The following is a 61,222-nucleotide window of genomic DNA, read 5'->3' as shown; positions in this document are numbered from 1 at the left end:
TACAGCCGCTCTCGTGGTTGTGTTGAGAAAAGCATCAGCTTCACATGGGCCTCGAGGAGGAGGATGACATTGTAAAACCATTCCTTGCTTAGGGACAACTCAGGAGCAAAGAATTATTCAAATTAATTTTGAAGTCCTGCTCTTCAAACATTTCAAATGCTGCCTTTATCTGGATGGAGCTGCAAATATTCTGTGAGGCTGGGAAACAACTTAACTGGGTAAGAGACCATGGAGGCAAAAAAAGGGGACTCTTCAGAGTAACCGGCATAAAATCAACCAACACCGGTCACATCGGATCAAAGAAACGTCAACCTTGAAAACACTCCTAAGTTTCACAATGTCAGGTGTAAAATGTGCATGCTTACATTTCAGCCACCCATATTCAAAGGTCTACACAACGACCCCTCTCACAGGTATGACATATGAATCATGTGTAGAGCGGCAGAAAATTAAAACATCTACATTTCTTTTAATCCTCTACTTGGTCAACTAAACGAGCTCACCTTAGGTTTGGGCTACATTTTTTCAGGTAAATGTTTCAAGTCTGGCACATCAATAAGAGCAGAATTGCCAGTCAGTCAAAACTGTTACAACCTCACCCCTGTGGAGCTGCTCTCTCATTTTCCGCAGGTTCCCACAGACAGACCACCCAGTGCCAAGAGGCAACCCAAGCTGTTTTTTAAGACTTTATTTAGGATTCCTTTCAGACACACGTGAGCCTCAGATACACAAATAACTTGAAATTCACTACGCAAAGCTGTAAAACACTGAAGTATTTGTTATTCCATCCATACATCATTCAAAGTTTTAATCTATTTAACAGTGTACCAAGTTAATTTATAGGTGAGGAAAAACCAGTTGACATTGTATTTGCTGGGGTAACTTGAGTCAAGAGGAGCAATGTCTGTCAAGTCAGTTTAAATGTCTAGATTAAATGCCTTTTAACTGCTGTTGCCATCTTCTTCCCGTTTTCTGTATGCTTTATTCAACATTTGTATTTCTTCCTGATAACCACCTCTTTCCAGGTGCTGCTTTTTACTATTCTGCCGATGAGCTTCGACAGTGTCTGGAATTGAGATGTTAATATCGCTGTCGGGATTGTTTGATGGTATGAAGAGGGAGTAGGAGGCAGATTCCCCTAAATCACACGAGACAAACCTGTTTTCTTTCCGTGAGTAACGTAAGGATGGAGACCTTACCTGTGTGGAGGACTGGCTGATATTGCTGATGATGGACACAGTATCCAGGGCCTCTTCATTGTCACAAATTTCAAGTACCTCTAAATGAATTTTAACGCTCGTGTCAGCAAACGTATGAGGAGACTCCTCTGGGTTGGGCTCGTGACCAACACTTTTAGAACGATACACTTCAATTTTCTTGGACGTGGGTGTTATTTTTTGCCCTTCAGTGCTTACCTCGTACGTAGATAAAGAGAGAGTTTTTCCCGTGGGTGCCTGAAGAGATACAGTCCCTTGAAATGCACACAGAGGGATGGCCAGGGCCCCACCTGATCGCTGAAAAAGAAAGAATGACCATTACCTAATGCTGATTTTTGAAGGCAGAATCCACATAAATAAGCCACTCATGCTTAGTTTGTCAACTTGTTTTACTGTTGTAGACTTTTCCTTGCAGTAGTTTAGAAACCTGGTATTTATGGCTTTAAAAAGGTAGAAAGAAGTGTTTTGTAATTATACACTTTAGCACAGAACATGAAGTCCCAAGTGACTGTGACTCACTACAGGTTACGGACACACACTTTATTAGAACAGTCTACACTTAACGCTCCATTGCAGCCAGTCCAGAACGAGACAGCCAGCACTCCCAGGCTCCTCTGGAAGTGTCTTCACTCTGCTTAAATCAGCCCAAGATACTGGTCTCCTGAAGCCTCTCATACAGTGACCAAAAGGAGAGAAATGGCACCAGAGGACTGTTCAAAGCCAGGACCCTTCACGGACAATATCTGTCTCCCCTGGGCACCCTGTCTGGATTAGTCTTAACTAAATTAGGTGCCTACAGTTAGACAGCTTAGCCACCAAACTGAACTTTCCAAAACAACCTGTCAGATAGTATTCATGGAACTTTTTAGTGCATTTTATTTCTATAGTGGAAATCATGTTCACTCAACGGTACCAGCTGTAAATCTACAACAAGGATTTACAGCGCCACTACCCTGATGGCCAGAGCGACCATCTGGAACCTCGCTGCCAAACACATTTCACAGTGGTTCTGGGAGCCAATATGGGACATATTTTCCAGAAGAAAGACGAATTTATCTGTAGAGAGATTTTCACAGACTTGAAGGTAGAGAAAGTACAGCTCTGCAGTACTAAAGGCCCTGCTCGAACCAAGAGTTTGTACCAGTTGCAATGAAAATATTGTTTCAGAGGCTGTAAATAACTAAAGGCATTGCTCAGAGAAATCACTGCAAGTGCCTGCATGGAGAACACAGGACATGGCTTGCTCCTACGTGGACTGTAGCAGCTCAGGCAGTGGTAGGTTGTTCTGTGTTCCCTTCCACAGCACTGCAGAGCAGACCCTAACTCCCTCACGCTATAAAGACTCTCATTCTCAGCTGTGGAGGCTGTCCATTCAGTGACTCGTGTTGGACAGAAGGAAAGTGATGGTAGAATCAGACACACACAGCAAAGAAACACCAGGCTCAGGCTCCGGAGAATCTCACTGAAGGCTCAACTATTGCTCTGTCCTCATCTGCTTTGCTACGGTCGGGCTTTGACTGCTTCCTGAGAAGGGCCGGGATTACCTTTCGAAAACTTTCTCTCACTCCCTAAAAAATACTATTAAAATGAACCGCAGCTTTACCAAAAGCAGACTCCTTGGCAGGCAGTGAGGTGCTGACTTCGGGACAGGGCAGGTCATGAGGAAGGGCTGCACTGGTTTAGAGGGAAATGCACAACAGAGAAGACCACTGGAAGCAGGGGAAGCTGCAGAATGCAGCTCTGCACCCACACAGACATCAGGGAGAAGTGTGCACCGAGGGTGTTGAAAAGCTGCCAGGTAGCAAGGTGAATCACCCTGTACAGCCTTCTGTGTTGCTGCTGCTACGCTACTTTCAGGAGGCGTTGATGAACTTTTAAATCTACCTCAAATACCCCCAGATCACGTTGTTATGTGAACTGCAACCTTACTGCTACCGCCCGCAGTTCCCTCTCCAGTAAGGGGCCTCCCGCCCTGCCGTGGCTGCCACCTGGCAGGGCAAACCACCAGCCCAGACCTCATCCTCCCCCGGCCTTCCTCTATACACACACGGACACATGCACAGAGACCCTCCTCAGCAGCATGTAACTTTCTGGATGACTTGGGAATCAGGAACAGCATTACAGCAATCAATGCATGAGGTGAAACAATGACAGACAGGTGACTTATCAGGATTTGTAAGCCTGAGGCACTTAGGGAGTCTGGATAGCAGTCATCTTTCTCCCCGTCTATGAAAGGGAGGGCTACGATAAGAGGGAGACAGCTGTTTAGGAGAGCAGGATATGCCTCCTGGTTTGTGAGGGCTGTGATTAATCTACCTGCAACCAAGAGACAAACCACACCAACCCTGGGCTTTGGAAAGGACCGGTCTTTCCTAGGCAAGTTCCAGGTCGTTGCCCTGAGCTCACCCTTGGAAGCAGAAGCTCCAGCATTGTCCGCCTGGGTACTGATTTGTCTTGTGCAAACTGTGTGGAGAGAGAGAGGAAGAAAGGGACTAGTGACAGAAAGACCAGGTCTAATAATCAGCACTACGGAGAAGTGCTAGCACTATTTCAGCACTGAAAGGACCCATTCCACTTGGACCAGTTCTGTTTAATGCTTCCTTTCCAGTAAAATGGGAAAGTGAGCAAAACCAGAGAGGGTTATGACACCGATTGGAAAGGTCAAATTGTTCACAGGGAGCTGGGAAGGGCCATTATTTGCTGATTATTAAAGGAAGCTGTTGTGATAAGACTTCTATCGAATTAGGCACAACTTCACAACCACACAGCTAAATCAACTGCCACATTACCTCACCTTCACTAAAGAGCATGAAAAGGAAATGAGGTTTCACTGAGCAGAAAAATCTTGCCAGACTGTGACTTAACGTGGTCCTTCGACAAAGGAATTTGCCTGACAAAACCCTAGAGCTGGCTTGCCCTGCTGGAAGAAATCGAAGTTGTATTATCCTCCTTAATAGATTTGTCAGAGAAAAATGGTCCTCAAACATTCTTCCAACGCGCGGTTACAGCGGCAGCTATCATGCTGTGTCATCAAGCCAGCTAAGGTCCCAAATCGGTGCATATTATGTGACAGCAGCTCTCTGCCAGCTCCTGGCCGCTGTTCGAGCACAGAGCCAGGGCGGGTGCAGGGGCTCCCTCGAGTGCAGCTCTCCTAAGGGTAAGCACCAGCAGCCCCTCTTTCAGAGCCATGGCAAGGGAGCCTTTTTTTAAAGCACAGCTCGGTGTTGGCACTTACATTTTCTGTAGTAACCAGTAATTAGCACCACTCCTCCAGGAAAGGCGAGATGTGAGAATAACTGTTTTCTCAGCTTGAGGAAGCTCTTGCCCACTTGTCTTCCAGCCCAGGTGCTTACTAAGGCCACTCGAGAGCAGAGCAGCAAACCCAGCTCCGGGTAACACGGACTGGGCAAAGGCACTGCTCTGAGCAGCACACAGGCACAAGGCCAGCGTCTTGGATACTGCAGGAGGCAGAGCCTGGACACCTAACCATCGGGGTAACGCACACGTAGAGCGGTGTTTCTGCGGGGCACAAGCCGCACCGCTCTGTTTCCAGCCCCTGGCTAGTTTCTTCAACCAACACTGCAAGTCCTTTGCAGGGTCGGTCAAGAGTGTCTGCATTGCTGGCTGTTAATCAAGCTCAGAGGCTGAAGAACAGTCTAAAACAGCACTTGGATTATACAGAAAGACATCTAAAGACTATGAATAAGTTAAACAAGAACAGGTTACTTCAGTGCAAGGTTACGTTCTACTGAATAAAACGCTGCAGATTTGTCAGACTGAACATCAAGAAGATGGAGGACGTGTCTGAGGCACCTGGAGGGAGAATGAGTAATCCTCACTCGTTGGAATGAATACTCCCGCTCTGGAGAATGACAAATCTTCCAATGACCACGGATTTAGTGGCACTTTCTGAAAGTCTGTTTTCTGTTGAGAAATCAGTATTTGCTTTTAGAAGAGAAAAGGATATACCAAGCCTTCTATGCCACTTCTCAGTCACTAACCAGGAAGGCAGTAAACTGTGTCATTTTCCACTAGAACAATTCCAGTAGAAACATTGTGCAATTACAGACACCTTCACCTGTTTCTACAAGTAGAGAATCCATTTGTCTCTTTGCAAACCGTGCATCACCATGCCAGGCACTAGTGATGGTGACAGGCGCCGGCCTAGGAACCACCACTCTTGCAGGGAGCAGCTTTCAAATCACAGCTTCAACCCCCTCAGTGCAGCGACCGAGCTGCAAGGGAAGGAGACTGCTGAGTGCAAGCTTTGATGAAGTGCATGTGTGCGAAACAAACCCGCTCATCATCAATGCAAAGTGTTCACAGCTTAAAAAAATCCGACTAATTACTGAAAAGAAGTAAGCAGCACTGACATGGCACTACAGAACTTGCTAAGCGGAGTTTATCAAAAATTAAATCAAACCCTGGAATTACACGACAGGGGAAGGCAGGAATAAAGCCTGAGGAGAGATCTGAGCCACCGAACTGAAAATTCACCGCTAAGTGCTGGGGAAGTGGCACTGCCTTGGCTGGCCCGAAAGTGCCACAGGGCCAGGAAGGCGGCTGTGCCCCAGGCTGGAGGGGAGACTCTGCGGCCACAGACGGTGACCGTCCCTCTGCAGCCAGAGCACCCGAAAGGCGCTGGCGACCCAGAGCTGGATCTGGCCCCTCAGCTCCACAGCAATGCGCGGGGCAGCGAACGCCGCAGCCAGGCTCCCTCCTGGCTGGGCGCTGTCGCCCGCCCTGTGCCTGCTCTGTGAGCTTCGCTCGGGGGACAAGCAGCCCGACAGAAAAATGCTGTGAATAAAACCAGCGCTAGCCCAAAAGAGGGAAGAACGCACTTCCGGTTTTAGTATAGGCAGGTAAAACGGGTTTGTTACTGGAATTACTTTCAGTATAAGTTACTATTAATGAGAACAGAATGTGACCCTTATCTTGATATCATTATTAAATATCCATTTTTGCTTTTTACGACACACCCATGGCAATAAATAGGAATCTATTAGCAAACCAGACTATACTGGAACATCCTGTGAAGAAGTATTATCTTCCCCTCCCGCTGGTACCTGCAGGTCAGCTTTGTGATTTTAAGCCTTAGAATGCAATGTAATTCTAAGGCAGTAGGAAGAGGAAGGAACTGGAGGAACACTTAACAGTGGCCTCCAGGTCATCCATCAGGTTCCTGTATCTCACCTCTGCATTATTTTAGCGTGAACAAGAGCATCCACAGCTGTAGAAGGGTTAGGATCCCTTTTTACTTCACTGAAAACAGAAGGCGGTCCCCTGTGCTGTTGCTGAAAGTCTGGCGCCTCACCCTCCACAGCCTGGAGGACACTTTTTGAAAGGGCACTGCTCCACCAGGCTCTTTCCCTCTCTTTGGCCCACACGCTTTGTATGCCTGTATTTAAAGGAAAACCTAGTTTCCTGAAGAAATACACATAGTAACTCCTCCCACACAATTTATGCTATGTGTTCTCTTTTTAAAGCGCTGCCACGCAGGTGTTTTTAAGAAGGTACGGAAAGCTCACAGCCGCTCGTTTCTTGGATGGTCCTCAGAACGACCTTCTGAAGCCACCTTGACCATGCATGCAGGAATCGGGCATGAGCACAAAGGTAAGGAGCTTTGTGAAATAAAACACACCGCTATCACTCCAACCAAAGTGCCACCCTGCAGCTTTCCGTCTCAGCAGCTTTGCAGCATATTAGATACACATATATAATTGTAATTATTCCCAACCAAAATGCAGACATTTTTTTACAACTCCAGTGTTGTGGTTGTTTTATGAGAATTACTTATACCAGGATTTGTAGCACTGTCACAAAGACACCCCACATTCTTGTGTCTGACCTGCGTTCTTTCTACCTCTCATGCATCCCGTATCTGCCTGGCATCCACAGCAACTACGTGGGAGAAGGGAGCCTTGCTATCCCTACGGCTCTTTTGAGGGGGAAGGGAAGGAAAGGGGAAGGTAACTTTCACAGAATGTGTTACTGTATTTCACCTTGCAAACTGGCAGGAACCAAACTGGCAGATCCCACTCTGATCCTGGGAAGTGACAGCTTCTTTCTGAGACCTTCCTAGTTCTCAACTAGGAGAGGTGAGGGAAGGATCAGATGGATATCTGCTTGAACACAGCGGGTTTAGAATTAAGTCTGTTTTCGTTCTTATATCCACTTACAGGTGCTTTTTCTCTGCTTGCACACATGCATGGGTACATACAAGTATTTACTTATTCGTTGTACACACACATATATGTATATAAAACATTTACCTTTTTACAATTAATTTCTTATTTCTGGTGGGATTGAAAGGTTTCCATTGGGGAATGCTCAAATGTTTCAATTAAAAAAATCACAGCATCCCCCAGTCAAATCATCCTGTAAGCCGAAATCGCCACCCTTGTGCTGAGGCGGCTTTAAGTGAACACCACCAGTATCTGCCGGGTCTCACAGAAGCTGCAGTCTCGCACTAGATCTGAGCTGTCCCTCCGGAGGACAGTTTTCTCCGGCTTTGCCTCACAGAAACAGCAAGTTGCTGATCTCCAAAGCAGCTTAATCCACATCTGCGCGCATTCCACCGCCTGGGAACGCCGCGGGCTCTCTAACGCCGCGTGTTTGCCGCGAGCTCCTGCCAACGGGAGCTGGCCCTGCCCTTGCCTCCTTTTACTTGTCATGGAGAGCGTTTCTTTCCATCACGTCCTACCGCAGGGCACAGCCCCTGCGCAGCTCCCGCCCGAGGCGGCCGGAGGCTACCCTGTCTGTTAGAATCTGGGACAGGGATTTCACTGGAGAACTTCATGGACCAGCACATGCATCTTTAACAAGCGAAGATAAAAGATTACAATGAAATGAATCACAAACGTACGTGTTCCTTAAGGAGTGCTGATGCATTCTGAGCAGAGAAATCTCTGCATAATTGATAAAGCAAATCCTTTCATTATTAGATTAAATTATTCACCTTCCAGATTCCAGAGAAGACAGAAAGCAGTTGCTGTCGCTATGAGGCAAACCTTCCTCACCATTGCTGCAGTGTAAGACCAGGCTCCCCCGTCCTGCAGCAGCTGCCTGAGCAGAGTTTGAGCCCGATTCGCCGGGGGAGGATATCGTCGCACAGGGGACGTCGAGGACGTAACCGAGCCCCACAGCGGGTGGGCAATGGGCCCTGGCAGAAAGGTTCCCGTCGGGAAATGCTCAAAGCAGTGAGGAAGGGCCCACCAAGAGCCATCTGGCTCACACTTTTTAAATGATCCTACTAAGGCCATTGATGGTACCTAGAAACTCCGCAGCCTTCCCTGCACAGAAAATAAGTTTTTGATCCTACGGCTCTTTTGAGGGGGAAGGGAAGGAAAGGGGAAGGTAACTTCCACAGAATGTGTTACTGTATTTCACCTTACAAACTGGCAGGAACCAAAGCAAAACACCCTTTTCTATCCGGTTTGCTATGAAATAGTTATACTTAGATGAAATATTAATAAAAGGGTATTACGCTGCAAGTACACTCAAAGAAAATTTTGATTTCATCACTTGCCAGAGCAGAGCCTGGTTCTGCCCGCTGGTAAGTGCCTCCTCCCAAGGGGGTACAGCAGTCCCTCGGCTTCCCTCTGGTGTCCGCAGGAGCTGATCAGCAATTTCCAGAGCTGGGCGCTTATAAAAAAGTCAGGAATGTATGACTGCAATCAACTTGGAATGCTACTTCTGATGTATTTACACGCGATGTTCAAAGTAATTTAAAACTCTAGTTCACAAGTCATCAAGAATTTATTCTGCTAGAGGAAGCCTGGAAAATTCTTTGAGGCTCATGTATTAATATTTCAAGTACCAAACATTTCTGCATGCTTTTCACAATTTATATTAAGTGTAACTGGATTCATCCTGGTACAAGGATCTTGAACTGAGTGGTCCCAGTTCTCCAGTGCTTAGCACCTGCAGAGACCATCGTCCAGTCTGGATAAGCACACACTTCCCAGGATTTCCTGGTAATTTTTTGTTTCAGGAAGCAGACGACTGCACAGCAGGGAAAGGAAAGCAAGAACAGCTCCACTCTCCAAACACAGTTATCAATTAATATTTCATCTCCTGAGAACAAAGCTGACTCTATTCCAGAAGTAGCTCCTTAGCTAGGTAATGCTTGTTAGCAACTGAAATCAAAGATAAACTGTTCAGAGCCACCCAACCGGAGTGATAGCGCACATAGCTCACAGCTCAGTTTGATTTTGAAGACAATAAATTGCTGTTGCAATACGGTAAAGGCCAGCGGAGAAAAAAAAGGTTAACTGGGGGAAGAAGGGAAATGCCTACAAGCCTGAAATCCCTGCATGACCAAGGGGAAGAAGAAGATTTGTTTGGAGGATACTCTGGTCCACCTAAGTTAGGAGCTCCCCTCCCTGACTATGCAAGAAGGCTGCGTACTCAGGCATCTAGAGCTTGAACCAGCTGCCCAGACACGGCTGTCTAGTGCCACCAGAGATGCCCCAGAGGATTCGGGATATCCTCAAAAACCTCTCAAATGTAACACAGGACTAACGGGAGACCTACAGCCTCCTGAAGCAGCAGCTGGCGGCCAAAGGGATGCCCGAAGGCATCTCAGCTGGTTCTACACGCCTGTGTCTGGGCGACAGACCCAAGCACAAGGAGTTTGTTGACCCTCCCTCACGATTCCTAATTTTCAAATGTCATGAATCACAGGCCCTGGCATAAGAAGACAGGAGTAACATCAGTATCAGAGAGCGAAGCAGAGATCGTATTAGAGTGTGTATCTCCTCTCTGGGAAGGGCAGGAGAGCTCTGACGGGAGGTCCCAGAACGCAGAGTGACTCTCCCAAGCCTGCGGAACAGCACCGTGGTAGAGCCAAGGACAGACGGCAGGTTTTTCTGCGTCCCAGTCCAACACCACTCCCCTTGGGCCACGCTGCCTTCCCAAACAGAAATATCAGCAATCTAAATAAAGCTCTAATGAGTTTGCATTCCTAATTACTTTGGTGGAATACAGCGCTAGCTGAAAAGTTCTATTTTTAGAATGTTTCCAGTAAGGATCCCGACGGTTCTTTCTGGAGACAATGTGTTTTCTGTTTATTTTAAAACAGAGGCTTAGTCTTCCACTTCCCTAAAAATAAAAATTAGCTGCAGTCAAATTAATTACTGCAATGATTTGCTCTTCAAGAGGCTGACTGTAGTAAATTTAGAGCAAATAGGATATGACAAGAATAGACAAGCTCACCTCAGACGACCTGAAAACCAGTATTTGTCACTGGCCTGCCTGACGTGAACAGACCTTGATTTGTACCAAATCAGTAACAGAAAGTGCAACAGAGGCATCCCAGGTAAGAATACTTGCACCTACACACCAGAACTTCCGTACTTCAGCCTAGGGCTGAAGTACATGAGCTCAACAGAAAGCCCCTGAATACTCCACAAGCAATGCAGACGGCACCTTCCGTGCCCCCCTGCAGAAGGGGTGCAGCACGGACAGGAGCTCAGAAGGTCCCTGGCTTTAAGGCCATTCAGATGGGCCCAGGTCTCCCCTCGCTGTTGGACTTCAAGCCACGAGCTTCAGTTTCCCCGTTGTCAGCAATTGCCGATGCCCAACAGAAGTCCACACGCTCTGCACCCACCTGCTCAAATTACTACAAACCATCTCTATTTTTGAGTAAAGATCTGCTGTTTCAAATCTATTACATTTAAATAGTCTTCTTCACAGACAGAACAGCTGATTTTACAAGCAACAACTCTCTTCAGGATGGCAATAGGCCTGCCTGATGGGATTTGCTGATATGTCTGGCTTCCCCAAACTTCTTGCCTTCAGGACACCTTTCTCACATCCCACACTGATCTTTCAAAAGTAACTGGGAAAAGGCGTGTGTCTGTTTTGATTTGTACGTTTGTTCCTTTTAATAAGATTTTCAGAACAAGTACAGACTTGGTCCTTAACGTAATTCTGTGCATTTGTTCTCACAACACAGCGTGAGATATTTATGACAATTTCTAATAATTTATTTGCACTTTCAGGTAAAAAGAGTGCGCAGAATTAAAATGTCAGTGTTAGTTTCCATGATCTGCATGAAGATAAATATTTGGGGGGTGCACAAGAAACAGAGGTATTATTCAAAATCTACACTAGAGGAACATTTAAATGGTGAAGTCCCGCACTTGGAGGTATAAAAATGCCAGCACTGTGGCTACTTGGGCAACTTAATTCTGGCTATTGTATTTTTACCTTGGGTGGTTTCCTCATGTGGTACAGTGCACGTGGGCAACGCTGCCCACGCAACCGAAGGTGAAGGCCATGGTCTACGTGTACACCTATGGTCACACAGAGAGGCAGGCAGAGAAGCTGAGGCTTTAACAGCAGAACACCGAGGCTGGCACGGCACTGCACAGCGCCCTCGCTCCCAGCTGCAGAGCTAGCTCCACCCCTGCATCTCCACTGCACCGTACCAACGGGTCTCCAGGGTTTTGTCAGCTGGACCCCAATTACAGCAGCCTTCGTGTCCACAGAACCGAAACTGCCTGCTTTAGGAAGGTGCAACTCTACAATCTACGTATCACACTCCAAAGAACATGGCTTTTGCACGGTTACACGTATCTGCCAAAGCTTTCCAGCCATCAGCATCTGAAAACTACTTCTTGTGGTCCTGACTGACGGGGCTGATTGCGTCGTTAACTGTCTGACAAAGGTTACTATTGCAGAAGAAAGAAGAGGTCTATTGGGCAGCGTGTGGTGGGTACAGAAATCAGAGCTTGGGGTGTCTCGTCCAGCTTATCACCTTGCCACGAGGAAGTGTCACCCCTTGCACAGGAGAAAATCCGCTGACATTCAATCCCTTTTTTGTAACAGCTGCGAAACTGGGCCTTACCCTTTTCACCAGACTTGGTGAAGTTTATTTGATGTGTGTACTGCCAGTCCTGGAAAAAAGTTCTGAGTTCATTTGCAAGCATCATAGTAACAGGCTTTCTGCTGAGCTGCAGTTATTGTAAAGTTAAACTGAAATTTCTTTTGCTTACTTGGAAAATACAGTGAAGAAAAATATGCTGAAGAACAGCAAAAGCCTTTAAAAACCAGAGAAGATATCAGCCCAGAATGTAATGGCTTTATTGGAAGGTGTCTAAATTGCACTGGTTTTTAACTCCTAGTCCACTACGTGGCATCAGGGCCAATGTACAAGGATCCCTTGGTCAGTGTGATATTGATTTTATTTGTAGCATTGTCCATTCCCTCAGAAAAGGAACACTGATACCAATCAGTGGCAGCTCTTTGCAGGACTGATCCCTGTAAGAGTCTCTGACACGCAGTGTCACTGGTCAGCTCCACAAGGTTTATTTATCCTCATTACTTCTCCACAGCCCAGCTTTTTATTCCTTTCCCCTAGCTCCGCGTGTGCATGTACACTGGTAGCCAGCGTTCATAAAAACCTGCTTAAGCACAGATCTGAAAGCTGTGGCTGATTTATCTGAACCAGACAGAATAAACAGCAGCCACAGGAAGCAAGCTGCTTCACGCTGGGGTGCCAGCAGGAGGGAAGTGCTATAGGAGATGGCCTATATTCAGCCTTGCCCTCCTGTTCCCACTCTCAGTATTTACAGAACCACAGAGTCACAGAATGGCAGGGGCTGGAAGGGACCTCTGCAGATCATCTAGTCCAACCCCCCTGCCAAAGCAGGTTCACCTACAGCAGGTTGCCCAGAACTGCAGCCAGGTGGGTTTTGAGTATCTCCAGGGAAGGAGACTCCACCACCTCCCTGGGCAGCCTGTCCCAGGGCTCTGCCGCCCTTAATGGAAAGTTTTTCTTCATGTCCAGGTGGAACTTCCTGTGCTCCAGTTTGTGCCCGTTGCCCCTTGTCCTGGCCCCATCCTCTTGACATCCACCCTTTAGATATCTAGAAGTGTTGGTAAGGTCCCCTCTCAGTCTTCTCCAGGCTAAGGAGCCCCAGGTCTCTCAGCCTTTCCTCGTAGGAGAGATGCTCCAGCCCCCTCATCATCTTTGCAGCCCTCCGCTGGACTCTCTCCAGCAATCCCTGTCCCTCTTGAACTGGGGGGCCCAGAACTGGACACAATACTCCAGATGTGGCCTCACCAGGGAGAAGAACCTCCCTCAACCTGCTGGCCACACTTCCCCCAGTGCACCCCCCGATGCCATTGGCCTTCTTGGCCACCAGGGCACGTTGCTAGCTCATGGTCAATCTGTTGTCTAGCACAACTCCCAGGTCCTTCTCTGCAGAGCTGTTCTCCAGCAGGTCAACCCCCAGCCTGGACTGGCACATGGGGTTATTCCTCCCCAGGTGCAGGACCCTCCACTTGCCCTTATTGAACCTCCTCAGGTTCCTCCCTGCCCAGCTCTCCAGCCTGTCCAGGTCCTGCTGCCTGTGCAATCCAACAGAGTGCCAACCGCAGTGCAACTGCAAGCAGGGAGTCAGCAAGCACCACGAGGACTGCCACTTTGTCCCACGTGGGGCACAGCCAGAAGAAGACAGTGAAATGCTACACTGATTTTCCAACCAAGGGAACGGCACCTGAGGACGAGATGGGATGAGAACATCGCAGCAGATGAGCACAGGTACAGTTGTACTGGCTAGCAGAAAGCAAATACAATCTGCAAGTCCATTCGTAACTCAGCTTCTGTGCTGTGCCTGGTGTTTGCTGGAATGTTTACAACTTTCCTGGAGTGAGAAAGATCACTGCTAAGGCAACTTCAAACTGCAGACATACAGAAATACAGCGCTGACTCCCCCTAAATGAAATAATTTACACAGCCTCCCCCGCTTTCTCTTTGCCGACACATAAATAGGTTCTAGAGAGAGAGTCTTTTGAAAGGGTTTGCTTGAGGCAACCCATAGATGAGGCATCAAGTCAAAGAAAAAAATAATCAGAAAGCCTATAACATATTGCAAGCCTGGGAGATTTCTGTTGCCTGAAGGCACTTAAGTATAGGCAAAAAAATACACGACATATTTACACTCAGTCTCTTCAGGAAAGGGAGATACACTGGTATTTTACGAGATGTTAAAGGTATCTTTCAAAAATGCAGCTGAGCAAGACTTAGAAATGACAGGTACCATTTTTTCTCTCCCTCTCAATTATAGCGAGCCTATATAGGTATTAAATAACACCCACTGCCTCATTCTCCTTTCATGTCACTTTTATTCCAGAGAAATCACTTTGATGGAGTAACTCTTTACCCACAGAACAGACTATGAGGAGGCAACCAGCTACAGCATCATTACTATCACCCCAAGGTAGTACCATCTTCCAAGTAGCACACAGCTTCAACAGAAAATCAAAGGCATCGCATATATTGTCTGGCACCCTACTCTTCAAAAAGCTAAATCAAAGTAAGTCACACCTTTCTCACTGCTCATTAAAGGTCTGAAAAGAACAGAATAAAAAATGCTGCTTTCACAATACAAATCACAACGGGCAGCCTTCTGCAATATCACTTGTTGCTCAGAGGGTGAAAACAAAGGGAGAGACTTCTTGTCCCTCGTTTCCCCGGCTCCCTTCAGGCCAGGGAGCAGGGCAGGCCAGCTGGCCCGTGCCACCCCTCCTCTCAGCAAACACTGAGAAACGCTCAGCCCTGCTAAGAGCCACCTTCCCCAGTGGTACTGGAGCGGTTGCTGGCAGCAGACAGACGGAATACCAGCGGGTTTTCAAACGAAAGCTTTACGTAGACTGTCACAAAGCCCCACTAAACGTAACGGAATATCCACTGGACTACAAGCTGGGATGGTTGGAAGTGGGGTGCTTTGGGTCAGACCCACTGTTGACCAACTTTGCTATTTACAAACTTCAGTAAAAGACGGCTGGATTTTTTTCCCCACTTTGAAAAAGTCTGAGTTGCTAAAGGTGACCAGCCCACACCTGCTTGTGACCTTCCAGCCTCCAAAGCCAACCCCAACCTATCTCCTGAGCTAAGAGGTTGGTGCACTGGGCAGAGCCGTACGTTTTAACGCCACTCCAGCCTCACGGCTCTGCTTGCTGCCGTGCAGTCAGAGGTCAGCCTGCAACGCCCACCCCTCGTACAGCGTGTGACGAGGCTGCCAGGGAGGACCACCTCCGCAGTGACCGCAGGACCGTGCGTTAACTGGGAAACCCTTAGGCCTTTGCCCCACTACGCGGATCAGGTCACTTTAAAATCAGCAAAGACAAAGTCACCCTCACAAGGATCCAGCTGCCTGTGTTACCGGCAGGGTTTACACTTCAAACCACAGAGCCCTCCGTGCGGGCCAGCCGCCATTCAGTTGGAACTACTTCTCTTTTGTCAAGGTGGCTGACCAGGTTTTAGCCAAGCACACAGGTTCCACATTTTAATTCTTAACCACAGTGCAGCAGAGTGCTTCGGTCGTACCAGAACACCAGACACTATTTCCAGCTGTACCTGACCTGACACCGAGAGGAGACCAGCAGTCCCAGGGCCTTACGCCACTAACTGTGCATCAGCGATGCAAAGCCTTTCACTGAATCCCTCCCCTTGCCGAGCAGTGCAAACCGCCTTCAAGTGAGATGGACATCGTCACACAAAATTCAGCAAGATTTCAGCCAGTCCTTTGCCCCGGAGGTTTTCCCTACTGTTAAGAAGTGCTGCGCACACCGGGTCCACCTGCCCAACGTACACTGCGAGTCTGGGGGCAGCAGAACAGGGAATTCAACATTTCTTTGTGACAGAGAGAATAGCACGTATGAGCATGGGCATGACGGCTATAACGACGGAACACCTCTGAACACCTCCTGCTACAGAAGCAGAGCTGGGAGGAAAGGTACAAGATGGCTTTGTAGGACAGAAACGTAAGGGGGCACAGCTCCCGGGCACGGCGTGTGCTTCAGCCTCTCAACTTCCATTAGCGTTAATGGGAAAAACACAGCTCTGTCCCTACCCTCAAGGCTGCAGCCCAAGAGGATATTTTTGCCTGTAAACACTGCGATTTAGTACACAGCACTGCACTGCACTCACTATTCCCACCTCTGCCTTCATTTCATCAGCACAGCCACTGCCTGCTAGCTTTACAGCAAGACAAGATTTATGGCAGCTTTATTTTTGCGCTCATTTTCCTTGGGTTGAAACAGAGGTAAAACCACAGCTTTTAGGTGAAAGGGCCGAGTAAATCTACTGGAAAGTGCTAAAGAAAGAAAGAAGATAGTGGACATGACATGGTAGGAAGAAGCTTTGTGGGAGGGGTGGAGTAGGTGACATTTTTCACCTCTTCATATACCGACATGCAGGAAGGCACATTAATCTGAAGCCTCAGAATAAGTAAGCCAGTATTCAAGTAGTGTATTTCCTCACTAATGTGCTTTACACTTCTTATGCCATGTTGCTCCTTCCACTTGCATCTCAGTCACGGGGAGCCACGCTGTGATGTCCCCCTTCAGCTGCCATCAGGCTTTGTTCCCCTGAACCACACGTGCTGCCACTGCTTCTAGAGTGGAGCAACGGATCAGGCTGTGGCTATGAAAATAAAACCAGAAGAAAGGCCAAATGCAAGCCAAGAAAATTGTTGCATTTCTTTAGGACAGTGATATAGTATGGATAAAAGCATTTATAAAAGGAGTTCCAAGGATGGATTTACTGCAGTAGCCTAAGAGAGCAGCTGTATCTTCCTTTTCCTTCCTGGCACCTCCTCCGGCACGTGTCCTCTCTCCTACAGCACAGAAAGGCTCCGTCACCCCCACCGCCCCCACCCCATCCCCATCCCAGCTCCAGCTGCCCTCCAGCTCTAGCACTGAGGTCCTGGCAGGGAAAACCCCAAAGCCTGCCTCAGGCTCAGGCTCGGTCTCATCTGATCAGGCATTTCTTCCTACCCCACGGACCGACAGCCCATACAACAAAAAAGGTAACAAGCAAACACTGCACCTCTGCTGGCTTTCCGTGGCATTGGTGTTGGGTCTCCTAGAGACAAAGCTGTCTCTAACCAGGCTCTGCTGTCACTCAGAGCCACATTAAACTTTAGTTTTGCTGGCTGTTACAACCGTGCTTGACTGGAGATGGCAGCCAGCAGCAGCTCGTAGCACCACTGGCCTGTATTTTGCCCCAACTTGACTCGTGGGAAGCTCAGTAGAGTTCATCCAGATGACGTGCAGGACAGAGCTGAATTCCACTTTCCTTCTACACTCTCAGGAGGATTCGGTACTGGCTGTGCGAGCAGACTCCCATCTCCAGTCCAGCCCCAGGTTCCTTCCCCTGGGCCCTCGCGGCACGGGAGCCCGCAGAAGAAGGAGCAGAGAAGGGGGCACTGCAGAGCGCCTGCTGCTCCACACATCGTGTTCCTCCCCGGCAGAGGGAACGTACGAGAGACACCGCAGTCCCACGAGCCCAGACCTCCAGTTTTAGCACCTCACGGGGTTCGCATCACACGCATCTGGGCTGCACGAGAAACCAGCAGATTGTCAGTGGCATAAAGTCACAGGGGTAGAGGAGCTGCCTGTGGAACCACACCAGCTCCCAGTGTAACCCCATTCTCTTTAAGACCAGAACTAGGATCACGTCTCAGGGAGAGCGGCAGTGTCTACGATCAGGCAAGGGACCAACTGATTTCCATGAGACTGGGTCAACTCTTTTTGATGGCAGCCTGCAAAGAAATGCAGAGAACTTCACAGTACTGTCAGTACAGGCAGAGCCTACAAGAGATACATCGCAAAATAATCAGTGGTTTTGTGGGTAAGTAGAAGGGAAAACACAGTCTGCGTGTATGGATGTTTCTGGAAATGAAAACCAGAATGCTTCGTAACCTGCTCTTGCAGGAACTTTTCTTTGTGGTCTGTTAAAAGCTTGAAGAGCCGCTGATGTGCAGTCACTAGAACTGGCTAATAGCACCAGGCTGGGTGAGGAACTGGAATAAATTAGTGAACGCTAAAAAAAAATTAAAATAACGGTACATAGTAAATTAGCCACTCCCCAAAAAGGAAGGCTAAAAAAGGAAGATGGATCTTTCTTGAACTGTACTGCATTCAACCAGCACTGTTTTGGTGGCTTTGGACAGTGGTTTCTGTCGGAGCAGACATAAAGCCCTTTCACTCTGAACTACATTCGCGCATGTGACTGAAGTTTTTCTTTCCCATCCCGCTTTTCTGTTCCTCCCCCAGTTCTGAGTTAACAGAAGCACAAACTAACAGCTGCAGGACCTCATCACCAGTTCTCTGGTAACACAACTTGCAAGGCAACGGAGAGCCGGTGCAATCCCTGCTGCCCTCTCAGAAGCCTGGCAGCCTGGCCGGCTGCTGCTTGGAGGTCACGAGGAGATTATCGCCCCTTTTTGGCCCCGACCAAAATGTTCTGGTTTCCTGCACTTGGCAAAGCAGGTTTTGTTCCAAATGGGACACCCGTCGGCTACAGCAGTGCACACTTCATTGCTCGTTCAGCAGCAGCAACTCTCACCATGATTTCTTCAGTACCTGGCTGAAGCTGACGGTCGTTCTCCCAACCATAATTTCCATCGGCACGGTATCTTCTTCTAGATTTGGTTACTGCAACGCTCTCCATTTTGCTGCAGAATTGGTTGTGTGAGTGAGAGACCCTCTCCGTGAACATAAAGGAGCACAGAGGCACAACGACAGGAGGGGGAACCCCAATAACAGCATCAGAGAAATGGAGCACCCTGACCTGGCTGCTCTCTGGGTTACCACGAGAGCGCTTCATTTCAAAACGTTTCAAAGCAGGTAGTACGATAGAAATGACTACAGAATTTTCATGTGAGAAAAATGCATTCCAGTTTTTCTGTAAGACATCTCACTGACCATTTTTCAACAAGTACGTGCAGAAGGACCGAGCTGGTTTTTCTCAAGTTCTCATGCCAATATGCCCTTTGCTATGTGAAAATTCAGCATGTAAGGACCCATTTACCACATCACCTAACATCTAAGCTGAGAAACCATGGGTAATTGCTATTCTTCCTCCTACTGTAAGTTATTACAAGTTCTGCTTATTGAAAAGAAAGCTGGAAGTACTCTAGTAAGAACATCTATATTTATTTCTGTGATCAAGCATTTATAGTCCGAAAGTACCGAAGATGAGAACTTTTATCCTATCAGGATAATCAGCCGTTTCTTTGTAAGGTCTAGTGCCTTCTCCCCAGGTGGCTGGCTCGCCTGACAAATGAAGCAGAAGTACATGGCCAGTAAGCGCTAGGGAAAGACTCCTTTTTTAACAAAGGTAAGAAATGGAGCATGCTAGGAGAAAGTGACTTTTCTTAGATACTCAGGGACTTCCAGACAGGATAAATAAAAGGGATGGCTTTCAACTTATTTAATGTTTGTCCCAAATTGATCTTTCATCCAACATACATCTGAGAAATGCATTAAGTTTCATATTCTGCCCTTTTTCGGCAGCAAAGCAAATGTCAGCGCTGTGAAGCTCTGGAAACTCACGCTGAATGTCAGAAACAGTGAGATCTGTAACTCAGAAGCCTTGAACTTTTAGACCACAGGAGCCTTAACACCTGGCAACTGCACAGTGGGTTATGATTTGGAAAATGTCAGAAAAGGATGAATTGGGTTTCCCTGTAATGCAGGTAGCAAAGAAGTATGTCCAAAAGTGACATACGAAGTCCCAGGGCAAATAAAGCCATCCACACGCAGCTGTTGCCAGCTGCTTCCCAAAGAGCTGCTCATACCTGCTGTAATGGAAGTCAGAGGTCCAGCAATTTGAAATGGCAGCCCCAGGAGATGGGAAAAGGAATTTTTTTTTTTACTTTTTATTTTTTTTAAACACCATCTGGAAACTGCTGCAAGGAGAGCCACAGTTAAAGATGAACCTAGTGATATACTGGCTTTATTAACGAAACTATACATGGCACACAAGGGGTTAGCAAGAACTAGCAGATTAAAAGCACGTTGAGTCATCATTTACTTTCGCCCACAAACACAGCAGTTCATCACTGCACACTGCAACAGAGTGAACGCTTGCTTTTTCAGGAGAGGGATGATCAGTCAAATTTGAAATAGCAAACAAATTGCTACTTTGACTCTAATGATAAACTTGTGTTTATCAGAGGGAGAAGGGACTCCCTTATTTAGATAAAAAATACATTTTACACATCTTATCTATATACGTGCCAAAGGGTGAGAGCAAGTTGATCTAGCTCGAAGTCAGCCCTGCTTGGAGCAGGAGGTTGGATTAGGTGGCTTCCAGAAGTCCCTTCCAACCTCAAGCCTGCTGCAGCGCCTGTCTCGAGGACTTCACACGGGCTCCTACCCCCCTTCTACCGACTGCAATGCCGAACATCTACCCATTTCCACAGCGCACGCTCAACCCCTCAGTTCAGTTAACACTCCGCCAGGCAGACTGGTTGTGGCTTCTGACGTCACCGTGCCCCAAACTCCTGCCCCCTGCCTCACCTCGGGGGGGCGGCGGGAGGAAGGACGGGGTTCTGGGTATCAGCAGCCACCAACAAGGAGAGGCTGTGGAGCTCGCTGAAGGGACATGTTGGAAAGGTGATCAGAAGCCGTGGTTCTGCAGGAAACGCTCCAAAAGCATGACGGTCCCACCTAGCCCAGTCACCACGCGCTCCAGAGGACAGGCTTAACCCAGGCAAAGTCAAGTCATTCCCTCCCATTCGGACCTTAAAATTCAACTTCCTTAGTGCAAGTTTCCCTTTCCAAACACTGGCAGGAAAGCTTGGGAAAAGCCAAACCTTCCAGGATAATTATTGACCATCTTCCATGGTCCTTGAACAGGGCATAAACACGCAACTACCTCATCTGGAACTGTGTTTCTCAGATTCACAGAGACTTCTGCTTATTTCAGTGGAAATATCTGAACCTCTTTAACAGACAACTGTTTGTGTGACCACTGAAGGACAGTGGGAGAATAACTGCTTCCACACAACCCAGGGAACGGCTTTCCTCAAATATAAAATCATCCTCCTGAGCATTTAAGTTTTCAATTAAGTTTTTCTTCATTCCTCAGAAGAGAGGGACACACACTTGTTTTCTTACAATGTCACAATCCTAGAGAAAAACTGGAGATACGCTTTTTGCTATGGTCAACATGAACTTCTCACTGTGCAAATATAGCAGAAGAAAAGCAGTAATTTTGACCCATATTACAAACGCTCTTGAAATTCAATCAAACAAAATGAAAACTCAACCTCAAACAGTCTTACTATTTATTACTCAAATAGCAATAAAACATTTTTAAAAATACTTCAAAGTTCTTTGGTTAAGACCTTTTGCATGTGTTTCCTGGTTGCTCACGCATGAAAAATCGAAAGCCAACACCGGCTCCTTTTGGATTCCACCAAGGAAGACTTCCAAAGGTGAGCAGGCAGAACTGACCTTTGAGATTGTCTCACAGCCAATTTACAGCAGCAATACGAACCTGTGACCATCACATCTAAAACATGAAAACCATACTCAATGTACACAGAGCTGCCCTGGTTTATCTTGACAACGGGTATGTACCTATGCTGCCAGAAGAGTGTTCGCACAGACCAGAGCTGTGTACTGCAGCACGGATGCCAGAGGGCGGGCGAGGCGCCTGCGGCAGGAGCAGAGAACCGCACGATGCAGGATTACGCCTTTTCGCTCCTTAGGCCACTCTGAGCCGCTTTGTAGAGTCCAGCCTGTGAGTTCCCCAGGGAAAAGCAGCTGCTGCTCATTTCAAGTTCCACTACAAATATCACACTGCAGGCTCCCCTGGTGGCCCCTGCCAGTGTTCGCCCTTTGGTTCATAGTCATGGATTTTTAGGGGACAGAAAATCCTCCTACCCGTTGCCTGCTTCACAGACAGTTGCCAAGGAATGGCTAACAATCTTTCCCTTCTTTCATTAAAAGCATTCAACCTGCAGTAGTTGTTCTGACATTTCGCTCCTTAAACAAACCCTGATTACAGAAAATAAAAGTACAGCTTGGCAGCTCTCCTTTAAGCCCATGCTCTTACAGGAGATAATAGCTGTCCTTTTGCTGGATCCCGTTTCAGTCTGACATTCTACAAATGGCAGTTTGGGGCAATTCTCTTTCACAGCTCTTCACCGTTGAGCCCAGCTCTAGTCAGAAGTCAGCGCAGACCCTCCCAGTACGGGACTGAACGAGGTTTGCCACGGCAGAACCACAAAGCCTCCAAGCTGAGGAAATCGGTGACCCTGCTGCTCTTGATGGGCCACTATCGGCACGGCACGGAGCAGGAAAATGAGGACTCTGCTCTTGGAACAGACCCTAGCCCTGCAATCTCGGAACTGAAAGCAAACCCCAACTTTCGTGGCAATGGTGGTACAGTCAACAGGACCCCCCTTCAGGTGAAAGAGTTACAGAGCAAGATGGGAGCGCGCTCTCTTAATTTTAGACGGTGTGTCCTTGAAGTCCATGGGGTTTTATATTCCCCTCCTCCCAAGCTGTGAAAGCTCTGCTGGATTCTATACAGCGCACAGCAAATGTGAGAGCACAGAGTCAGAACCTCTGTGCAAAGCACGAAGAACTACACAGCCCCAGGGCACAGACACCTTTAACGAGTCTTTCAACTGAAGTGCAAATGTATTATGACTCCACCTTCACCTTCCTCTCAGAGCTCCTGAAAACTAAGAAATTTCTCAGAATTTCTTCTTCCCAGTAACTGCCCACAATCTAAAAGAAAGGGATGAACAATATAATATTTGGAATTTTTTTTCTTTGGATCTAATAGGAAACTTTGTGCCCAGACTGAAATCTGCATTTCTCGGTGGAGTTACCATTCATGGTTGGTTTTGCAATTCTCTTGTTTTCCCTATCCAAAATGTAAGCATGAGAAGTCACCACATGCTTGGAAACACTCTTGAAAATGTAATGTTTTGGAGTGACAATTCCTATTCATTAAGGTGAATTAACATCATTCATACTGAATTCTTACCATATACAGATCACGCAGGTGCACACAAAACAGTAATAAATAATTAAAGCCCCATGATTAGAACAGAAGTGAGAAATTGCTGCAGGATCAGAATCTGCACATAGGTGTGTGGTTACTAAAATACACAATGTTAAGTATGATTTTTACTAAAAGGAACTACACTACCAACAGGACTAACAGTAATTTCAATGTAAGTAAATATTAGCCTTATTTTTTTGTAAGTTAATTCTTATTATCAGAAAAAAATAAAGGCAATTTCATACTTTACCTGCCGAGGGGTCCTCTCTGATTTACTCCTGCACCATTCCCAATCTGTGAGTTCAGGTTTATGGCTTTCCTCATGAGACAACCTCCTTTCTGGTCCTTCAGAAAACGCTGACGTATCAAAATTTCCGACCTCTTCTCTTTTACAGGTCCCCGCGTTGTCAGGAAGGAGGCGGTCAGTGCTCTTCTGCTGGCTGGGGTCTGGCCTGGCTGCGGGCCCCCCCAGGGCGCCCCGGGAGCTGTCTGCCAGGGCCGTGGAGCTGAACACCGCCGTCCTGGGGCCGGGGGGATCATCGCTTCCTCGCCGAGCTTCTTGCCAGTTATCGCAGCCATAGCTCACCAGGTTGTGATAGGACGTAGATTTACCATCACGGTGGCGGTGGTGGTGGTGGTTTTCATGGGATATTTTGTAGATTCCATAACCTTGCTGGAATGACAGGTTGAATTCAAAACCCCTACGTTTGGCTAAGCAGAAAGGGAAGAAATGTCACATTAAAAGAGTCAAAACCAAGAAGAAAAATGAGATTGAATACACAATGAAAATGACATTTTAAAACACAGAATAAATTGTTTAACTACTGCCAGAAACGTACAATTTTCTATCTATAAAAATGAACTGTTGAGAAGAAAGACTTCTCAGCTAGTACACTGTTATATTGCCTTCTTAATGAGTTCAGAAGTTGTACATTCCAAAGCGAATGGATTCCCAGAAACTGGTAGAGTATCTGCCACTTTCAAACACACACAATACATGATGTTTTAGAGGTTACACACAAGAAGAAAATACTCAAATGTTGCAATATGCTCTTTCTCAGAGCCTGTTTCAGCTATATTCTTAAAGGTGAAAAATCGTATAAAATGATAAAATATTTCTAAGAATCTATAACAATCTTCAATATCCACTCTTTCAGTAAAGAAATTTTTCCTAATATCCAACCTAAATCTCCCCTGGCGCAGCTTGAGGCCATTACCTCTTGTCCTGTCATTAGTTACGTGGGAGAAGAGACTGACCCCACCTCACTACACCCTCCTTTCAGGCAGCTGCAGAGCGATCAGGTCTCCTCTCAGCCTCCTCTTCACTAGGCTGAACAATCCCAGTTCCCTCAGCCGCTCCCAGGGAGGTGGTGGAGTCACCGTCCCTGGAGGCGCTCAAAAGACGTGTAGGTGTGGTGCTTAGGGCCATGGGTTAGTGGTGGGCTTGGCAGTGTCAGGTTAATGGTTGGACTTGATGGTCTTAAAGGTCTTTTCCAGCCAAAATGATTCGATGATTCTATGAATATCATTAATCAAGCAAGCAAAACAGAATTCTACAATAAAAAATAAATATTTGAAGTATTTACACAATGAAATGGTTTGTATAACCTCCATTCTAAACTAACTCCCACTAACCTTACACAGTAACTGAACAATTAAATATTCTCAGTCATTCTTTACACCCTTTCATTCTTTCTCCTGTCTAACACAAATCACCTGAGATTCTTCATCCTCTCCCTTTTCACCTTACATTATGTAGCAACTGAAGAAGTGCCTTTTACGTAACTGATTAATCATCTTCTCACCAAACCTTTCATGCCAAATTATAAAATAAAAGGTGTGGGGATACATTTGTACAACCTCTGCTTCTCTTAACAGTCCATGTGCTTACTAGATCATATTTAATTGTGGGTGCCATTCTGACCTTAGCAGTCATTGCATTGAAACTAGAGAATAGGCTTTGTAGTACAAACATCTAAAAGTCACAGATTTATTTTAAATAATTTTATAACTGCTTCTCTTTTCTCTCTAAATCACATTATTAAATACATCTGAAATGCGCTGCCTCCTTGAGAGGCTGCAGTCATCCTCCAAGAAAAGTGGTTAAAACAGCACCAGTCGCAGCACAAGCCATCCTGCACCCGGAGAATGTGTTCAAAGCAAGTGAAAGCCATGACCGAGAAGGGCTTTTCTCGAGGATTCAGGGCTTGCTTTCTCCTTGAACATGCAGCAAATGTCAGGAATTCATCCACTGATGTCAGAGGACTTTCACTCCAGAGAATGGGAACAACATCCAGATCCTCAGGAGTGTTCTGCTCTTGACTTGTGCAGTTCGACTTCCAGTCCCTTCCAACGGAACTACCCTATCCCACCCTACCCTACCCTAATTCTGACTTTCTAAATAAAACTTGCCAGCACTTTGAATTCCCCTTTGCCCAGGCCTCAAGGGACATCTGTATCAACCTCCAGCACTGCAACTCTCACTCCTAAAAGATTAAGGCATAGATCTATCATTTTTATATATGAATACAATCGCAGCATTATAAATAGGAAATTGAAATTATTTTTCTGTTAATTTATTCCTGGTAATAATTATGAATGTAATATTGCTCTATCTCCTTCCTTGTAGGCTTCCTTACTGATATTTCTACCAGAACATATTTACTATACGTTAACAGAGCTCTAACAGATACAGATGTATTTAATATCCTGTAGCAGATTTCTATCCTTCAGACTTTCCATAATTACCTACTGTTGAACCGCTGAATTTTTTAAAGTTTGTACATTTTCGGATGCCCCAGAAAGCAAACATGGATGAACATATATGCATGCATTTGTGTGTAATTAATGTAAATTAATCACTAATAAAGACACTGAACTTATAAGCAGCTATAATAAACTTCACTAATAATAACAAATACTTCTCCCAGAAGACTACTGGAAATGCACTTTCATTTTTAATTCAAAATGCAATCCCTCTGTGCAGCTACATGAACACTGGGGACTGAGGTATTCCATAAGTAACTGTGGCCAGGAAACCTAGAGGAGAGCATCCCACAGTCTTTTAGCCACAAAGTTATTCGTGTTCGCAGAAGCCTACGTGTGTTTTTCACCACAGAGAAGCTCATGGGTGACAGCTGCATCTCTCTGACTTCTGCTGCTCTGAGCGAGTATCACCACCTGATCAAGTTCTTCATGAAAAGAACAGAAGTCGTGTAACTGCAGGAGCTGGGCTGTGGCGGTCAGCGTGTGCAGGGATCCCTCCAGCTGGTTCGCATGGAGGCCCAGAGAGGAACAGGGCTTTACAAGACTCCAAGAACGTTACCAGGGAAGGTCTGGCATCCTCTGTTATACCAAGGTGAACTTTATAAACATGCAGGGAAACATTTTTAGGCAGAAAATGTGTAGGAGTTGCTCAGCTTTCAACAAGCGGCATGAACACACTGAGATACAGGCCCCTCCCATAAATCTCCTCCTTCACTCTCCACTTACTGGTGTCGCTGTGATTTCTGGTTAGTAGCTACAGCGCAGGTGTACAAACAACAGCCCGCAATTCACATGTTTTTCTCCCCCATGACATCAAACATGTTTAGCATGTTCTGTGTACTTGATTAGTAAAAGCCAGATTTTGGTAGATAGATCTTGCCGGAGGTAGGAGAGCGAAAGTAGGATTTAGAGTCCATCAGACTCTGCTAAAAGATCTGACAGTGACCTGGGAAAATCAAGCTTCTGTGCCTCAGGATCCACCACCTCCATCCAGCTGTCTTGCACGAATGCTGTGAGCCTCATTTATCATTCCAAATAACGCCTAATAACGCCTAGGTAATTCAGGTAGATGATTTCAAGGAGCACAAAGTACTGTTACCGACAGAGCCTCCTACCCTCTTTAGTACAAGGAACATTCCAGCTGTGTGCCACCCTTCCATACTTACTTTGGAGCTCCTCTGAAGACGCTGCATACGGATTCCTCCTGCAATTAATGATGCAGCCACAGGGCAGGTGGATCCAGTGTTCTGACAGGACAAATACTGGGGTGACCGTGGCAGCCAGCAAAGTCAGCAGGAAGCTAAGTGTCTCGAACGAAAGGCTTTGGAAACCAGTGATGTGCTGGACAACCATTTGTATCTGAAAGGCAGAGCATTTTGAAATTTAAATCACTCCAGGCACACGAGATACTTCCAGGAATGAACAGAACACCTCACCGTGAATACGACACAAGTAAAAGACACAGGTTGTCATTAACATTTGCTGAGCCTCACAATTTTTTTTCTAACAGGGAGTGGAGAAAACACACTGACAGAGGCTCTCCTCCTCACTCTGCATTTCTCGGAGAAACCCTCGCTTAAGCTAAATATAGATGCCTGAGCACTATGACAATAATCAACTCCCAATCCAAGCAACTTAGAAGACTTTGCTAGCTCAGCCTCTCCTGCATGGTGCTGAGGAACCTCAGCTCCCGATGGGGAACAGGAGAGAGAACTCGGCACCCCTCCGGGCTGCGCTGCAGATGCTCTGTAATGCCCTCTTGCCCTTAAGGGAAGCTCAGGAGGTGAGCCTACACACACCCTGGCGAGGGTATAACACTGCCCCAGACCCACGTTCTGTGTTCGCAACAGGCTCCTTCCTCATTCCACAGGAATGTACCTGTTCCCAAACACACTAGTGCATGCACAGGGACAGCGTCCCCTCCCACCCCCACGCCCCCAATGCTACAGAGAGTACAAAGATGCAAGCAAACCTCCTTTTTCTAACAAACTCCGGGTTTTTAGCCAGTCTGGCAAAGGATGTTAATCCCAGCTGTGAGGAGGGGCAGACGAGCTACCTTAGTCCAACTCACAGACCCCAGAATGCTGAACAAACGCTTGTCAGACAGCTGGCGATGCAGAAGGGTGGACCTTGCCCATCCCTGCCTTCAGGTGATAGAGCAACATGCGACGACAGAGTAACATCCTGCTGAATCAGGCTCTGCCAAACCTGCTGCCAGCCAGTTGAATTCAGGCAGTGACACAGACCTGCTTAAAAGGACCTTTGCTGGCACAAACTATACTACAATGGCAATGGCTACTGCTCCTCTGTTTCAATACATGGCACACCAACTCGTGTCTCGTTTAAATGTAAGTAAACCTTAGCAAGTAAGGCAGTCTGACACTTTACCATCATTGGAAGCCAGAGAAGGACTTTTGTCAATGCAAGAATCAGCGAGAATCGCTTCTGGGCAAAGCCCACGGTGAAGCTCCTGCTCTGCATGCCATTCACGTAACGGGGCTCGAGCGCTCCGCTCTCCGCCACACCTTTCCGAAAAGCTGCCTCCGAGCCTGGACGTGCATTTTGGAAATGCTTCAGGGTTTTATCCACAGGGTCCACCGGTGACAGAGATGAGGTAGCAGTACTGCAGCCTGCAGGCGTCCCAGGGGTGATGTAGCCTCGAGAGATTTCCTGGTAATCAATATGCAATAGCTGCTGCTCATCTGAGCACAACAGCTGGTAAGTTAGGGGAACAGACAGCACGGTGAGGAGGCAAAAGCACAGCGAGTAGACAATAAATAAAAACAAGATGTAGGAACTGGCACAGTCAGTGAAGCAACCCCAGGAGGTGGGGACGTACTGGCCCCAACCACAGAGAGGCAAAATGCAGATCAGCAAACTGACAATCCAAATGGTAAGAATGGCCCATACCACGCTCACTCGTCGCTTGGAAGTGCCGCAGCTCATTGCCTCAGTTTTGTTGACAGTGTAGAAGTTGTAAGAAACTATAAGAGACCCTTTCAGGTTGCTAGAAATTCCCTGGAACAAATACATAAGCGCTGAGGTGGTGCACAGAGGGTGAGGGAGAACATCACTTGACCACTGGGTGAGCATGAACATAATCACTGGCACAACACTGATCAAATCATCTATTGACAAAGAGGTCACAATCATTGAAACCGTGGTTTTGTTCTGCATTTTCAGCAGGGAAACTAAGGAATAAATGCTGCCCAGGAGTGCTGTGAATGCAATGATGAAAGTCAAGCAGAATAGGAAGACATTCAAAGTTCCCTGCTCGCTAGGCTTATCCATAATGCTGTGATTTTCAGCGAAGAAGCTCGTCCCATTCAGTGACAAATTACTAGGTGTTACCGACATTGTCCTCGGCAAATTTTTTTCTTTGCCTTCTCACTGACTCCGCAAGTTTTCACTAGCTGAAACCAGAACGGTCAGCCCTACACCACAAGTTTGTTTTCCTAGACTCTCTTTTGCGGCATCTTATAAAGAAATATTCAGGTGAAGGCACCCCTGATAGCCAGAACAACTCATGCTCTCGAAAAATCAGGCAAGAATGAAGTATCGAAGGTGCTGAAAAAAAAAGCAATTCTTCATCACCCTTTCAGTACTGGAAGATGGTTAATTTAGGCTCTTCAGGTAATAACATGCCATTCACTTTTGACAGATATCAGGCAATGTGCCTTACTCACGAATTCCGTTGAAGGCAGAATATCAGCTATGTTCAAGCTCTAGTAGCTCAGGGAGAAACATAGTAGAAAGGAAAGGCTGTTGGATTCACCCTGCGCTGGTCTGAGCTGCAGGAGGGAGGAGTCAGATGCAAGCAGGATAGCAGAGACGAAGGGAGTGAGTATCTTCTCGGATGGAGCTGCCTCTTAGCTGGATCAGAAGACTGGAACAGTGTCCCCGCGAAGCCCCACCTCCAATGCTGACACCGAAACCCAATGCAAATACTCAGATCTGATGTCAGCTGCGAATGTCATTCCCGTAAAGCCCACGGCTGCTCCAGGGCTGGGCATCCCGAGCCCGAGTGCTGCTTTTGTCCTTTCGCACTCCTGCGCTCCAAGCTTCGCAGGGGGAAGAGCCGCAGGAGCGGTTCGCAGAGCTGAAAGCGAAGGGAGGGCTGCGCCCGCTCGGCCGCCCGCCAGCCCCACGCCCCCTGCGAGCGTGCGGGTGTGTGTGCACACGCCGCACACGGACGCTCCCCGCACCGCTCCTCAGTGACAGCCGCTCGCCGGTGACAGGTCACGGCCCCGCGCGGGGGCCAGGCGACGCCCGCCCACGCCGCATCTCCCCTCGGGCTGGGGTTTATAAAACTTTCATTCCCCGCAGGATTCGAGTCTGAGCCGCATCAAATGCTGGCTGGCTGGCTGCTCGAGCTGAACACACGGAGAGAATCACAGCCAAGTGCTTTCTGGCACGTTATGAACATTTTCTCTTGAGAAAATGCGATGCTGGTGAAACTTAGAAGCTGACAAAATGACCAACGCTCAGATGTTAAGTGGCTGGACAGGGTCAATGCAAGCTTCTTGGAGGACTCTGTCTCTTTTCTTTTCGGCACCGCTTTGAGTTCATTCAATGGGGACGCAGTACAAATCTTTTCTGATTTTAAGGGTAATACTGTAAGGCTGCTGCAATCACTTGCTAGTCTGGGTAATATTACAAAGCCCCTCCGTTAGGAATCTGTGTTATTAACAACCTGCCCCTTGCTCAGTTCCACCCACTTCGAAACGCGCTGGCTGTGACAAGCCAACAGCTGGCTCGCTGGGCTGCTGTTCCTCCTGCCAGGGCAGGGCAGGGCAGGGCTGGGGGCAGCGAGCCTCAGAGGTGCTGGAGCCCCGGAGGGGACGGGCAGTGAAGAGAAGGCACGGCCGCAGCTGTGTCGTGTGACACGACACAGGGATCAGAGCTAAGGGCAATGACAAGTTACCTGAATGACCCCTCCTTCATTCCCCATTTCCACGCTGCCCTGCCATGGCACTGGGAAGGCTTATGCCCCAAAACAGATGAGGTCTTCCAGTCAACCCCACGTGCTCCACACAGCCACAGACCTGTCCTCGTTGCAGGACCTGTCGTAAACCCACGCTCCTCCTGCACAGCCCGACTGGGAGCCTTTGCTTGTCCATTCTCCCTTTCACATCGCAGCTCCCTCTCTTTTGAGGATTCCACATTATTTATCAGCACCACCTGTCAACCCTCATGTCAGAAATCTGCAAGAGAGAAGCATCCATCCTGCCTTCCACACAAGGCACAGTCCTGGATCTGGACCATCCATCTGGCCCTTAGCTGTACAGGATTTGACTTGGCTTTTTGTGATTTATCTGTCCTGCTGGACTATTGATTGTTAATCTGTGCTGTGCCAGCTGAAGGCCAGGGCTCATTTCCTTCTATTTACAAATCACAGTCACCTCTGCCCCCGCAAGTCAACTTTAAATTAAGGACAGTGTTCTAAATCTTAAGATTAACAGTGTGAGCCTGGTCAGAAATACAGTTAAGAGGTAAAAAGAGAAAGAAACTCAGTCACCCTTGTTTGGCCCTTTATTTTGTAGCCTGGCTTCCTCAGGAAACACGTGACCACGCTGCCTGAGCGTGGATGTATGCGTGCGTTATGTCTCTCTCTTTCAGTCCCCATCCCTCAATTCCTTTTGACAAAATGATTGTTTTCCTCTCAATCTGATGGTGTCAAAGCTATTAAGTTCCCACGAATTTTACAAAAATGAGTAGCTGATCAGAGGAGACAGATCACAGGAGGCTGTTGCAGAGTTCCCTCTTCACTAGAAACTAGTGAACACAAAGCAAAGGCTTTATAAATGCTCCAACCATAAGGAAAGCTCCAGCTGAAATGTCAATTAACCTGGATGCTAAACTGCGGGAAACCAGCTTCATCCACTCCGGCACGCCTTAGTGCTTCCTGCCATGTCATCAGTCACCTTCAGTCTTAAATTCCCTGTTTCCATTGCCTGGGTCATCTTCATTAGCTCTTGCCACATCACTGCCCGGTGGTTAGAAACAATTGTAATGATGCTTGGGAAATTTGTTTTCCCTACGTCAGAAAATATTTCTCCTGTATCCTGAGTCATTATGCTGGATGTCCAGTAGCCCTGAAGGCAGATACCAACCACAAACTTTCTGAAAGTTCCCTCAGTACAATCCACCTCCCATACTTTACTGACCTTGCTTTGTTGGCTGTGCATGTACAGCCTCTCTGCCTCTCGGTAGCTTTTTGGACTCTTTGGGAAGAACAGTCCTTTTTGTGCCTTCCGTTTGTATTCGGAGTGAAATGCTCGTCAGTGTTTTTAAGGAGAAAGTCACTTTTATTCATCACCATGCCCATGCAAGGCAGCTGATGTATTACTCACTTCAGCTCATCTTGCCACAGAATGTATTTTATTACATGAACTGTACCTTGCCATGCTCTACGGCAGCTTTTACCGTAACTTACAGTCTGGTGAGACGTTCTTTCCTCTGGTCATTTCCTAGTTATAAACTGAAGGTGATGACTTCAAGCCGCTTCCCTTCATCTTTCTTTAACATAACTGATAAATTCCGATAAAACATGTACAGAAAGATCAGTTTCATCTTGAAACTAAAGAGAGAACCTGGCTGTAGTAAGAAGCATGACGTTCTACAAACAGAAGCGTGATTTTCCACACAGCTCTGCCTCCACGTAGCTGACTTGCAGGCCCAGTAAGGCCTAAGCTCTGAAACTTCTCTTGCAGCTGGGGCAAATGAATCTGAATTAGGTTCTCTGATCTCTTCTAAAGGATGAGTTTATATTTCCAGCTTGCAAAACTTACAGGAACACTACCTTTGCAATTGAAATTCCACTCCCAAATTTCCCTGAAATTCATGAACCAGACCCAACCAGGTCTGGGGGTGGCAAGGTCAGGTAAGCGAGCAGAGGGGTAGACACTGTCATCACAAATTTTCTGAAGGAGCAGCGCTAGGATGGAATAACAGAGCACTGCCAAAAAGCCACGGGTAATGATCTTGCAGAAACCAAGAGAAAGAAAAAGACGCCTTTGTCTGCTGCCGTGTCCTTGGTCTGGACAGTGTCAAGGCAGGCAGGAATTTGTAGATTAAGATCCTTACTACCTACTCCCTTTCTTCTCTGATTTAGCCTCCTGAATTGGGGGAGGCTCCTAATACAAGCACTGTCCTTCGCAATACAGGTATATATTCCTTCCCTGGCATGAATTCTCCGTGCTAAGGAATGATAACAAAGAGAAAATACATTAAGCATGGCAATCTCCTCTCTGGCCTCATTTCAAACAGCACTGCACAACGATGGCTCTTGAAAGAAAGAGTCAGCACCACTCGTCAGCCTATGAAAGGATTGCTGAGAGACACTGCATGTAACAATTCAGAAATGCTTGTAAAGAGAATCACATTCACCATTCACAAAACACAATCAACAAATAGGGTATTAAAAATTTATCCTTGAACTAAGCGAAGCTTTGACTCACGGTTTTGCTTCCTTTTGTCACTCAAGAGAGACAAGGTTATTACAGCAGCTGTACAAGTATTCCATTTCAGAAGGTGAGATAACCTCTGTGCCAGGCATAAATGGGTATATATACATTTAACTCCATAAATGTCTTCGTAATTTATTCCTCAATAGCATGTGAAAGAAAACGTGGCATTTTTTTTCTGGAATTTTTTTAACAGATGTCAAACTAAATGATCATTTTCAGTCTACTGGACTCAGACATCACCTTCAGACACATGATGGTCAAACTGCAGCTAATTATTTCATCTGGTTACTTGCCTCAGATGAATTTAATCAATGGTGCCTTCTAATAAAAGGCAGATACTCTCATACTTAATCCATTTCCGCTGCAGCTGTACGCCGGGCTGTAGGAAAAGGGTGCTTACTGATTTGGAGCAATTGGAGCAATGTAAATCAGGGGTAATTCCATTAAACCTAAAAATATGATTTAGCTTGTGTGCTCATTATGGGCTAGACGGCACCGGCTCCAGCTCAAGCGGAACAGAACCTTGCCGTGCAGATGCTCCTCTACAAACCAACGGGTCAGCGTTACTCGCAGCGGCGCGGCACAGCCTGTCCCTGTGCGGCAGCCCCTCGCTGAGCAGAGGGGCAGTGCTAAGCAGGGCCCACTCTCAGAGCCCCCTAACTTCAGCTTTTTGTGTCCTTGCTGCAAATGCAGACAGTAAATTGAGACTGCAATGAATGAAACATCTTTGCAGAACTACAGAATTAGCAAGAGACAAATGGAGCTAAAAGTCAGCAAGCCCCAAAGTGTCCACGGGTGAGGTATAATCATGGTGTGCCTCTTCCCCCGAGACATTCCGAAGCCTGCAGACAGCATGCCAATGGGCAACGGACCAGTGCCAGCACCTCAGCAGCGAGGCTGGCAATAAACAAGACGGCTCAGAGATGAGATTAATCTGGCCGGGTTGCGCAGGACGCACACTACCAGAGGTGATTATGTGCTGTTCTCCAGGAAAGGTCCAAAGCAGGACAACTCGAGGAGAAACAAGCAATCATAAAATAGTCATTCCATGATGGCAACGCTGACAGGGAAGAGATACTCAGAGATCCACAGCGTACAGAAGGAGAAAGGGGCGGTTCCAGTCAGGAAGGCGTTATTTCTCTAATGGATAGCAAGGCAGAGAGACGGTAGCAAAACCTGCAGCTACCCAAGTGGAGAGAAGCTCAATCGTAGACAGCGTGGAGAGCAAGACATTCTGCTAGGTGTGGCGTAATTGCTCTCTTGAGACAAGACACTTCGCAATGTCACTTTTATTGAGCAGCCGCCGGCTCACCGAATTGATAGGAGGAGACAGACAGCTAGCAGGGAGGCAATTCTTCAGCACAGCTCCTCACAGTAACTGTTTGCTTTCTAAGAGAGAGCACAGCAGGCTAGGAGTATAACTCACGGAACAGCATGATATGAACGCTTTTAATTTTGCTGCACAGCTCTGCCAGCAGCAGAACACCCGTAACGCAGCTGTATTAGCAGGATCAGACCTAATCACCGAACAAGCCCAGGAAATGTAACGTTGTGCTGGGTAATCGCTCCTGTTTCAGAGACAGCAGAAAGTATGCAGCGTACTGGAGAAAAAGCAAACACCGTGCAAGCTAGGAGGGGCTGGGCAGCAGTCATCCCACCCTACTATGGGAAACTGCTCCGCGAGACTTAACGGGAGAATCCAACCGGCTGGGAAGAAACAAATACCCTTTTCTGAAGGGAAGGGGAAAAAGGAAGGCGGCGTATGCCTTTGAGTGCCCCAGCTATGACCCCATCTGGAAGCAGCAGGAAAATCAGCTGTAGATGTAGAACTTTCTCCAATAGTAATAAAATTAATGACTGCAAGAGCCATTTGTAATACTGTTTGCACATTCCACTGCCTGCTGTACAGTCTCAAGAGCTCTCCAGTGGGTCATCTTAAGTCTTCATTTCTCTTCCCATTGTTACTTCCTCACCATCTTCTCTCCCACTGACCTTCAAGGAAGGCTGAATGAGCAGAGCAGGAAATTCAGCCCCAGGAGTTAGGATGAAAGAGTTTTAATGAGTGAAGATTGAAAGCTCTGGAACCAAATTCTGCCTCTTGAGGACTAAGGACTTGTACTTACCTACATCAACAAAACTATTATCTTTCTAGCACTGACCTGTTTCTTGAAGACATGATTATTCACCAAATATTTTTGCAAGGAAGCCAGTGTTCTAAGTGTTGCTTTACCCTGAAACCTCAAATATAAATGCTATCATAAATGACAGCCAAAGAATGTGGACAAAGCATAGGACAGAGCTTACTGCATGTAAAAATACAGAAAACATCTTTTTTCCTAAAAAAAACCCAACAAAACAACCAAGGAATACCATCTATTCTGCACATATATTGCAGAGACTTTAAGGGGCTTTACTCTAAGGGAAGAGATGATTTTTGCGCAGCAGCCTAGCACTCCTTCTCCAGAGAAGCAGAGCAGCAGAAACGTGCTGCTCTTTCCCAGAGGAGGAGCCCAGGGAGAGGAGCGGCTCTGCAGGAAGACGGCAACCCTTTGCCAGCCTGACGGAGAAAGAAGAGGCTACAGGGCAATTTCTGAAGCTCACCCATCGGGAAAGGCTGCTATGGCTTCCAGTGCAGCGATTTTCCTGGGACTTCCTTAGGAAGACTTCTAGTCTGACTTGAATCATTGGAAAAGTTTGGGAAAACAGGAAAAAAAGAGTGTCTGGGATAAAGCTGGAAAACCCCACAACTGGTACTGTAACAGATATACAGGAGACAAAGCAAATTGAGTGGATTTCAGATATCCTGTAAGACCATTAAAAAAACCCCGTCAATAAATGTTTCTTTTTCACAGCTTTAATAAATTTGAAAAGGTATGAAAAGTCACATGGGCTGGGAATGCACGTGCCAGCTCTCGCCACTGCTTTCTGCCATAGCCTTGTTCTGGAGCCACGAAATCACACTTCATAACACAGCCATGTCCTCTAACTTCTCCCCCCCCCGAGGGTAACCAAATGCGTGTGTGTTTTTGGAGTGGTTTCAGAGTACTGGCTAAAGAAAGGGCTGCTAATTAAGTTTGAGCGACAGTAAAAAGGTCTATTAGCTTTGCTGATGGAAAGGATGACTGAGTTGGCACTGGAAAGAGTGAGCATGGTAGTAAAAGAGGATACTAGAATACAAAACGAAATCTTTCTTCTCACGGAAGAACTTTTATTTTTTTAATGGCAAGGTTTAATTGAAGTGTGAGCTCATCAAAAGGACTGGGTTTTCATCAAATCTGAAGAATGGCAAGGAAGGAATACTGCAGATTAGAAAAGAAATCAGTCTCTCACTAAGTGGTATGTGTTTGAGAAAGAAAACATTCACTTCAGGTTATGATACTTTTTAGTCTCAGATTCTTCTAAACAAACTTCACTTTTCAGTAATCCGATTTTTGTGTGTCACTTTTACTCCTCAGGAATACTCCCCTAAGCCTAACAAACTAACACCATTTTAATATTCCAGCATCGGGCTGATCCTACCCCCAGAGCAGCAACAGCATCGACAGTTTGCTTTGGAGGTGCTGGGAATTGCCTGAGTGCCTTCATCTGTCACTGTCAGCTCAAACTTCAGGTCACATAGAAGAGCTTCCCTTTTAAACCATGGAGTATAATCTGATGTTTGGTGTCGTCTCACATATTTGCACCAACTAAGTAAACTAAGATGGGCACTTATAACAAACCTTTACTAGCTGAGCTTAAGAAAATGCATTATTTAAGGAAAAAACCATACATTCCTCCCAAAACGCATTTCCCTCTCCAGTCCATTCAGTATCATTTTTGAGTATTTACATAACAGGGACCTGGTGCAGACCTGAGCTCACGGACACAATCAGTCTGACAGAAGTTGTAAGTGACAAGCGGAGACGGGCTCAAAGCTTGTTCCTTGCCCCTCTGGAGCCAGTGCAAGTTGTGTGTGTCCTTGTATTCAGGGACAGTTTCTCCTCATTGAGAAGTTACCCCAAGTTCCACCTACAGCTATTTCCATTGCTATGGATATCGTTGGTATCTCCTCCTCTTCACTGTTTTTGGTTTTATATTTTGTGATGTTTACTTATATAGCATGATTGCACAAAACTAGCTCCACGTATCACAAATATCCCCCTTTCTTTTCTTTCTTGCAAGGAATAGCTTCCAAAATGTTTTATCCAATAACACTAAAATACACACTTAAATAGTTACCTATGATAGCTCCAGTCAAACTTATAAGGTCAAGTCAGGAATGAATTTGGCCTTGTGTACCAATTCACACCGAAGGGAGAATGCGGCCAAAGCCTGTTAGATTCCCCTCGATTTCAGTAAGCTCTGGATGAAGTCCATCAGACATCTTCCTGCAGCTAGAGTTTGTAAAAAGACAGAGAACTTTCCCTCATATCACATTTTTCAAAGCAATTACACTGGTTTTCATAATCTCTTTGAAAACTATTCTATCAGCTTTAAAATGGTGTCCACTCTTCAAGCCAGCCTTTCCTACAAAATTTTCAATAATGGATCTGCTTATGAAAAAATAGGTTTATAGGGATCTCTGAAAAAGCAAAATATCCCAAGTGTGACTGTCAGTGAGCTCTCTTTCTTTGGAGAGCTACCTGGAAGTCACAACGGATGAACGCAGCCTCTGTTAAAATATCTGTGGATGCAAGGAACTGAAGGTTTTTCCATTTTCTATTGACATCAGCAGCAAAGGAGATCAGGGTTAGTCTTTTGAACTTCTCAGCTGATAATTAATTTCTCCTTATGTTGGGAAAACACTGAGTCACTAGATTACTAACCTTTTCAATTTGTCAACCTTACTCTCTCAGCTGTGCAATAGATACTTTAAAAGGGCCAATGTTTCCCTGGGAATTAAATCCTCCTCAAAACCACATCACCCCAGATTTTCTCCTACATCGTCACCTCTTAATTTAACAGCACAGTTTAAGTCCTTCCAGCTTGCACAACCTTGTTAATACGTGGTTTCCTTTAAGGAGAGATGTGAGGAAGAGAGACCAAGGATAAGAAGCTTCATTACCTTTACTTAGCTAGAGGTAAAGTGCCATGATTAATGGAAGACTTAAATACTCATCTGTCCTTTCCAGCTGGGTAGGCTGTATCCATTGTTGGCAAATTCACAGTGGAGGTTCAGGACAGCGTTCTGGGAAAGTTACTGTTACTTTAATTGTCCTAACTAAATGGTGTCTAAGTGGTAAGTCACTTGCTGCTAACATGTACAAAGCAATCTGAGCCAGTGAAACAGCCCTCAAGACAGACCATAATATCTCAGGGAAATTAATAAGATCATTTACAATTTTATGGACAAAACTATTCAAGTGTTGAACTGTACAACCAAAAAGGGCCAAGTCTTTAACCTTCCTAATTTAACTTGACTGAATTAACACCAAACGCAGCCACAAATGTTTCCAAGCAAATGTAAAATCTCAAGTCCTCTAAATAAATACGGACTAATTTTCAAAATTTGCCACATACCTGCACATCCTATTTACAGTTTACACAACCGCTCATTAACTTCTGCGGTCAGGTGAGGAACACGGCAGATGTGGCATTTAGCACATTATAATAAAAGCAGGAAGAGGAGGTATTTTTCACATACAAAACGTGTTTCTTTAGAAACCTGTTAATATCTATCCCCCAAGTTGCTTTATATGCTCTTTTGCTACGTAATAATAAAAAGCATGAAGAAACCTGGGTGATCCACCTCTCAGACAAGTGCTCCAACCACCACTATCTGGACCAGCCTGGAACACTCCCTATTCCACCTCCTCCTTTCCTGCCTCCTTCCTCCTCCATTTCTGATAATTATTGAAGTTATTTATTCTGATAATAATTTATTTCAGTCAAAATTTTGAACCACAACAGAGCCATAGCACATGGAGCCACGATGTCATGAATTTCTTCTTTTCACTAGTTTGAATGACCGCAGGCATTACTAGGGCAAGGGTCCAATTTAGCTCGAGCCCATCCTGCCCATCGCACACCAAGTGACTATTCCCACCTCAGCCCGCACGGAAGGAAAGCTCTAGCTTACTGCATGTATCGGGTCAGAGAATTTTAAGAAAGACTGGGATTAATATTGTCTCAGGCTCGTATGTTCTAACATAGAACACTATACATATACATTAACCTAGCAGGGTGGGTGACAAATACCTATGCTTGTTGCAACGTATTATTTGCCAGGTATGCTGCATTTTACCAAATTATATAATTTTCTCTAACAGTCAGTAAAAGTAAGCTTTTGTTAGGTATTAGTTTTCTCTTTCACTATTTAGTTTCCTCCCTTTGTTAATAAAACTTGGGGGAAAAGCTCTTAGGACCTGTTTGCACAGTTAGGCGAGGGCACACAAACCACAGGGTACAGATGAACGTTCATGAACGCGAGAGGATTCCTGGAGACACAGTGTGACCACAAAACCGTAAGGCAAAACCTGTTCTCGCTTTTTCCACTAGGTTACGCATGAGGACCACGGACAGGCTCCCCAGCTCCCTAAAGCAGAACGAAATGAAACCACACTCCCTGTGGCACCTGGGTTCCTAAAAGCGCCCATCCAAGTGAGCAACCAGAACCCCTTGTTTTGGTGTTTCTTGTTTTCACGGGGACTTTAGAAGCCTGCCTGCTCCTGTGGGGCTCGAGAGACTCTCTGGGAACGCAGCAGGGCAATTCACAGCTACGGCAAGTACTTCAGTGGGCTGGGTAACAAGCCATGCACAGGAACCCTGTAGCAAAGAGGAACAAGACAGCTACCGGCTCTGCCCCTTCCAACCCACGTCTGGCCCAGCTCTGAGGAGCTGTTCCTGTTGCAAGACTCGCCACACCGGTGTCAGCATGGGGCTCTACTCACAGAGCTCATTTCTAGGTGGCAAGAATTAGAATTCATAACATAGCAATAAACCCAAATGGTTAGTGATAGTACTGCAGACCAACTACAAAGTCCTGGATAGAACTACAATGAGTACAAGGTAAAGAATGTTAAAGGAGCTTGAGAGGCTTTAAAAGAGTGTGACCGTACTGACAGGGAAACTGTACCACCAGCTCACAAAACTACAGGTTACATGGATGTTTTAATTCTGCCTTGAAATCTATTTTAATATTTTACTTGAATGTTGCAACTCACTTGTGTAGTCAAAACACATCTAGAACACAAATCAGCATACTTCTCTGGTGTCCTCCAGAAGATGGCATATACTGAGGAGTTGCTTTTATTCCTCTGCCTTGCTCAAAGCAAAATACTTTTGTTTATACACGTTAGAAAGCTAATAAACGAAATGACATTAAATCTTAGGTTTGGAAATTCCACCTTCTTTGTCGTAATTCCTCTTTCGGCACAATTCTGCACACTCAGGGAGGTTTTGTTTATCAACTTTGGTGAAATATCAGTCAGGAAAGCCCAGCAGGCTTTTAAAACTCCATGTTTACTACCAAACTACAGATACCATAATTCCAAGAAAACCAAGACAAAAAGGTATAAATATCTCCCAGAATTTTCAGCACACTTATAATGAAGCTTTCTTCTTTGATACTGCAGTTTGATCTTTCACAGTAATGGTATTTAAAACTGCTAATTTACAGAAGTAAACAAATTATCAGATCATGAACATGTGGAATAATAAAAGATCGAGCAAGAAGGGAAGTGCAGAGCTACACCACTGAGCATCAAGCATTTTCCTAATGATTCTAGGCAAGAGAACGAACTCATGAATATTTTACTGGGATTGTGAACAAAAACCTCCCAAGTAAGATAAAAATCACGCTTAGAAAACAGCCTTTCAAACACAGTGACAGGTCCAGCCTCTCTGATCTGCAATTTCTGAGACTCAAATTGTGATAAAGAGACTGCAGAACCCAGGCTTAGTGCCAGCATAAACGGGACATAGTGTGTCAGCAAGATACTAAGATACTACGGAAAGCCTTGCCAGAAAAATTTTACTTTATCAGGCTAGATGGAAACCATGCATCACTCCTCTCAGAGATTAAGGTTTTGGAAAAAGAAAAAAGAAAAACCGCTGGAGAAGAGCGTTAGATTATTTTCAAACACTGAAGCTTTTCAATTCACATGTTTATCTTACCCCCTGAGGCTGATGAAACACTTAACTACATATTCATAGGGCAAGGCTGGGTCTTCCCTAGTGCTGCTGGTGGTGTAACTGGGAAGGCGACACCCCCAGCACCGGCTGGCGGCCAGTGCAGCCGATCCGGCAGCACACGGCGAAGCACTGCAGCGGGCTGAGCTCGGGCCAGCCTGACGCCCCCGAACCACGCGCAGAGGTGCTGGAGAGGACAGACACAAGCCAAGGCCACAAGTCCCAGCTGGGCCGTGCTGAACTGCGGCAGCAGCCTGGATGATCTCCCAGTAAGTCACTGCAGAAACTGGGCGCTGTGTTCTGCCTCCCTGGCTCACCGGGGAAGCACCAGGCACAAAGGGCTGAAAAACCCAAAGGCTGCACTGGTACACCAAAAGTGACCAGACTCTCAAACCAGCTCTGGACCTACCCATGCAACCGACCCCGCAGGAATTTAAACGCAGACCTCACTGAGACGCTCCGAATCCCGATGGCTTTGCCATGGTGCCCGGGCGCAGAAGGAGCACGCAAATCGCATCGGGAGCTTTAAGCGATAGCCAAGACTTTTACTACCACAGGACAGTCAAGAGCCAGGAAACACATACTAAAGTGCACATAATCCATGTATTCTTCTAGTGACTGGCTTGGAAGAGTCAAACCTCAGTATAACGAGTCATCCTCGCCTCCTGAAAACAGGTACGGGTAAATAAGCACACTTACAGTGCACTGCGTATTAATCAGGAGTAAAGTGAGCAGATTTCTTTCTGGTTGACTTGTTTAATAATAAGATAGGAATAAATTGTCCCGATTCCCTCCTCGCTCAAGCTTGCATTCTCAGCAGTTTTTAAACTACCAGTGGATAATTTTAATGGAAAAATGAAACACATTCACGATTGCAATCACAAGCTAAAAGTAATTCTCTCTGCTACGCTCTACGTCTGTGTGCATGTTTCAGATTTACAAGTGAACACAGATGGTGCAGATCTCAGTGAAACATGGGGGATTTGCTCACTAAAGTCCACAAATACCTGATTTTATTTATCACTATCTAGTAAAAAAAAAAAAAAAAGGTATCACAGAAAGCATGGATCAGATTCTTAGGCTCTGGTAACTCCATCAAATTCCATTTGTGCGACTATGTCTAACTATGTTCTGAGGAGAAAAAGCACTACAACCCTTCCTCTCAATAGGACAGAAAATAGGAAATTAATAGGAAAGCAAAGCACTTTGAGGTGCGCAATACAGCTTCTGGTGAACGCCACTTTTCATCTCAGAAGCATTCAATGATTTGGGTCCATTCCTGGCCTCTTAGAGGAAACCACAACCTCCTCCTGAGGCAGTACAGAACCTGACGTCTCGCCAAGCAAGCACCTACCCAGGGCTGAGGGTCTGTGCTCGCTACCCACCAGCACAGGATCACGAACAGGAGGGCAGCAGGCCAGCACTGTCACCTACAGCCCAGCTGCTACTAAGCTCCCCCCGTCCGGGTACCTGACCCCCAGGTTCCGCTCCCGTGAAGCAGCACTGCGACCCCGAGGACACCAGCTCGGCTCTCCCGAGCAGGGGCTGGCTCAGCATGCCGAGGGCACCCACGAGTGGTGGTAGCCTGCAGGAACAGCGCTCGCTGCTCTCTACTTCATGACACGGACAAAAAACCACCACACCTTGCTACTCTGCCAACGGCAGAAGAAACCCGGACTTGTAACTTTTACTTTCCTGACCCTACACAGGGATGGAAGATCTCATTTCTGATGAGATAAGGAGAGGTGACTGTTGGAGGAGGGTCAGCATCTAAGAGCAGGTGGAGAGGTAGTTATCATTAAAATTTATTTGTATCTTTGCTTTTTCTCCTGGAGCCACCATCAGTACTGACAGTGCTTTTCAGAACAGGGGTATCAAGCTATCTACCAGGTATTAAACCAGGTCTTTTCATTTCCTACTGAATTTTTATAGGTAATAAAATGAACATGCACCAGAAGATAACACTGTGACCATTACCATCAGGACTAATCCGTATCACTTTCAACCTAAAAGACCCTCTAACCATCTAGACTCACAAGACTGATTTTCACTCAATAATGCCAGAAATACTTACATTACCTGGTATTACAGAAATAGAGGTTTTTTATACATTCAGCGACCTAAGCTGTTACAGCCTCTCATTTCTTCCCTTGTGTTAAATGATCAAGAGTCTTCAGATGTCAAATCTAATCTCAGGAGAATTGTCCATTTCTTTTTAAAGTGTTTTTCATCCTGTGTTCGCTTATGTCCTCTGATTCATGCCACGAATTGTCAGGTCAACATCCCAATTTATGGCATATGTCTCAACCTCAGTATGTTTATGGAACATATGTATTATGCATGTACCTAAAGATTCTAATTCCGTTGCTTCCTTTCATATCTGGTGCAAAATGCAGTTAAGTTTCTGGCACATTATCTCCAGGTGTGAGAGAGAACACCTATTCCTCTGAGTAAGCTCAATGCCCAGTGTGGTCTCATGTGAGCAGTACCTGGTTGACAAAGACGGGCCCAAACGCTTGTGCTCTGCAAGCACCAGAAAGGCACCACCAACAGTCATTCTGGGAACAGAATGGTTCTTTATTGCTCACCACTGTACATTTGCTGCCGCTTTACCTGAAGGTATGAAGACAAAAAGTCCTGCCAAGACAACCAGTACGCCCCCATGCAGTACCCATACAGCACGCTCACTAGTCATCTTAGGAGGTGTTTTACCCACCATGAAAACGATAACCGATTGAACACCGATCCGTGAATCCATAATTTTTAACTATTTGACTACTACCTTTTGCTTAGCAGGAAGCACACTTTCGATCACAGATTTTTCAGTCTGTAGGCAGAAAGATTATTCTTTTCAAGGCCAACAAGCGCTTATCTGGTACTACTGAAAACCTAGTCCCGTTCAGTAAGCTCTAAGCAGGCAAGTTCTTATGGTTGTGGAGTCTGTGGCTCTGCAGCAGTTAGCCTACTTTACAACAGAATTCAAAATTTTGACATTAAAGAAATCAAAGAGCATATTTTTTTCTACCTGTTTGTAAATGTACAGCACAGTATCATACCACCGCAGCTTCAGCAAAACATTATGATAGCACTTCAATGCTTAATGAATACCAAGATTTTTTTCAAGAGTTTTTTAACATAAGCCATATTTGGTGAAATCATTTACCAGAAGCCTGTGAATTAGATCAGTACAAGTACTCAGAAACAGTAATAACAGGAAAAAAGTCTATTTGTTCAAAACCATAGTCACTTCTACGATTTTAGTCAGAATGCATTAAATTTAAGTTACCCTAATTAATTTCTTTTAAGCAATAAAACATTCAAGATAAAGTCATAATACTGACTGTAAGGCAGCAGCAACCTGGGAAAACTCTCCTGTGAATACACAGAATTTAAAAGGGATATATCCATCTAAAAAGTCCCTTGGGCCACGCAGCTTCCCACAGATTGATTTTTCAGCCAATTATGCCTCAAATGTTGAGGTTTGGTTGATGTATTATGAATATCCCAGCCTGAGGGTTAGTGCCATGCAAGAAATTGCTTGAAGACTCCTCTTACATATTGACAGCAGTTTGGTTTTCTCATATGCACTTTACTGTTAATCTCGGTTTGCTAAAAATAGTTCTGAAGGAATAATAAAAAATTCCTCCCATTCAGTTGTCTATGTGCAAATACTCATTCAGCTCTCACGAGGAAAAACAATGCCTTTCACTGCTCATCGCGCATCTCTTCAGTAAGAGCACAACAGGGCTTTTTGGATTGCAACAGAAACAAAATAAAGTGCAATTAACGTAAGAACTAACTCAAGGTCAGGCTCGTCATCTGTTTCTTAATTAAGTTTCAATGCGCATGATCGTTAAAATGTTTAACACCTTTACTTAAAGACACAACAGATGGCATATTCACCCCAGGAATCACAGACAGGTTGAGGCTGGGAGGGACCTCTGGGGTCCATGGGGTCCAAGACCCCTTGCTCAAGCAGGGTCACTCAGAGCTGAATGCCCAGGACCACCTCCAGATGGCTTCTGAGTATCTCCAAGATGGAGATTTCCCACCTCCCTGGGCGACCTCTGCCAGCGCTCGGTCACCATCACAGTGACAAAGTGTTTCCTGACATTCAGAGGGAACCTCCTGCGTTTCAGTGGGTGCCCATCACCTCTGGCCCTGTCGCTGGGCACCACGGGAAAGAGCCCGGCGCCATCCACTTCGCACCCCCCCTGCAGGTGTTTATGCACTTTGGTAGGACCTCCCGGAGCCTTCTCTGCTCCAGGCTGAACAGTCCTTCCTCTCTTCAGCAGCCCTTCACTGGACTCGCTCCAGTATGTCCTTGTCCCTCTTGTACTGGGGAGCCCAGCACTGGACCTCCAGGTGTGGCCCCAGCAGCGTTGAGCAGAGGGGAAGGATCACCTCCCTCGACACTCCTCATGCAGCCCAGGAAACGTGTGACGGTCAGAAAACAAAGATGACCTTTTTTTGATTTTTTTCTATTCTTTCAAGCCTCAAAACTAGAGCAGTCTTACAATTCCCTCAGGTCTTCCCCAAGTCAGATAGCTCATTGCATACTTTCACATGATCCTTCTGGTCTAGAAGGCATTAGACCAGATCTTGCTGCTGAAGTACCATTCCTAATGCCATACAGGTAGTCACTGGGAGGAGCAAGAGCTTAATGCAAGCACTACGCTTCCTAAGGAAACCAACCAGGCAGTATCAATTCCTCTTACACGTATTTTCAATTAAAACCTTTTCTGTTTTAAGTCAAAGTTGGCAACATAAAGGCTAAAACACGCATTAACATTTTTTTCCAGTGAAAAGACTGAGGATTCTGTTTCTCCATGATTTGACTGACAATGCTAGCTATCAAACTGGAATAAAAAAGGTTTAAAAATCAGCTGTTTCCCCAGCTCAACTGTGCTGAAAAAGCTGCTGTCAGCTATCTGCCTTGATCAAACACGGCTTTGAGTGTTCTTAGAAGACAGAATATAAGGAAGAAAGAGAAAAAAGAAACAGAAGACACCATAACATAGTAAGAGGAGCCTTTAGAAGACAGGGATGGTAACAGGAAGAAGAAAAAGTCCTATTCTCAGCCTTATATATTAACAGACTTTTTAGCCTTCCACTTTCTTACTTTCACCTTTTTTACACTGGTTTTCTCATAAATTGTCTATTAATCACTTCTGAATGACTTTTGCCCTCAATCCTCCATTTCATTTTCCCACAGATCTTGTTCTCTTCTTTTGTTTCCTGTTACTTTTTTACCTTTTCACCTTTTCTGTTCTTTCTCTGCCTCTCTGTATTCTGTTCACCTTTTCTTCTCTTTCCCTGCTGTCCACATTCCTATTCACCACAACCTGTATTTCATGGCACTGAGCAACCTCCTCATAGTTCAAACATGCCCATCTGCACAGAGACCCTGCAGTTACCTTTGGTCAGTGACTGGTAACAGTCATCTTCCGTTAGAGCAACTTACAACCCAATACGACAATACTACAATCCCACATCATGCACTACATACAATTCTAGAACGAGAAATTGGGTAAAATGATTTATAGCCTTATTCTGCAACCCTGGATTCAGGGACCATGCTGCCATCCCTACCGAATTCTTTTTTTTTTTTTTTTTGAAATAAACAAGGCTACTAATTTCAGTATAGATTGGGGGGATGAGACTATCTTTCACATAGGTGCACAGGGGAGGAGGAATCCAGTTCTCTCCTACTGATGGAACTGAACTGATGTCAACCATACCAGAAGTTAACCATTCCACAAAAAGGAAACAGTTTTTCCCTAATCCTCATACTGGTTTAAAGAAACTGTAAGAAAAGCTAGAAGACTTAGATTACTAAACATGATTTTCTAACGTGGCTAAACAAGGAGAATATTCAAGATAGTCCGGTCTCATAACAGTATGACTGAGTTAAGAGGATAAAACCAGAAAGATTCAAGCTTACTGCAGAGGGTTATGACTGTGGATTTGAAGCTTACTCAGATATTTCTCCAATTTAGAGCGTTATTGTGATGCCAAATTGGCAAAAGGACATGACTACACCATTAGTTAAACCGGCATATCTCAGGTTCCTGACACGCTGTTCTGTCAGCAGGTACCCTTCACTGGTACACCCTGCCCCACGTCCGAAATGTCTGTCTTCATGCGGCAACCGGGGGTGTCTCAGCCTGTTTTGAGAATGTCTTGTTACTTTTTTAATTTATTATAATACAACTTAGTGAGGCTTAAGACATTGAGAAAGCACTGGATCATCTCCCTAACGTAAGACTCCACAGCACGCTAACGGAGTTTGCTGGATCTCACAGCACGCTATTTCACACTCCAATCCACACCCAGCCTTTTGTCAATCAGAGCTTTCCATTTCAAGGGCTTACTTCCTGCAAGTTTTTTGGGGTTTCTGTTTTGGGTTTTTTGCAGAGAAAGTGGCAGAATCATGTGAAGAGAATTTGTTGGAGTCATGCAAGTCAGGTATTCTGAGGGTTAGTCAATGTCAGCACGAGGATTTGGCTGGTGTGTGATTGCCAGCCACACACTTAGTACTGCTTATTTCTGTCTCATCATCTCCACTCAGCAATAAAACTTGTACATAAAGCTGCTTCTAGTAGCCTGGTACAAAACCAATGGTTTCTATAGTCTAATAAATTGTGGGGTTTGGCCTCATGTCAATTCAATTACAGAAGGTATTTGATCTGCCCCGTTTCAAGCTGCCCTCATTCATCACATACTATTTCAGACTCCACAGTATACTGAAGGCTGATCAATTTAACAGCCATTTATTAAAAGTCACTGAACTAACGCAGGAAGGAGTCAATAAATGCAAGATTACTATTGTTTTTACTGTATTTTGTAGTCCACTCAGCTAGTCTTATTGAGCGGCTGGGAAACGGGCACCTTCTTGTCTGATAGCTAATTTAGAATGAAATAATGTTCCAAGGTAATTGAACTTGTAGCTGCAGACTTCAGGAAACCCAGAACAGTACAGTGCTGCCTTCTGTATGTGAAGAAATACTACTAGATATGCAGTGAAAAAGAAGTGGAGTTTTAAAAATAACTTACTTGGGGAAACAACAACTAAGTCAGAATCAACTCAAATTTTTCAGCTACTCTACATTTGTTTGACAAAGTTTTCCCATATTTTCCCATAATTTAAAGGATAAAATTCAGCTCCACAACATAGCATAGGGTTTGTTCTTTCACCAGATAATAACTGTTATATCAAAGGGGACTTAGGTAAACGAATACTGACTTTCTACATGCATCATTAATAATTCTTTACTTCTCTTTTCCATCTTTAAGCCCAGTCACAACTCTTTCAGTACACACAGCCACTACGTAGTTCGAGAGTGCCTATGTCAAAGCAAGACTTGTCTTCCCTAGTTATGCAGTGTAACAAGAAATAAAAAGCTTTCTTTCCACTCATTTCTCCTTCTTCTGTCACATAGTGCTGTCTCGTCCTCAGAAAACAGCACGTCTTCAGTGACTAAAGGTACAAAGAAGGACTTGTATCAAAGGCACACCTCTAAACTGAACAGAAAAGAATTGATGTATCCGTTGAAAAATGACAAGGGAAAACAATACCAAAACCGCAAAATGTTCTATTTTACTAGACTATTTCCCACATAAATTAAAAAATACGAATCGCGTTATCATTAGTTTACGCAGCGACAGTCTAGTTTGTGGTGGAAAAGCCAAGGAGATCAGAAACTGTGTAACAGCAATCCCTTGTACGGTATTTGCTTTGCCGAAAACGGACTCATGAAATAAACATGTGCTGAGATGTGATTAGGATGCAGTTCTTCATTTGGATGGAAATGCTGCTTCCTTTATGTTCACTGAGCTCCAAAAACCCGCCTGATTTGTATGCTTAGATAGTATTTTCTGACTGCTGGTTTTTTTTCAAAGCAGGACTAAATTTAACTTCACTGCTGTGTATGCAAAAATGAATGCAAATAAGAAACTTCCTTTAGCTTACAATGACTAACCTGAGAGATACACTAGCAAACAGTTAACTCGAAGCCCCAGATGATGACTACTTCTAGTAGTAGTAACTCCAGAAGCCTGAAATGAGCTCTGGGATCCACTGCAGCGAGCACCGAACAAGCACATCACGAGACACACCACTTCCCCAGAGAGCAGGAAGCCAGCTAGGCCAGATGAAGAATAAGAGAAACTAAGGCCTGGAGTTAGTCTGTGCCGAGAGCTGCACAAAGCGTGGTGTGGCTTACGGATTCTGCAAACAGAAAGGGTCCCCTTATACAATCTATGATTGATGTTCAAGATAAGTATTTAAACCAGTCAAGGCAGACATAACTTCAAGGGATAATTTGTACAGCACTTGACATACCTGGCGTTAAGCTCAGCCCTGCTTCATTCCAAGAATATGAACAGCACATGGCAGCAGCATCCATAAAACTCCACTGATTTCTCACATTCATCTTCCTCCTAAAAAAAAAAAAAAAAAAAAAAGTCTCCTCCATCAAGACCAAATATGAAAAAATACCTCAGAATGTACTCAGAATACATTCAGAAAAAATTTAGACGACCTAGGTCAATACTGCTCCTTTTCCCCAAAAACTTAATTTCATCCCAAAAGCTTAGCTTTGATTCAGAGATTTTTAAAAAAGCCTCTCAATGGCTTTGCGGGGAATTAGACTGGATGATCTCCTGAGGTCCCTTCCTATTCCTACCGCTCTGTGATTCTGTGTAAGTCCTTGGTAAGAACTACTTAGCTGAATGATTTAACACATAATGAACTGATCAATAAACCAGTTTATCCGTAACTACTAAAGGGTTGCTCTAGGACTGAGTCATAACTGCATCATTAGCTTAATGCAGTGTTTTTAGGGAGCTTAAGTCATGCATAAAGCCAACGAGTTCTGCTGCATTCTGCTGGGTTAAGTGAAAGGAAAGGTCAGCTGAGACACAAACTCAGAGTTGTGCTTCTTGGGCACACAGCAGCCGACAGAACAGCCGAACACCACCAGAGTGGCGCCCGAGGGAAGCAGGAGTCGTTAAAAGCTGGGGAAGCTAGATGTGTAAATCCAAAAACATGGTTTAGAAACAAATGATTAACCACCTCCAATGTCAGGGGGATCCCCCAGCCTACAGCCAGCGGGCTCTGCCTGTACAGCGCTCCAAGGGGCTCCCTACGGCACTCGGAGGAACAGCTCGTGCTCCCCGGCTCGGCGGCAGGCCAGGCGAGGTGCCCAGGAGGGCTGTCTGCCGGAGGGTGCCCGAGGCCACATTCAAACCCTCCAGACGCGCTCCCACAGGCGGCCTGAGGGCTGCCATTAGCAGAGCGGGTGAGACACAACATATCCTGGGAAATCCTTGGAAAATGTGCTTTGGGGAAAAATCTCAACTAATCTGGATCTTGCATACTAGAGTAAATAACTGAAGTTTTTACTTAGATGCCAGTTACCGAATGAACATAATTTTGTAAAGATAGTTTTGGCAGGTGGATTCAAATCGCTCAAAAATCAGTGTGCTTTGATTTTAGTGTGCTCTTCCCCTTCTGTCCTTGAGCTCTGTTTTGTTAGCCCTTGTTAAAGCACAAGCTTCATCACCGCTCGGAAAATTCTGGAAAAAAAATATCACCAGGGCTATTACATGGTCCTTCATTCACAGCCCAAGTTGGATAACACCATTTTCAGTATCGCGTCAAAAGCCTTTTCTACAAGAATTTCTGAAGTTTTTAGGATCTGCAAAAAAAAATTCATAGTCTAGAGAAAAGGAATACTTACTCAGTGCAAGCTGCATTAGATGTCAAAATGGGCCTTTCACACAAATGACATAAAACAAGCCTCAGAAGACAGAAAAGAGACTTTTTTTTCCTAGGAAAAGGAGTGATGATAGTTTTCCTGGCAGTTTTACCAGTACTTTTATTACAGATTTTGTATTATTCACTCCTGTGACTGCACTCAACCACTCAGTCAGCACAGTGCTCTTAAATTGAGCTGCCTTCTGAACCAGTTTCTGTTATTATTTTAATGTATCATATATCAGTGCCTCTGAAAAACCTGCCACAAGCCTTGTTAACAGTGAAGATATCACTCACTGGTCTCAAGAGTCCCTAATGGTGTATTATCTGCTACCGTAAGCATTTTGAGGATGTAGGACTCAAGTTTGTATTTGTCTGACCATGCCCAGCTTTCCTTCAGTCCTCTATTTTAATTAAAAAATTAAAATCTTAGGGCAACAGTTTGGTATGGCTCACTGAGTGTCTCTAGCCTTCAGCAACAAGCACCTAGGAAAACGGGTAGCAGGTCAAATTTGTCATGTTTCCTTATTCAATGAAAACAAGTCTTTTAAAAAAAAATCTGTTCAAACAGAAATTATTATCTAATCCTTTTCTACAAGAAAATGTCTGCCAATCTGAGGATCCATCCCCAAAAAGCCTTTTTCTCAATCCACGACTTTTCACTCACAGGGTGACCTACAGGAAGGTCTGAAGTAAACTTGTGCCCAGCGCTGCTTGTCCTTTCACTGGACACCGCCAGAAGGGCCAGGGTCCTGCCTTGCTCCCTCCCATCACCTGCTCATACATACCGACAAGATCGCCCTGAGCTTTTCTCACACTGCATGGTGTCTCCTCAAAGCCCTCCCTTCCTTAGATCCTCCTCATCTTTCTGCTGTTTCTGTCAACAGTACCAAATTTTCATAAAAGAACACCGATAAAATTACTGCACTCGTGTGCCTGTGGCTTGAAGGCAGTACTGCACGCCTGTGTCTGGAGAGGAGAGCACTGGCTTTCCAGCTACCTGGTAACATCAAAAGTTCCTTCTAACTTTCTCAAACAAGTGCAAAGTCAGTTACTGTACTCTTTAAAAGATATAAGAATTCGGCTTTACTGTTAAAGCAAAGCTCTGATGATGATTAAGTTTTGCTTCCGCTGGGACCGGGCTTTTAATGCATCTGGCTCATCGTGCAGATGAAGTACAGTGACTGCTGCTTCCACAGGGTTAGAGTGCAGCCGTCTGTGTGGCACAAGCAACGAAAAGGTGAGCGTGTTCCTTTAAGAGCCCAGCGGTGGCTGGCACTTCCATTTTGCCTACCGGTAAGAGAATTCATGAGAGTAACTGCACGTTTCCATTTCACCGCTCTTCAGTGAAATATTTACGAGCTTTTTTTATTCTCCTCAGATTCTTAGAATTGTGACACCCTCTACCTACTGAAAGGTTTGAATAAGGAAGGCAGCAAAGGTCACCATGACAATGGTAAGTGCAAACTCTTCAGTCACAGAATGTGTTTTAGCACTGTGCTTTGTCAAGGTCACTTACAGATGCAGTATGAATCCTTAATGTCCGTGTTTACCGCTCATCTAAAAACATTCTGACGCTAAAGATGAGTAATTTCTAAAATGTGGATTTTAATTAAAAAATCCTGCAAACCTCACAAGAACCTAAATCACACTTGATCTTGCATAAACTGCTTTGAAGTACTTGTACACGCACACGAAGAGGCTCCATACACCCTCAGAATACCCCAACACACAGAGAAGCTGTAGAGTTACACACACACAAGCATCTGCCGTGGGGCACTGTCAGCTGTTCCTTCTCGTGGCCGCACACTGCTGCTCCGTACGACGCACGGGTAACGATCACCAACACGGGTGTCAGCACACGCCGGTCAGTGCTAGTGAGGGACAAAGGCCCTCAGCCACCCCGTCAGCAAGCCTGTTCCTCATTTAAGCCACAGATGACCTTGGGTAACGGGCGCCAACCCGTGACTGAACGAAGACACGCCGTCCTTGGTTGGTCTTGAGCTCTTTGCAAACCAGGATATGAGCGTCAAAAACTTAAAACGAGATTTTTCTCATGCAGTCATGGTTATTCCTTTACCCACTATCTTCACAGCTGGACCCAAGCACCTCAGAATCAGCAACGCTGGTAAAGGAAACAAACCCCTCTGTAAATGAACATAACCGCAGGTTTGTGTCAGGTTCACCTGTGTGTCAGCGGAGGGGGAGATTTCTCCCATTCACCCTGACAGGAAAGGTTCAGAAGTGAACTGGGAATTGTAGATAAGGTCTGACACGGGACATACTTGGCGTACGGTTCTCTCCCTTGCTGCCTGCACAGAGATAATCAACTGACAGAAAACCCACAGAAGAAAACGAGAAGATGCTTTCTATCAAAAATAGTTCCACACTTTAATTTCAATATTAACTCCAATTGTGGTCCTTCAGCCTTGGGAGTCTACCGAGGGTTGGGCTGTGGGTTGTGGTTTTTTTACTTAAAACAGAGATCATGACTTGGTTAGATGGATTTTCCCAAATTTTCCTAGTCCATCAGAAAATAAATCACTTTCAGTTCACTAAAACAGAGCATTCTGTTACAGTGTTTTGCAAAGTATCGAAGGATTGAAGCCAAATTCACTGCTGGGAATTTAATTTGCAGTAAAAAATATCAAAGAATAAATCAAGAGTCTTCCTTATGGAATAGCTGCAGTACAAAACATACCGCACTATGACCTGGAGGTAAACCACTTCTGGTTAATATTTTCTACCCTTTAACGTAAAGACAATTGTTTGTTTTATATTCGCCCCGTGAAGCGCCAATAATCACAAAACAATAGTGAATATCAACCTCCTTACGTGCCATATGAATGTATGTGTCAATAGCAAAGTCTTGTGGTGTCTCTAATGAACGATGAAGACAAGACCCTTGGCATGTCATTTATCTTAAGAAAATTAACATGTAATGTTCACTTGTAATGTTAACATGCAGTGCAGCATGGTGTTGACCTCACCATCAGAGTGGAAAGCCCATCTGTTAAAACATAAATGCCACAGGCAGATGTGTTGAATTTGGGCTGGATGTGTGTGGAGAAAAGAAGAGAACATCCATAAATTATAATTATCTTGGACATCTGACTGAACCCAGAGCAAGCCTTCCCAAAGCAGCTGACATTTAAGTGAGTATTAAAGCAAGAGCTTTACTCCAGTGGCCAACATGATCCTTGGGGATGCATGGAGTTCACGACTATGCCGATGCAAAAACAATTAACAGTATTCACAGGTGGAAAAGCGTGTGAGTTGGCTCTTAGAGAGTCCGCAAGTGGCTACAGCCAAGTGGCTGTTTTAACAATTTGCTGTTATCTGAGTAACAAATGTTATGAAAAACCCATTCATTTACAGTTGATGTTTAAACCTGTGTCAGCCTACAGGTATGACACTAAACAGTAAAAAAAAAAAAAAAATCCTTCCTCCTCCGTCTGTACCTCTCCCTCCCCCAGTAACGCACTGTGCAGCTCCAGACACCCGACCAGTGACCACAGTGGCAAGCTTGCTCATGGCCACAGACTACATGTCCATGCACACATCCACCCTCACCTAGGGCGAGACTGCAGACTCACCCCAGCACAACATTTTCTGTGTCACTTCCAGCCACAGCCCGTGTCAGCACGCACCGCCTGTCTGTGTACAGCTGCACGGGCACCTCGCGGCTCAGCGCCTCGGAGGCCATTCAGGCAGGTGGAACGACTGTGGGAAGAAAGCAGGCCAAGGAATTTGTACTCCCAAATGAAAACCAGCTCCATAAATGAGGCCAAAGTTCAGCTCCTCGCAGTCTCCCAGCACACGAGGACTGCCTCCCCAGCCCCGCGGGAGGTGCCGGCTCCAGCGAAGTCCAGCCCAACCGGAGCAGTGACCGACCCTCCGGGGCGCAGGCGGGGTGCAGCACCCTCAGGCGGAGCGTTCAGCCAAGCCTCCGCTCCACGGTACGCTGCTCTCTACACCACCACCGCTGATGAAAGCAGCCTATATGCTAAACATTTACAGCTACACCTTTAAATTCTGGCAGGAACACATATGAGGACAGCGAGTTCTCAGCATAATTAGCTCTGCAAAGTCCCAAAGCTCCTTTGCTAGTCATGCACCAAGGATGATATCGCGGCCTGACGCCTGTCAGAGTACACAAAGACTCCTCTCTGGCAAAACACAGCCTCGATCCTTGTTTTCCCTTCTAAACTTGCAACGCTTTCCACTCACTACAGAGGGTGCTTCCGCAAAACCAGAGCAAAGACACCCCTTGCCAATTTTACCACACGGTATCTACAAACATGCCTCTCGCAGAACCTCACGCCCCCCTTCAGCAGTCACCGCTGGGTGACTCAAGCAGCGTGCTAGCGTGCAACTGGCGGAGCTGACAGGCCTGAGGGAGGAGGAGAGGAGAAAACGTTACTGACAGTTGTGAGGCTTGTCTGTTCTGGGATGCCATTACGTATTCCAGGCTAGGCACACAGTGAAGAACCATGGGTAAGGTTATGTACAAAGATCACTGTGCTGTACAAACTACATTTCCATTAGCAATCTATTATTTATTTCCAGTACAACGCACTTCACCAGCAGGGAATCTGTCCATTATGAATTTATCAAATAGACTGCTTTATTAAAGTAATTCATACATTTCTTAGGACACTATTTATTGTATTCATTCTCCTTATAAAATACTCTTTTCTACAGAAACAGTGGGACCAGAAGAAGTCTTTTGTGATTCATATGCAGATCTTCACTATGAAACAAAAATTATAATTGATCCATTTCCGTTACCACCACCCTGCGTTTTTTGTGCCAGGAAAGTCACATTGACATAAATATCCTGACATAAAATCCCAAAGTGATCATACATTTAACCTTACTTAAATACGCACAGACTAATAGGACAGTAGTAAGAACATGCTGCCGAACAGTGTTTTTTAAAACCAACTTGCAATGCTGATTTCTGTAACTTCTGAGTTACACAAAAATGTGGCATTAGAGGGAAAAAAAAACCCATTAAAAACTAGACCTAGAGCTGGTTATACTGGAGCAGCTGTGACACATCATTGCCACGCATTACAAGCAATCTAACATTATTAATATTCAGTAGTAGGCAATATAATTTGACACACTGTATTGTAATGGTTGCTATGCTGATTTCAGCGCAGATTCAGTCAATGCGGAATGTTAACTGCGTATCCGAGAAGTTTCATTTTGTAAAGCTTTGGCTAAACAGAGATGGGCCTCAACACGAACCAAAGGTCTTGGGAGGAATGAAATGGCATCAGTGCTATGGCATTAGCAGTATGTGCCAATGACACAGGATGAGCATGGGGAGGAGCCTGAAATGCCCCTTGCAGCAGGCTTCAAAGAGGAATCTCCCACCTTTAATCTCAAAAGCACTGCCATTTTCACCTAAGTTCCTGAAAGAGTTTCCCTCCTCTAGCTAAGAGGAAAACAACGCTGGTCTGACCATATCCAGAGGAGTAAGTGGCAGGTGGTTAGTGCTCAGCATTTGCAAACACTTCTAAATTTCCACTGAACTATCATGTGATTGGTACTGGTAGTGACAGAGCGAATCATCCGTGGCCTGGCATGCTACACCATTCTTAAAGTTGATGGCACAAGTTCTGGACAAATCCCCTAAAATTAGATTTATAGCAGATCACCACGGCCTACTATCCAAATCAAGGGGTGCTCTCCAACACGGTATTACTACATATTGTTCCTTTTCTACCATTGTTCTGTCCCTATATTCAAAAATTTGAAAGAATTTAGTTAGTGGCAGTATCTACAGGGGTCATGGCCTCACTTCTTCCATTACGCTCTTCCCACCTACATGACTATGGACTCTCACAGTAGTTCTTCTAATTTCCTTTGCCAGATTCAACTCAATTTGGCTTTTGCAATTATCTTTTATCCCCAAGCTTTCTGAACTCCAAGACCTGGCACCTTCCTGTAAGTAATCCCTTTTTCTGTTCCTCGTAAATGCTTTGTTCACTCCTAACAACCTTTCATCTTGCAACTGCTCTGCCTGACAGAAGTCACTGTCCGTGAGCGGTCTGCAGCCTGTCCTACATTTCAGAACACAAGGTAACACAGTACAACCACTGTAAAGGAACATTAAATGCACGTCTATGCGGAAAGTATCAGCATTCACACAGGGGAAAGGCACTTACAAAAATTTCCCCTTAAGCACGAAAAGATAATGGATGATAATAGCCTTCTCATTCCCTTGGATAAAGCACCGTGCTGTCCAGACTTTCAGCCAAAAGTAAACGCATTTACTCTGTACTTTTTACGTACTCACATTTTTAAGGATCCAATTATTTTTCTTGGAGTGTGTTGTCTGTACCTGAACATAAAATATACAGCAAGTTCAAAACACAGTGGCAAGAGCTGCTGTATCAGGCACGGAATTACTTTTATGTCTTTTCCTATATTAAAAAAGAAGCTAATTACACTGCAACCAGGATGAGACCTGGGTTCCAAACAAAAAGACGTCCCATTTATTAATCTATAACAATCTCCTCAGAGACCTCAGGCATTTTGCTGCTCCTTGCATAACAGGGTAATTTGCCACTAGTCTCTGAAGCTTTATAGTCATCTGTGGAATACTGTTCCACCACCAAGGGATTTCTTGAATCCTTTCTGAACATTCACGTCTTATCTCTGCTTGTGGCAAGACACAGGGAGTCTTCAGTGCCACGGCCACCTTAACTTTCCTTTGAGTACCAGCGTCAGGAATACAGGGATCCTGTAAACATCTCGAACCCGCCACATCCCCAAACGCACCTGGAGCAGCCCGTTCATGCCGTGGAGTCTGCACACACATCCCGTGGGGGTGTTCCTTCACGGGAGCAAGACACAGCAGCAGAAACAGAATCACAGAATGGCAGGGGCTGGAAGGGACCTCTGGAGACCATCTGGTCCAACCCCGCCCTGTCAAAGCAAGTCAGCCTAGAGCGGGTCACAGGAACACCTCCAGGCGGGTTTCGAGTATCTCCAGGGAAGGAGGCTCCACAGCCTGTCTGATGGAGCCCAGATGGCGGGCAGTGGAAAACCTATGGTGGCTGTCCTCCAGTCTAATTCTCTACTAAGGAAAAAAACCTGGTGTTTCTAACATTCACGGCTACAAACGAAAAAGCCCAGCTCTTGAATACAACCGAGGTGCAGACAACGCAGTACGGCGATTCAGCCCCAACAGAGTCCCCAGACAGCGGTCTGCAGCACACACACTGTTTAGTGTATCTTGCCCTGAACGACCATCTGTGCCACACACTCACACCAGGTCTGACTCCACCCCGTACCTCTATCTTCCACAGTGTCCTCTGTGTCCTGCCTACACGTGCGGCTTGGCCGGGGCCACAGCCTTCGACCTTTTTGTGTCGACCTTCAGCCACACGTAACTGCAGCCTCAGCACTGAAGAACAAAACTTAGTAACTGCATGTACTCCTGGCAGAGCACCTGGCACACGGTCCCTTGACACTCCCACCTATCTGATGGGCACTCCATGATCTCAGACAGGATAGCTAAACAAAACCAAACAATTTCTCAATTTTAGAAGAATAACTATGACAAACCAACACACTGACCAGATCGAAAGACATTAAAAAAAATGCTTCATTTATTGGGATTCCACAATATGCTACTACAAGGTAGATGCTACTTCATTTACTCCTTTTTAGTCCAGTCCAGTCCACTATAAAACCAAGAAATAACTACCGTAGCTGCTTTACAGGAACAAGCATCTGCTTCTATCTTGCTCAAAATTATCACAGATTTAAAAATCAAAATAAAATCCCTCATTATGTTCACCAAGAAAAAATTATACTAAGCTGAATGTATACAGAAGCCCCACAAAGAAATGTGGAATGTTTTTAGCAATGCCTAATGGAAAACTCCTATAGAAGTACATCTGAAGAACTGTATTTCAGCAGCAGCTGTGTTTGTCCGGTTGCCCAACAAAAACTGACCACATGCTCTGTGCATCAGCGAGCAGTTTCATTCTCTTTCCCTTTTTTCAAATCTGCACTTGAAAAAGAAAACACAAAGAAGATCGGTAGTTCAGATCTACTACTACTCACTAAGCTTCATCTGGAACTGTAGTGTGAAGCTATAAAAGCTATAAGCTGCAGAAGAGCAACAGACAATTCCATAAAATCCAAAGCTTTTGTATCTTATCCCTAATACAATAAAAAAACCAACAACAAAAGAGTAACAGTCAGTTACTTAATTCTATCTAAAGACACAGGAGGCCAACTTCAGTAGCTAGTAAGGAGTAGTGGGGAAGGCCTTGCAAACCCCAGATTTTTAATGACATAATGTATTTCACATTCCTTTTCACTTGCCTGCCTGTTTTATGTCGCTGAGGGCAAACGATCAGAAAATCTAGAAACTGAAAAAAAGAAACAAATCAAAAGACTATTAGAGACAAAAATATGAGCTATTCCAGAGCTCCTGCAATAAGGATGTTGGTCTCCAATCGTTCCTCTTACACTGGGAGGGTACTGCTCCAGCAGTGCCTCTGGCCATCTTGAAGTCACCAGTGAAATGGTGCAGTGGACAGAATCTCCTTCCAGCCTAAAAACCACAGCTAGAGGAAGAGAATTGAATTGCATGAGCTAAGCAAGAAACCACTAACTTAGATTTCCTTTATTTATTTTCTGAAAGCGCACATGAAAAGACACAGATGAAAGGTGAGATGGAGGGAAGCATCAGAAGTTCCCTTTTTAAACATTTTTTTATGTAAAGGAAAGCTCTTAGGAAAAGAGAATTGTGGACACTACCCAAGACAGCCCTTGCACAATTGAGTTTTAAGAACTTTTTGCTCTTTTTAAAATGTTCCAAAACAAATTTTTGGCAAGACAGATGGATTTATAAACTACTTATTTTTTATATGGCATGTATTTTCTGAAAATAAATCTCTGTAAGAGAATTGTTCTGAATAAATAAAGTCTATCTTTATAAAAACAGAAAATGAGACACATTAAAACAAGACTTCCAGTAATCTAAGCCAGCTCTGAGAGACCAACTGGTAGTTTCGGTACCACCTCACTATCCAGTTCTACCAGTAGTTGCATGCATTGAATTTCTCAACATTTATTATAGATTTCAAATAAAGCAAAGGTTTTGGGAATGTCCAGCATTGTGGACATTCACTAATCTGAATGTGAATATGGGCCCCGATTGCTTTTGATCCTCTCATACTGGAGAATAATCTAAGCCTATCGAGCTGAAGGAGATATTGTTTCTATAAGTAACGAATAAAATTCAATCACATCATTCAAGCCTCATTAGGATCTCACAGAGTGAAGACAGAATAGCTGTATTAATAACACAGCTTTTTTAGAGCTCTGCTACTCAAAGCAATATATCACGCTACATTTTCACTCATTTTTGTTTCACTTTATGAATTTTTAATCTTTCCAACCCACTTGAAAATGCAGAAAGAAAATGATAAAATTCAACATTTAGCAATTAGTCTTCCTTGCAAATTGCTGCTTTTAAATATTTTACATCATTCATATCTAATTATTTTTATGGAAGAAAAAAAAACAAACCACAAAACAACCGCTCTGAAATCTATGAGCTGGAAATATACCTATCAGGAATGTCTGTTGTTGTGTAGCAAGCAAAATTTTCCTTCTCTTCAGAGAAGGCAATATTGAGTCTAGTCCCTCACCTCAGTCCCTTGGAAGGTAACAGGCAAATGTTCCTAAAAACCACTCTGAACCACACAAAGGACAAGAAGGTGACTGGGAGCAGGCCCCAAGGACGTGCAAAGGGGAAATCGGCTGTGACCAACCCGGAAGCCTTCTGCAATGAGGCGACTGCCTTGGAGACGTGGGGAGAGCCGCGGATGCTGCTCACCTTGACTTCCCGACGCCGTCTCCAATGCTGCCTTCATAAGCGATGTGACACCGTCCGGGCTGGACGTGTGACCAGCGAGTGGACCTCTCAGTCTGAACGGCTGGACCAAGAGGGTGGTGATCAGCGGCACAGAGTCCAGTTGGAGGCACGTCACTAGTGGTGTATCCCACGGGCCCATACTGGGGCAAATACTGCTTAACCCCT

The 61,222-nt window shown here is 45.3% G+C and overlaps 1 protein-coding gene across 1 annotated transcript; it reads right to left on the bottom strand.

Moving 5' to 3' along the window:
* Nucleotides 1-941: 941 nt before the first annotated feature.
* Nucleotides 942-29,163, bottom strand: GPR149 (G protein-coupled receptor 149). The gene is made up of 4 exons (XM_086468429.1): nt 28,195-29,163; nt 26,973-27,165; nt 23,291-23,751; nt 942-1,514 (listed from the first exon to the last, which is right to left on the bottom strand). The coding sequence occupies exons 1-4, from the start codon at nt 29,161-29,163 to the stop codon at nt 942-944; spliced, it is 2,196 nt and encodes a 731-aa protein (XP_086324555.1).
* Nucleotides 29,164-61,222: the final 32,059 nt, after the last annotated feature.

The sequence above is a fragment of the Leptosomus discolor genome, chromosome 7 (assembly GCF_034619465.1).
Source record: "Leptosomus discolor isolate bLepDis1 chromosome 7, bLepDis1.hap2, whole genome shotgun sequence".
Classification (NCBI taxonomy): domain Eukaryota; kingdom Metazoa; phylum Chordata; class Aves; order Leptosomiformes; family Leptosomidae; genus Leptosomus; species Leptosomus discolor.
This window is presented reverse-complemented; position numbering and strand designations above follow the sequence as displayed.

What these genes read in the sequence shown, in the direction of transcription:
- GPR149 (XM_086468429.1), bottom strand. Translation starts at nt 29,163, where the DNA reads ATGTCGGTAACACCTAGTAATTTGTCACTGAATGGGACGAGCTTCTTC. An exon ending in TTCTCTGGCTTCCAATGATG is followed by an intron (nt 27,166 to 28,194) that starts GTAAAGTGTCAG and finishes TCTGCCTTTCAG; the next exon opens with ATACAAATGGTTGTCCAGCA. An exon ending in GTCTTCAGAGGAGCTCCAAA is followed by an intron (nt 23,752 to 26,972) that starts GTAAGTATGGAA and finishes CTTTCTGCTTAG; the next exon opens with CCAAACGTAGGGGTTTTGAA.